General features: G+C 43.0%; 3 protein-coding genes across 4 annotated transcripts in view; all 3 read left to right on the top strand.

The window, feature by feature from the left end:
* Positions 1-32,032: 32,032 nt before the first annotated feature.
* LOC112215494 (endonuclease domain-containing 1 protein) lies at positions 32,033-35,989 on the top strand. The gene is made up of 2 exons (XM_042328072.1): positions 32,033-32,594; positions 35,259-35,989. Exons 1-2 carry the CDS (start codon positions 32,262-32,264, stop codon positions 35,922-35,924), a joined length of 999 nt encoding a protein of 332 aa, XP_042184006.1. The 5' UTR covers positions 32,033-32,261; the 3' UTR covers positions 35,925-35,989.
* A 9,881-nt stretch (positions 35,990-45,870) lies between these two features.
* LOC112241157 (butyrophilin subfamily 1 member A1-like) lies at positions 45,871-50,858 on the top strand. Of its 2 annotated transcripts, none has more exons than XM_042328073.1 (5): positions 45,871-46,333; positions 47,279-47,662; positions 48,506-48,790; positions 48,907-49,040; positions 49,901-50,858. In XM_042328073.1, the coding sequence occupies exons 1-5, from the start codon at positions 46,252-46,254 to the stop codon at positions 50,000-50,002; spliced, it is 987 nt and encodes a 328-aa protein (XP_042184007.1). In that variant the 5' UTR covers positions 45,871-46,251; the 3' UTR covers positions 50,003-50,858. The 2 variants fall into 2 exon arrangements, with proteins under 2 accessions (XP_042184007.1, XP_042184008.1); XM_042328074.1 differs by having other exon boundaries at positions 47,279-47,599.
* Positions 50,859-61,396: 10,538 nt separating this feature from the next.
* The window catches only part of LOC112241722 (serine/threonine-protein kinase 26), an 18,976-nt gene continuing 17,872 nt past the window's right edge, over positions 61,397-62,500 (top strand). The window contains exons 1-2 of the mRNA XM_042328075.1: positions 61,397-61,608; positions 61,728-61,833. Coding sequence (XP_042184009.1) covers positions 61,807-61,833 — 27 coding nt within the window. The 5' untranslated portion in view covers positions 61,397-61,608; positions 61,728-61,806. The remainder of the gene's footprint in view (positions 61,609-61,727; positions 61,834-62,500) is intronic.

Raw genomic sequence — 62,500 nt, forward strand, 5'->3', positions numbered from 1 at the left:
TTATGTTAGATTAATCATATCTTTACGTAAATAACATATCTAATATTGTAATTATAGAACACGTGGCTTTATATTAAGATCAAAGTGGAAACATCGTTGTCATCAACATTGTTGCATGTGCTGCATTGACCATGCAGACTGAATGAAAGTGGGTCGTGGTCAAGCAACAACAAATGTTCTCCTTGAGTGACAGGGGGCGGGACTAGGTCTGTGTGGAAAGTGGCGTGGAGAGAGAGAGAGAGAGAGAGAGCAGAGAGAGAGAGAGAGAGAGAAGAGAGAGAGAAGAGAGAGAGAGAGAGAGAGAGAGAGAAGAGAGAGAGAGAGAGAGAGAGAGAGAGAGAGAGAGAGAGAGAGAGAGAGAGAGAGAGAGAGAGAGAGAGAGAGAGAGAGAGAGAGAGAGAGAGAGAGAAGAGAGAGAGAGAGAGAGAGAGAGAGAGAGAGAGAGAGAGAGAGAGAGAGAGAGAGAGAGAGAGAGAGAGAGAGAGAGAGAGAGAGAGAGAGAGAGAGAGAGAGAGAGAGAGAGAGAGAGAGAGAGAGAGAGAGAGAGAGAGAGAGAGAGAGAGAGAGAGAGAGAGAGAGAGAGAGAGAGAGAGAGAGAGAGAGAGAGAGAGAGAGAGAGAGAGAGAGAGAGAGAGAGAGAGAGAGAGAGAGAGAGAGAGAGAGAGAGAGAGAGAGAGAGAGAGAGAGAGAGAGAGAGAGAGAGAGAGAGAGAGAGAGAGAGAGCAGAGAGAGAGAGAGAGAGAGCAGAGAGAGAGAGAGAGAAGAGAGAGAGAAGAGAGAGAGAGAGAGAAGAGAGATAGAAGAGAGAGAGAGAAGAGAGAGAGAAGAGAGAGAGAGAAGAGAGAGAAGAGAGAGAGAAGAGAGAGAGAGAGAGAGAGAGAGAGAGAGAGAGAGAGAGAGAGAGAAGAGAGAGAGAGAGAGAGAGAGAGAAGAGAGAGAGAGAGAAGAGAGAGAGAGACAGAGAGAGACAGAGAGAGAAGAGAGAGAGAGAGAAGAGAGAGAGAGAGAGAGAGAGAGAGAGAGAGAGAGAGAGAGAGAGAGAGAGAGAGAGAGAGAGAGAGAGAGAGAGAGAGAGAGAGAGCGGAGAGAGAGAGAGAGAGAAGAGAAGAGAGAGAGAGAGAGAGAGAGAGAGAGAGAAGAGAGAGAGAGAAGAGAGAGAGAGAGAGAGAGAGAGCAGAGAGGGACGACTCAAGTAGCGGAGTAAACTAGAAAAATGGACGTTACACACAGCGAATCACATTTAACAAACCAAACATTCAAATATGGTTATAGAAGGTAAAGTAAAAACCCAAAGCGGTCCGTTTATCAACACCGGTATATAGTCAAATACAGTATAAATAAATACCGCCCAGCCCTATTAGAGAAACTATCCAACCATTATCACATTGAATAAGAGCTTTCTACCTGGTTTCTAATTGACTTATTTATCTGTTACAATTGACCCTGTGTTACTTTGTTCCCCAGTCTACCCTACCTTCATGTATAATATTTAAAATGACTGCTTCGCTTCAGTAAAACATTTTTAACTTCTTCACCTACATACAAATGTTAAACAGCTGAAGCAGGTCACACAGTTTTACTTCCTCTAAAGGTGTGGAAGTTTATTTGCTAATTGTTCACATCAAATGTTGCCTTAAATGTTGGGCTTGTATGAAATACTATTGTTGGGGGTTACCCTGGGGGTCGGGGGAGGGGCTACACCAATGCCATGATTACTGTATATATATATTCATTCTTTCCTTTACACGGATCAGTCGTCCTGGTCCTTTTGCAGAAAAACAGCCCCAAAGCATGATGTTTCCACCTCCATGCTTCACAGTACGTCTGGCACTGCAGGATTTGAGTCCCTGGCGGCGTAGTGTGTTACTGATGGTAGGCTTTGTTACTTTGGTCCCAGCTCTCTGCAGGTCATTCACTAGGTCCCCCATGTGGTTCTGGGATTTTTTTCGTTCTTGTGATCATTTTGACCCCACGGGGTGAGATCTTGCGTGGAGCCCCAGATTGAGGGAGATGATCAGTGGTCTTGTATGTCTTCCATTTCCTAATAATTGCTCCCACAGTTGATTTCCTCAAACCAAGCTGCTTACCTATTGCAGATTCAGTCTTCCCAGCCTGGTGCAGGTCTAAAATTTTGTTTCTGGTGTCCATTGACAGCTCTTTGGTCTTGGCCATAGTGGAGTTTGGAGTGTGCCTGTTTGAGGTTGTGGACAGGTGTCTTTTATACTCATAACAAGTTCAAACAGGTGCCATTAATACAGGTAACGAGTGGAGGACAGAGGAGCCTCTTAGAGAAGAAGTTACAGGTCTGTGAGAGCCAGAAATCTTGCTTTTTTGTAGGTGACCAAATACTTATTTTCCACCATAATTTGCAAATAAATTCATTAAAAATTTTACAATGTGATTTTCTGGATTTTTTTTTTCTCATTTTGTCTGTCATAGTTGAAGTGTACCTATGATGAAAATTATGATGAAAATTACAGGCCTCTCTCATCTTTTTAAGTGGGAGAACTTGCACAATTGGTGGCTGACTAAATTCTTTTTGCCCCACTGTATATGTGATAACCTTTGTATGCTTGCAATGAGCAACAATGTAAAAGTACTGGGTAATGGAGACGTTCTGCTTTAGTTCTCAGGCTGAGAACTGCCTGCACCTGCTGATAGTCACTCAGCCTCAAGGCCAAAATGTTCCGAAAGCAGCAAAGCGCCTGAGACCACACAGGTGTGGTTGATGGCTTATAGCAGAGTGAGAAACCACAGTCTAGACATGCTTTTCTTATCTTAGACACCTTGTATCTAATCCAATGCAACAATGTTAAGGTATGATTGACGTATGCATTTGACATAGGTTGTCCACACCACCTAGTATAAAGAGCGTTGTCTCCTGTTTCACCACACAGATCTGTAGACTGAGGTATTCTGCATGTGAATCTCTGTCTGCAATTACATTTTATTAGTAAGGAGTTTTACACCAAGGTTCCTGTGTCATCTATCTGGAAGACTGATTGTTGAAGGAAACTCACATCAGCCCAGACAAAGTGTTGCTATTGAATGTTGGCTTGTATGATGTATGATAAACTATGAATCACTTTCGTATTTCATGAAACTACAGAAATACTTTATTTCAGGGAAACATTATATTTGTTCAACATGCGTGTGGGGAGGAGTTCCCCTTCTGTCCAATGAGGTCATTTCTGGACAATATTTCAGCAAGTAAAATGATGGTTCTACTTTAGAATGTGGAACACACAGCCAATAGGGATGTTTGATTGTTACACATGATAAATAGTTCCACCTGTTCCACATACAGAGGAGTTTATCCAACCCTCCTTGTCCAGTCTTGACCACTAATTATACCAGACAGGACTCATCTTCATAGAGAGGAGTTTATCCAACCCTCCTTGTCCAGTCTTGACCACTAATTATACCAGACAGGACTCATCTTCATAGAGAGGAGTTTATCCAACCCTCCTTGTCCAGTCTTGACCACTAATTATACCAGACAGGACACATCTTCATAGAGAGGAGTTTATCCAACCCTCCTCGTCCAGTCTTGACCACTAATTATACCAGACAGAACTAACTCTAGGCCAAGTCCTCTGTTTACTTCAGACACACCTTCTTCCACATGTCATCACAGAAGTGTTCATCATTCAGTTAAATAATGTTTACCCAGTGGCATCCTGAGACATTGATACATCATGAGAGAAGAAAATATTAAATGACCATTTCTAAGCTGCTCATCTATTATGTAAAAACTCACCCCATCACATTCAGAGGCAGAACTTGGAGACAGGAAGGACATCACCCTCTTCTGGTCTTCAACCCACTGGGGCAAGTTCAGAAGACTAGGGTGGATACAAGCAGACCTACAGCATGAAAGGTAAGTGACAGCTACAGTACTAAGCATTCTCAGCACCATGAGAGCAGACCTACAGCATGAAAGGTAAGTGACAGACAGCTACTACAGTACTAAGCATTCTCAGCACCATGAGAGCAGACCTACAGCATGAAAGGTAAGTGACAGATACTAGATTTAGTTGTGTAACTAAAGGACAAAGAATGCATAGGCCTTTATGACAGATACAGGAAGGGAGTGTCATAATGGAAGGGGTTTCATCTGTAAAAAGTCCACACTGCATTTATGGAAAGTTGTGTATCATTCAATACATGGACAAATAGTATGATTAACACAATGCACATCTTCCATTAGTGTAAAGTATTCATGCTTGCAGAATGTCGAGGGAACAGAATAGCCGACCTAACATTGCAGAACCATATTCATGTGTAGATTGAAATGCAAGGCAGATATCGCGATTATCACACCATTAAACTAGATCACATAATACATGTATTAGCTAATCCATGACTGATACATGTTGAATAAAACTGTGTTAAACACTGGAACCGAAAATAAACTACTGTCCAGTAGCATGTTAAAGTTACTGAACTGTAGCCTGCATCACCTTCACACGATTTCACAACTTCACAGACGTCTTACAACATACAACATACTTCCTCTGTAACTCTCCGTTTGATGTAAACAATGATCCGATGAAGGGAAAGTGTCATGGCCGCCGTTTGCTTTTGGGGCGGAGCTAAAGTCAAAGGGCGAATATGATTGGACCACACGTAGTTGGATACGGTTCCTTGAGATTGTCTCGCATTCCCATTGGTGGATTTTCGCTAGTTGAGACTGGCTAGACATCCGGTTGGATTTCAAACAGGAAAATAATGCGCAAAAGATTACACGCAAACATCCTTATTTTTAGACGTTTTAGTTTCCTGCGAAAACAGGCACTTCTGTGGATGATCGCTGCACTATAGTGTCATGTTGGATAAGTGCAACAGGGTGGCTGAACTAAACCTAAATCAAGTCAGACAGTTGTGTCCCAATCGACAACGATAAAAGGCAGAATTTCAAGGCAATATATGTCAGAATTGGCGTGTTTTAATCCCAATTAAACTGCTGATTTAAGGTGTCGTTATTTTATTGATTTTGAAGGCCTCTTCGATGTTTCCTTCACTGGGGAGGCTATCCCATAACACCTTGCGACAGGTAGCGGAAATAATCATATCAATGTCTGAATTAAGGTCCCCGCTTGGGAGAAAATGTTCCAGAGCCAACATTATTTACTTACCAAGTTGTTTAAATGCTCAACAAATTACTTTCATGTGAATTTGTAATTCAGATGTCGAGTCAGTGCTTTTTATCAGCTCGCTAGTCAAGCTAAATTGGCATCTGATCCAAAAACTAGCTGGCAGGCGACCTCTTCCTGCATATCAGCTGTTAAGAGATGAACAACTAAACTAAGTAATTGTAAAGTCAGCAATGTGTCAATTGTGAAGACACAGATTTCTTTCTTTTTTTTACCCTGAATTGAGGAACTTCCTAGTCAGCTAATGACAAATGTCGCACATCTATAAACAATAATTCAGAAACTAAAGATGGCAACTGATGCGTTCACTTCACACCTCTTCATCTCACATGTGATTTAAAAACATTGAAAATGCAGCTAACCAGCTGTGTTCTGTTCAGTCTAGGCATGTTAGCCAGCCAATTTATTTGTACATTATTACATCAGTCAATCCAGATGGAGATCTCGTTGTTTCATCTTACCATCCAAAGGCATCGTATGCAGCCGTCTATATTGGTATTGGACCGGTTAGGATGTGAAAACATTCTGCTACAAGGCCTCGATTTTCTCCAGAACTCGATTTAATATCGAAGGAGGAAAAAAGAGGAAAGATATGCTTAATGAAACACCATTTTCCACCACAAGGAGTGTAGCTGATTACATACAATGCCTACAACTTGATCAAGCCTATGAATATGCAAAACTGTTTACGAAACCATTGCACATTAATAAAGGTAGTGGAGGTTCTCAGTAGCTTGAACTAACACTGACATTTGAGCAGTGAGGTTAATTCCCCACTTATGTTTCCGCTCTGTTCTTCTCAGGTTGAAACACATCCGACCCCATCACCCAGACAGATGTAAAGAAGTTGGGAACCTCCCGACCAACAGGAACATCACCCTCTCGGGAGATTAGTCAGGAGGTTATTCAGCAACATCACCCTCTCAGGAGGTTAGTCAGGAGGTTATACAGCAACATCACCCTCTCAGGAGGTTATTCAGCAACATCACCCTCTCAGGAGGTTAGTCAGCAACATCACCCTCTCAGGAGGTTAGTCAGCAACATCACCCTCTCAGGAGGTTAGTCAGGAGGTTATTCAGCAACATCACCCTCTCAGGAGGTTAGTCAGGAGGTTATTCAGCAACATCACCCTCTCAGGAGGTTATTCAGCAACATCACCCTCTCAGGAGGTTAGTCAGCAACATCACCCTCTCAGGAGGTTAGTCAGGAGGTTATTCAGCAACATCACCCTCTCAGGAAGTTAGTCAGCAACATCACCCTCTCAGGAGGTTAGTCAGGAGGTTATTCAGCAACATCACCCTCTCAGGAGGTTATTCAGCAACATCACCCTCTCAGGAGGTTATTCAGCAACATCACCCTCTCTCAGGAGGTTATTCAGCAACATCACCCTCTCAGGAGGTTATTCAGCAACATCACCCTCTCAGGAGGTTATCAGCAACATCACCCTCTCAGGAGGTTATTCAGCAACATCACCCTCTCAGGAGGTTATTCAGCAACATCACCCTCTCAGGAGGTTATTCAGCAACATCACCCTCTCAGGAGGTTAGTCAGGAGGTTATTCAGCAACATCACCCTCTCAGGAGGTTATTCAGCAACATCACCCTCTCAGGAGGTTATTCAGCAACATCACCCTCTCAGGAGGTTAGTCAGCAACATCACCCTCTCAGGAGGTTAGTCAGGAGGTTATTCAGCAACATCACCCTCTCAGGAGGTTATTCAGCAACATCACCCTCTCAGGAGGTTAGTCAGGAACATCACCCTCTCAGGAGGTTATTCAGCAACATCACCCTCTCAGGAGGTTTCAGGAGGTTATTCAGCAACATCACCCTCTCAGGAGGTTAGTCAGGAGGTTATTCAGCAACATCACCCTCTCAGGAGGTTAGTCAGGAGGTTTCAGCAACATCACCCTCTCAGGAGGTTATTCAGCAACATCACCCTCTCAGGAGGTTAGTCAGCAACATCACCCTCTCAGGAGGTTAGTCAGGAGGTTATTCAGCAACATCACCCTCTCAGGAGGTTAGTCAGGAGGTTATACAGCAACATCACCCTCTCAGGAGGTTATTCAGCAACATCACCCTCTCAGGAGGTTAGTCAGCAACATCACCCTCTCAGGAGGTTAGTCAGGAGGTTATTCAGCAACATCACCCTCTCAGGAAGTTAGTCAGCAACATCACCCTCTCAGGAGGTTAGTCAGGAGGTTATTCAGCAACATCACCCTCTCAGGAAGTTAGTCAGGAGGTTATTCAGCAACATCACCCTCTCAGGAGGTTATTCAGCAACATCACCCTCTCAGGAGGTTAGTCAGGGGTTATTCAGCAACATCACCCTCTCAGGAGGTTATTCAGCAACATCACCCTCTCAGGAGGTTCAGCAACATCACCCTCTCAGGAGGTTAGTCAGCAACATCACCCTCTCAGGAGGTTTAGTTATTCAGCAACATCACCCTCTCAGGAGGTTATTCAGCAACATCACCCTCTCAGGAGGTTAGTCAGGAACATCACCCTCTCAGGAGGTTATTAGCAACATCACCCTCTCAGGAGGTTATTCAGCAACATCACCCTCTCAGGAGGTTATTCAGCAACATCACCCTCTCAGGAGGTTAGTCAGGAGGTTATTCAGCAACATCACCCTCTAAGGAGGTTAGTCAGGAACATTCAGTAGTCAGAGGTTATTCAGCAACATCTCCCAGGAGTTTAGTCACCATCACTATGGTTAGATAGAAGTAGATTCACACATGCTGTTATCTATCATGCAGAATTGTCCGCTCATTCTAACTTATAAAGCTCATTCTAAGATACAGATGTGGGTGATTTCTGTCCCAGGGTAATGCACTGTGTACACGTTCTTTCCTGCCAGCCCAGCACAGACACCCTGTTCAACTATTCATAGTCCTCAATTTAGATCACAATTAGATGAATTAGGTGTTTAGTAAGGGTCTGGAACATGAACCTTCATTCAGCCTTCATTCAGTAAGGGTCTGGAACATGAGCCTTCATTCAGCCTTCATTCAGTAAGGGTCTGGAACATGAGCCTTCATTCAGCCTTCATTCAGTAAGGGTCTGGAACATGAGCCTTCATTCAGTAAGGGTCTGGAACATGAGCCTTCATTCAGTAAGGGTCTGGAACATGAACCTTCATTCAGCCTTCATTCATTAAGGGTCTAGAACATGAGCCTTCATTCAGTAAGGGTCTGGAACAAAACAAAATGTGACTGTCATGAGCCTTCATGTACCCAACAAGCTTTTGAGTGTTGGAGGTTCATCTTCATGATGTCCCTCACTTGGGGATGACTTATTTTGTACAATGGACTGTGTTCTAAGGGTTCGTGCACAGATACAGGAAGCCAATAAGAGTTTACATTATTAAAAATGACAAGTGTTGGTGTCTCTGGTTCTGGTTTGGAGGCTTGGACAGGATGCAGTTCATCTGTCTAATCCCCTGCAAGGAGAAACACAATAATTGTGCTATCCTGGGAGGTCTACCCCGGGGGTTGGTGATAGAGGGGAGGTACGTGCCAGGTACGTTGGCTCCCTCTGCTGGGGGTACCCGGAATGGAGACGCCGACGTTGATGGCAGCAGTTAGGGGAGAGTGCCAACCAGCTGTGCAGGCCACATAAACGGAACACTGCAGGGGAGGAAAAGAGAGGCAGGGCGCGAAGCTCCCGGGGTACGGAACCGATTACGAGGAGGCGGCCCTGAAGAAGGACCGAGCCAACCCAAAGTTATTTTGTTATGTTTATTTTATGATGCCCAGTAAATGTATGTTTTCTGATAGAACCTCCCTGTCTCTGTGCACACAAACACAACACCCCACGGGTTTACCACGTAATGTATTCACTTAATATATATTCCTCTTTGATATGCATACATATTATTCATTTGGACATGTTCTCCTTTATAATATGCCAGGGTTTGTTTAGTATCCAATGCATTTAGCTTACATTAGGATGAAGTGTTGTAGGACTCCAGTTCGGTCTCCAGACCACATAATGAGTGTCTTGGGGTCGGATACACTTGCTTCCATCTGAGTATGTCATCCATTTGTCATCCATTCTCACCTCATTCTACTCATTCATGATATTGTTGGAATATTTTGGGAGGTGATGATTTACAGTCGACTCCTGATAAGTGCACTTTGTATAAGTGAAAGCTCTCTTAACTGAACTAAATGTGTTTTTCTAGTCACAATTCAAATATATTCTCCTGATAACTGCATTTCCTGGTTTAGTGCAAGCCAGTGTTGTAATACTCAGAGTCCAGTATCGAGACCACATTTTGAGTGTCTCGGTCCTGACTCGGTGTTGGACAGTGAGGACTCATAATTTAAAAAAAAACTCCTAATCATCATCTTTCATTCTGTCAGCACACAAAACCGCTTTGCCAAATATATACACTTCTTTCTGGAAACATATCTTAACAGCCTTTGTATCCATTACAGACATGTTTGCGCAGTTGCGAACCAATTTTGTCGTAATACGCTGTTTGCATCAGGGGCATAGACATGGATTTGCACTGGGTATCCAGGCCCTGACAGATTGATATGGCTTGTCGTGGACTTTTTGTATTTTTTTGTATTTAAAAAAAAGTGTGATGCTGAGAGTGAGAATGTGACAAATCAAATCAACAGGAAGACTCATTAAAAACACAGGAGTTTCCACACAGGGGGCCCTTCATACACTGGATGGGCCATTTGAGAAGTCAAAAATACATGTTTTACCCACTTCTCCAGACACCACTACAGCACTGGATAGGGCTGATGGAGAGACAGCAGTCACACAGCAGGATGTTAAATCACCACTACATCACTGGATAGGGCTGATGGAGAGACAGCAGTCACACAGCAGGATGTTAAATCACCACTACAGCACTGGATAGGGCTGATGGAGAGACAGCAGTCACACAGCAGGATGTTAAATCACCACTACATCACTGGATAGGGCTGATGGAGAGACAGCAGTCACACAGCAGGATGTTAAATCACCACTACATCACTGGATAGGGCTGATGGAGAGACAGCAGTCACACAGCAGGATGTTAAATCACCACTACATCACTGGATAGGGCTGATGGAGAGACAGCAGTCACACAGCAGGATGTTAAATCACCACTACATCACTGGATAGGGCTGATGGAGAGACAGCAGTCACACAGCAGGATGTTAAATCACCACTACATCACTGGATAGGGCTGATGGAGAGACAGCAGTCACACAGCAGGATGTTAAATCACCACTACATCACTGGATAGGGCTGATGGAGAGACAGCAGTCACACAGCAGGATGTTAAATCACCACTACATCACTGGATAGAGCTGATGGAGAGACAGCAGTCACACAGCAGGATGTTAAATCACCACTACATCACTGGATAGGGCTGATGGAGAGACAGCAGTCACACAGCAGGATGTTAAATCACCACTACATCACTGGATAGGGCTGATGGAGAGACAGCAGTCACACAGCAGGATGTTAAATCACCACTACATCACTGGATAGGGCTGATGGAGAGACAGCAGTCACACAGCAGGATGTTAAATCACCACTACAGCACTGGATAGGGCTGATGGAGAGACAGCAGTCACACTGGATGTTAAATCACCACTACATCACTGGATAGGGCTGATGGAGAGACAGCAGTCACACAGCAGGATGTTAAATCACCACTACATCACTGGATAGGGCTGATGGAGAGACAGCAGTCACACAGCAGGATGTTAAATCACCACTACATCACTGGATAGAGCTGATGGAGAGACAGCAGTCACACAGCAGGATGTTAAATCACCACTACATCACTGGATAGGGCTGATGGAGAGACAGCAGTCACACAGCAGGATGTTAACTCACCACTACATCACTGGATAGGGCTGATGGAGAGACAGCAGTCACACAGCATGTTAAAGGATAAGCAGTACATAAACTCAGACATAATAAGCCAGTAGGTGCCAATCATAACAATACAAAACACAACCGCTAAGCATTTCCTAATCAAAATGTACAACTATTACTTCCTATTGCAAAAAAGAAACATTTAATGATTTTGCACACAAAGTAACCGCTGACCTACAGATTAAAGAGGAACTGACAACGTTTTAACTACTTTGCAGATAGGAAACAAACAGACAATCATAATATCAATCGAAATTATCAAATTCGCAATTTATGCTACAAAACCAATTAGAGCTTTAAGAAATTGGTTCTAGTTGACTGAACATTCCATGACGTACACTAAGGCATTGTTGTCAGAATAGATGAATGTAGTTCAATGCATGATTCATATAATTCACCAATACATTTCTTGGTCCTCCAGAATATATTGCTATCATTTATGCAAATCCCAGCTGGCCTGGTACATTGTTTGCTGTCTCCATTCGGGATGCACTGTTTCAGTTTCAATGACTCAATGTTCTGGACAAAAACAGACGAATGTAACTAAGGCTGGGAATGTCAATGCAATCAAAGCTAGCAAGGGCAAATGATCACAAGTCAGTCATAACGTGGCTAATAGGCTAGCGTATCTATTTATGCATAACATGGCTAACAGGCTAGCGTATCTATTTATGCATAACATGGCTAATAGGCTAGCGTATCTATTTATGCATAACATGGCTAATAGGCTAGCGTATCTATTTATGCATGACGTGGCTAATAGGCTAGCGTATCTATTTATGCATAACATGGCTAATAGGCTAGCGTATCTATTTATGCATAACGTGGCTAATAGGCTAGCGTATCTATTTATGCATAACATGGCTAATAGGCTAGCGTATCTATTTATGCATAACATGGCTAAAAGGCTAGCGTATCTATTTATGCATAACGTGGCTAAAAGGCTAGCGTATCTATTTATGCATAACATGGCTAAAAGGCTAGCGTATCTATTTATGCATAACATGGCTAATATGCTAGCGTATCTATTTATGCATAACATGGCTAAAAGGCTAGCGTATCTATTTATGCATAACGTGGCTAATAGGCTAGCGTATCTATTTATGCATGACGTGGCTAATAGGCTAGCGTATCTATTTATGCATAACGTGGCTAAAAGGCTAGCGTATCTATTTATGCATAACGTGGCTAATAAACTAGCGTATCTATTTATGCAGCAAGCTAAAAACACACAGCCTAATGTTAGTAGCTAGCTGGAGGATGTCATGCCATTGGAGGAGTGGGTGAAGGACTGACGTTTTCCCCTTGTATAGGTTTTCGGTGGCTGTACACGGCTAGAGATGCAGGTGTCATTTGGTTAACTAGCAAGAACTTGAACGACTGTTATCCAGTTAGTATATCTCTTGCGTTTGCAAATTCACTCTGGCTCTCTACTCCGGTTTCAGAAGACTCTCTTCTGTGCCAGAGCGCAGAACAACGGATTCATTTACTAAACGTGCACCAGCCGCTGAATATGACCGGTGTCAGTCAACGTAGGCAAAAAGTAACAGTCAAGAAGGTTCTATATGGCATGAAAACAACCTAACCAGCTCTGATACGGCGAGTAAGAGTCAGCTGTTCTCTTACTTGTGTCTGGAAGTAGCAAGCTAGCCAACTTTAACCAGCTGGCTTGGATTTTTGGTTGAGACAAGCATGCATTGGTGTAAACTGGCAGGCAATCTGCAGAAGGACGAGGAGGCTTCAATTTCCCATAGTTTATCGGTGCAATTTTGACTGCCAACCAGCTGAAAAAGAGAGGGTTTATCTAATGTTCCGTTAGATTTTGGCTCATCTTGCTCTCGCTAGCATGAGTTGTTGATGTGTATAATTGAGAGAGAGAGCCGACCTTGTCATGGTTGTCTGATCAAGAGGACTGTAAAGTCCCTAAATGTAAGAGGACTGCTGTGGTGCTTACAGAAATCCATTCAGGTGTATTTTGTGGCTTTTGGTGAATGTGTTCTAATGATCTGAATTCACACTGTTGCTGCTGCCTGTAAACACACAGTCCAGTTCATAGTGAATGATGGAAGGCCCTGCTGCCTGTAAACACACAGTCCAGTTCATAGTGAATGATAACAGGCCCTACTGCCTGTAAACACACAGTCCAGTTCATAGTGAATGATGGAAGGCCCTGCTGCCTGTAAACACACAGTCCAGTTCATAGTGAATGATAACAGGCCCTACTGCCTGTAAACACACAGTCCAGTTCATAGTGAATGATGGAAGGCCCTGCTGCCTGTAAACACACAGTCCAGTTCATAGTGAATGATGGCAGCCCCATAGTGAAACAGCCTGTAAACACACAGTCCAGTTCATAGTGAATGATGGAATGGCCCTGCTGCCTGTAAACACACAGTCCAGTTCATAGTGAATGATGGCAGCCCCAACAGCCTGTAAACACACAGTCCAGTTCATAGTGAAATGATACTGCCTGACAGTCCAGCTGAATGATGGCTCATGGCAAATGGCTCGTTTGTATAAAGGCCTACTATAGCTCTGATTGGCTATAGGGCACCGGTCTGTGTCGTCTCCGGTCCTGGACGAGACAGATGTTTTTTATTAGGTTTTATTTATGCAGTGTCTAATAATTGTCTAAACGCATGGCCGTTTCCCACTCTATATTGCTACAGAATTTTAACAAATTCCTTAGTATACATGGGGAGGCAGGTAGCCTAGTGGTAAGAGTGTTGGACTAGTAACCAGAAGGTTGCAAGATCGAATCCCTGAGCTGACAAGGTAAAAATCTGTCATTCTGCCCCTGAACAGGCAGTTAACCTACTGTTCCTAGGCCGTCATTGAAAATAAGAATTTGTTCTTAAACTTGCCTAGTTAAATAAAGGTACATTTAAAAAAACATAATTCCCAAACATTCTAAGTATATATCAAAATGTGAAAATGATGTTATCTAAGTGGTCACCAGTCAGAAATGTTTTAAAAAGAGTTGTTGTTTGTTTAGTGTTTTCTAATTTTCCCAGAAGTGGTTGGAGTCTATGGATTCTTCAATTACATTGAGCTGATTTCTGACGTGCTGTTCCTTCTTTTTCCGTAGTGCATTTCTGTATTGTTTTAGTGATTCACCTTAGTGAAGGCGTAGACTCAGGTTTTCTGGGTCTCTATGTTTTTGGTTGGACAGGTTTCTCAATTTCTTTCTTAGATTTTTGCATTCTTCATCAAACCATTTGTCATTGTTCATTTTCTTATACTGTTAAGATTTTATACTGCCAAGTTTACAACTTCACCATTACAGTGGAACATTTGATCAAAGAAGTTGTCTAAAAGGGATTGAATTTGTTGTTGCCTAATTGTTTTTTGGTAGGTTTCCACACTACATTCCTTCCATCTATAGCATTTCTTAATGTTACTCAGTTCCTTTGGCTTCTCTCTCTCTCGTGTCCACTGAGCTATTGGGCCCGCCATGCAACCTCATTGGATAATGCTGGGCAGGCCTCTTGCTGCTGTTGTGGAAAATTAGATCCAAAGAGCAAGACAGAGACTTTTTAATTGTATAGAAACATCTTTAATCAAGCAGCTGCAGGGGAGATGATTCTGATTTCACAGGGAAGAACCTCCTGAGTAAATGGTTCCATGTTCCTGATACAGTGGGAGGTGATAATATCATCAGATTGTTACACAACAGTTATTTATACAGTTCAGAACACAATGGCCAGTTACAGACACACCAGGACTCAGCATGACATCACATCCAACACAGAACATGTCCCTTGTTACAACAGTTTAGAACACAAAGGCCTTGTGTTTAAGGTGTGTTTGTACAGACACACCAGGACTCTATGAAAGGCATGACATCACAGTCCAACACAGAACATGTCCCTTGAGAAGTTACAACAGTTCTAGAACACAATGGCCTTGTGTTTAAGGTGTGTTTAAGGTACAGACACACCAGGACTCTATGAAAGGCATGACATCACAGTCCAACACAGAACATGTCCCTTGAGAAGTTACAACAGTTCTAGAACACAAAGGCCTTGTGTTTAAGGTGTGTTTAAGGTACAGACACACCAGGACTCTATGAAAGGCATGACATCACAGTCCAACACAGAACATGTCCCTTGAGAAGTTACAACAGTTCAACACAAATTCTGCCACCACACTAGTTTTCACTCAAATGTGAGGGGCTGATGCTCATTGGCTAGGACTCAAATTGCTAGGGGGGGAAATGTAGGGAAATAGTAATTAGTAGTTCTGCCACCACAATTCCCCCTTTGGTGCCATGGAAACCATAGGCATCACCAAACATGACATATCTGAGATGTTGTCAGACAGAACTGAAGACCTTCTGGTTTCTGGGAAATGTGCATTTTACACAGAAATGGGTGGCCTCAATGGAACTACTAAAAGGTCATGTAATAATGACACTCCAGGGAGGAGGGAGATTCATAGGGATTGGGGTCATTTAGATGGCAGTAGGTACTATCGTCTCCAATAGGATAATATCAGTAGGTACTATCATCTCCAATAGGATCATATCAGTTGGTACTATCATCTCCAATAGGATAATATCAGTAGGTACTATCATCTCCAATAGGATAATATCAGTAGGTACTATCGTCTCCAATAGGATAATATCAGTAGGTACTATCATCTCCAATAGGATAATATCAGTAGGTACTATCATCTCCAATAGGATAATATCAGTAGGTACTATCGTCTCCAATAGGATAATATCAGTAGGTACTACAATAGGATAATATCAGTAGGTACTATCGTCTCCAATAGGATAATATCAGTAGGTACTATCATCTCCAATAGGATAATATCAGTAGGTACTATCGTCTCCAATAGGATAATATCAGTAGGTACTATCGTCTCCAATAGGATAATATCAGTAGGTACTATCATCTCCAATAGGATAATATCAGTAGGTACTATCATCTCCAATAGGATAATATCAGTAGGTACTATCATCTCCAATAGGATAATATCAGTAGGTACTATCATCTCCAATAGGATAATATCAGTAGGTACTATCCTCTCCAATAGGACAATTTGGATCCACAATAAAGGGTGAAAGTGTAGAGATCCGTCAGGTCATTCAAGTTTACTTCTGTGGTAACATGACCATCTGGTGGGGTAGGAGATACTGCTGTTTCACACAATCTCCTCGCCAAGGTTGTCAGGCATGAGAACAGCCAGAATGATATCACAAGGACTCCAACCAGGGCAAGGAGACCTTGCAACATGAGAGTTCCAATGTTCCCCAGGCTATTTTTAACCCATGCAAACAGAGTCCAATCCTACTCGCTATCTTGCTTGTTTACAGTAGCAACCACCTGTCTTATAGTGGAAAAAGACTGTAAGTATAACATTCTGAACAACATCCACACTTTTCTGCTAGGAGAATATCCAAAGACAATCTTTGTAAGACCATGGTAATTATAGCCATAAGTTCAGCAATTCATTCTTCAATAGCAGGAGCATCCAACATTCTTTCAACTTCATTGGCTAGTTATCTAATGGAATCAAGCACAGTTGTCATGCCATCAATGAGAATGAATGCAGAGAATAAACACTTCATGGTCAGTTACAATGGTCCAACCTATACAAGTGGGAGAAAGGGGTGATTTGGGGGAACTGGGGTAGAATCTACAGCAGTAACAACATAGGCATCATAGTAGAATCATGACCAGTTTGTAGACAGATAATAGTAGGTTTCCCCCACACACCTACAATGTTCCACTTACTGAGGAATTAGGTTTAGTTTGCACACTGTCATTGTTGAGTTAATAGCGTATCCCCAACGACATGTTAGGGTGGAATGTTCCATTTCTCAATAGTAAGGGAATATTTTTGTAGACAGAAATGTAAAACTTACAAGGACTTTCCCCCAACTGTAGACCAGGGTGTATATATAACACTGTGGGAATAACCTGTGGGAGAGTAGATCAGGGTTATATATATAACACAATAACCCTGAGGGAGAGTAGACCAGGGTGTTATATAACACAATAACCTGGGGGAGAGTATATCAGGGTTATATATATAACACAATAACCTGGGGGAGAGTAGATTAGGGTGTTATATAACACAATAACCTGAGGGAGAGTAGACCAGGGTTATATATATAACACAATAACCTGTGGGAGAGTAGATCAGGGTTATATATATAACACAATAACCTGGGGAGAGTAGATCAGGGTTATATATATAACACAATAACCTGAGGGAGGGGTTATATATATAACACAATAACCTGAGGGAGAGTAATAACACAATAACCAGGGGTCATATATATAACACAATAACCTGAGGGAGAGTATATCAGGTAGATATATATAACACAATAAAGATCAGGGTTATATATATAACACAATAACCTGTGGGAGAGTAGACCAGGGTGTTATATAACACAATAACCTGTGGGAGAGTAGATTAGGGTGTTATATAACACAATAACCTGGGGGAGAGTAGACCAGGGTGTTATATAACACAATAACCTGTGGGAGAGTAGATTAGGGTGTTATATAACACAATAACCTGTATATCAGGGTTATATATATAACACAATAACCTGGGGGAGAGTAGACCAGGGTGTTATATGGTGGACGGTGGACGGTTGGGCATGGGGCTCGCAACCCCTTCCCAGAAGACCTTTGTGCTACAGAAACAGCAACAAATGACAATCCTAAAACTGGATGGGAAGATCTCCCAGATCTCTCAGATCTCCTAGAGTCCCAGATCTCCCTGATATTCCTGATCTCCCAGAGTCTCAGATCTCCCAGATCTCTCAGATCTCCCTGATCTCCCAGAGTCCCAGATCTCCCTGATCTCCCTGATCTCCCAGAGTCTCAGATGTCCCAGAGTCTCAGATCTCCCTGATCTCCCAGAGTCCCAGATCTCCCTGATCTCCCAGAGTCTCAGATCTCCCTGATATTCCTGATCTCCTAGAGTCCCAGATCTCCCTGATATTCCTGATCTCCCAGAGTCCCAGATCTCCCAGATCTCCCAGTCTCAGATCTCCCTGATCTCTCAGATCTGCCTGATCTCCCAGAGTCCCAGATCTCTCAGATCTCCCTGATCTCCCTGAGTCTCAGATCTCCCAGATCTCTCAGATCTCCCCGATCTCCCAGATGTCCCAGTCCCTGATCTCCCAGAGTCCCAGATCTCCCTTACTTGTATAACCACCATCAGTTTTAGTGTTTTATTTTCTTATTTCACCTGTATTTCAAATCAAATCAAATCAAATGTATTTATATAGCCCTTCGTACATCAGCAAGAAGGTGTAGAAGCACGTATTTAACCAGGTTGGCCAGTTTAGAACAAGTTCTCATCTACAACTGCGACCTGGCCAAGATAAAGCACAGCAGTGCAACACAAACAACATCACAGAGTTACACATGGAATAAACAAACGTACAGTCAATAACACAATAGAAAAATCTATACACAGTGTGTGCAAATGTAGTAAGATTAGGGAGGTAAGGCAATAAATAGGCCACAGTGGCTAAATAATTAACATTTAGCAGTAACACTGGAGTGATAGATGTGCAGATGATGATGTGCATGTAAAGATATTGGGGTGCCAAAATAAATAACTAACATAATGCGGATGAGGTAGGCTAGGAGGTGGGCTATATACAGATGGGCTGTGTACAGGTGCAGTGATCGGTAAACTGCTCTGACTGCTGATGCTTAAAGTTAGTGAAGGTAATAGAAGTCAAATCAAATCAAATCTATTTATATAGCCCTTCGTACATCAGCTGATATCTCAAAGTGCTGTACAGAAACCCAGCCTAAAACCCCAAACAGCAAGCAATGCAGGTGTAGAAGCACGGTGGCTAGGAAAAACCAGGCTATGTGGGGTGGCCAGTAATCTTCTGGCTGTGCCGGGTGGAGATTATAACAGAACATGGCCAAGATGTTCAAATGTTCATAATTGACCAGCATGGTCAAATAATAATAATCACAGGCAGAACAGTTGAAACTGGAGCAGCAGCACGGCCAGGTGGACTGGGGACAGCAAGGAGTCATCATGTCAGGTAGTCCTGAGGCATGGTCCTAGGGCTCAGGTCCTCCGAGAGAGAAAGAAAGAGAGAGAGAATTAGAGAGAGCATACTGAAATTCACACAGGACACCGGATAGGACAGAAGAAGTGCTCCAGATATAACAAACTGACCCTAGCCCCCCGACACATAAACTACTGCAGCATAAATACTGGAGGCTGAGACAGGAGGGGTCAGGAGACACTGTGGCCTCATCCGAGGACAACCCCGGACAGGGCCAAACAGGAAGGATATAACCCCACCCACTTTGCCAAAGCACAGCCCCCACACCACTAGAGGGATACCTTCAACCACCAACTTACCATCCTGAGACAAGGCCGAGTATAGCCCACAAAGATCTCCGCCACGGCACAACCCAAGGGGGGGGGTTGCCAACCCAGACAGGAAGATCATATCAGTGACTCAACCCACTCAAGTGACGCACCCCTTCTAGGGACGGTATGAAAGAGCCCTAGTAAGCCAGTGAATCAGCCCCTGTAATAGGGTTAGAGGCAGAGAATCCCAGTGGAAAGAGGGGAACCGGCCAGGCAGAGACAGCAAGGGCGGTTCGTTGCTCCAGAGCCTTTCTGTTCACCTTCACACTCCTGGGCCAGGCTACACTCAATCATATGACCCACTGAAGAGATGAGTCTTCAGTAAAGACTTAAAGGTTGAGACCGAGTTTGCGTCTCTCACATGGGTAGGCAGACCATTCTATAAAAATGGAGCTCTATAGGAGAAAGCCCTGCCTCCAGCTGTTTGCTTAGAAATTCTAGGGACAATTAGGAGGCCTGAGTCTTGTGACCGTAGCGTACGTGTAGGTATGTACGGCAGGACCAAATCAGAGAGATAGGTAGGAGCAAGCCCATGTAATGCTTTGTAGGTTAGCAGTAAAACCTTGAAATCAGCCCTTGCCTTGACAGGAAGCCAGTGTAGGGAGGCTAGCACTGGAGTAATATGATACTTTTTTGGGTTCTAGTCAGGATTCTAGCAGCCGTATTTAGCACTAACTGAAGTTTATTTAGTGCTTTATCCGGGTAGCCAGAAAGTATAGCATTGCAGTAGTCTAACCTAGAATTGACAAAAGCATGGATGAATTTTTCTGCATCATTTTTGGGCAGAAAGTTTCAGATTTTTGCAATGTTACGTAGATGTAAAAAAGCTGTCCTTGAAACAGTCTTGATATGTTCTTCAAAAGAAAGATCAGGGTCCAGAGTAACGCCGAGGTCCTTCACAGTTTTATTTGAGACGACTGTACAACCATTAAGATTAATTGTCAGATTCAACAGAAGATCTCTTTGTTTCTTGGGACCTAGAACAAGCATCTCTGTTGTGTCCGAGTTTAAAAGTAGAAAGTTTGCAGATAATAAGTCTCCAGCTTCACTGATTTTTGCATTTCGTTCCAGTCATTGGCAGCAGAGAACTGGAAGGAAAGGCAGCCAAAAGAGGTGTTGGTGTCAAGGCTGTGGGTAACTGGTGAAAGGAGTCAGGCACAGGAGAGCTGAGATGCGTGGACAAGGTATTTAATTCAAGAAAAAAACACCAGTATAAACACAATACTATGGTGCTGGAAAAATACCGGTACCGCGAAATAAACGGGCGTAATAACAACCCCCGTTGTGAGGGTTTTCCTCCTCCTCTTCGTCTGAGGAGGAGAAGCGAGAAGGATCGGAGGACCAATGCACAGCGTCGTAAGTGTCCATGATTATTTATTTAAAAACATAAACTGAACACTATGAATACAACAACAATAAACGTGAACAAACCGAAACAGTACCGTGTGGCGAATAAACACAGACACAGAAACAATCACCCACACAACCTCAGTGAAACCCAGGCTACCTAACTATGATTCTCATCAGAGACAACTAACGACACCTGCCTTGAGAACCACACTAGGCTGAACACAGAACCAACCTAGAAACACAAAACATAGAATGCCCACCCAACTCATGTCCTGACCAACTAAAACAAACAAATAACACAAGAACTAGGGTCAGAACCGGTAAACACCGGTAAACAATAATACCAGCCTTCAGATCAGCCGAACAATAAAGCACACAAACATGGGTTAACCATGATATGGTGACCAGTGAGCTGACATGGGTTAACCATGTTATGGTGACCAGTGAGCTGACATGGGTTAACCATGTTATGGTGACCAGTGAGCTGACATGGGTTAACCATGTTATGGTGACCAGTGAGCTGACATGGGTTAACCATGTTATGGTGACCAGTGAGCTGAGATGGGTTAACCATGTTATGGTGACCAGTGAGCTGACATGGGTTAACCATGTTATGGTGACCAGTGAGCTGACATGGGTTAACCATGTTATGGTGACCAGTGAGCTGACATGGGTTAACCATGTTATGGTGACCAGTGAGCTGACATGGGTTAACCATGTTATGGTGACCAGTGAGCTGAGATGGGTTAACCATGTTATGGTGACCAGTGAGCTGACATGGGTTAACCATGTTATGGTGACCAGTGAGCTGACATGGGTTAACCATGTTATGGTGACCAGTGAGCTGACATGGGTTAACCATGTTATGGTGACCAGTGAGCTGAGATAAGGCAGGGATTTACCTCAGAAAGACTTATAGATGACCTGAGGTTCGTCGCAAAAACCGAATATGAAGCGAGGGTCAGCCAACGAGAGCATACAGGTCACAGTGTTGGGTAATATATGGGGCTTTGTGACAAAACGGATGGCACTGTGATAGACTACATCCAATTTTCTGAGTAGAGTGTTGGAGGCTATTTTGTAAATGACATTGGTGAAGTCAAGGATTGGTAGGATTGTGAGTTTTACGGGGGTATGTTTAGCAGCATGAGCGAAGGAGGCTTTGTTGCGAAATAGGAAGCCGATTCTAGATTTCATTTTGGATTGGAGATGCTTAATGTGAGTATGGAAGGAGAGTTTACAGTCTAACCAGACACCTAGGTATTTGTAGTTGTCCACATATTCTGTGCAGTCAGAACCGTCCAGAGTAGTGATGCTGGGCGGGCGGGCGGGTGAGGGAAGCAACTGATTGAAGAGCATGCATTTAGTTTTACTAGCATTTCAGAGCAGTTGGGAGGCGACGGAAGGAGAGTTGTATGGCACTGAAGCTCGTTGTCACGCCCTGGTCGAAATATATTATGTTTATCTTCATTTATTTGGTCAGGCCAGGGTGTGACATGGGTTATTGTGGTGTGTTTTTGTCTTGGGGTTTTGTGGGTTGTCTAGCGTAGTCTATGGCTGCCTGAGGCGGTTCTCAATCAGAGTCAGGTGATTATTGTTGTCTCTGATTGGGAACCATATTTAGGCAGCCATATTCTTTGAGTGTTTCGTGGGTGATTGTTCCTGTCTCTGTGTTTATTTTCACCAGACAGGCTGTATAGTTTTTTCACATTTCCGTCTGTTGTTTTTGTACATTTCAGTTATTTCATGTCTAGTCTACTTTCATCAATAAACATGAGTAACCACCACGCTGCATTTTGGTCCGCTCCTCCTTCAACAGAAGAACGTCGTTACACTCGTTTGGAGGTTTGTTAACTTCTTATGGCTTGGGGTCAGTGTTTTGATGTCTGGATGAGAAGCGTGCCCAAATTACTCAGGCCCAGAAGCTAGGATATGCGTATAATTGGTAGATTTGGATAGAAAACACTGTACCGTTTCTAAAGCTGTTAAAATAACATCTGTGAGTACAACAATTGGCAAAACTGGTAAATGAAACCCAGGAATTGCTTAATGGATCTCTTCAGCGAGCTGGGAGATGGGCCTAGTTTGAGGTTAGCTCAAGGCTAACTGGTGCTTGCCTCGGGACAGAGGCATTAGCTAACAGTAGCCACTCAGTTGCAGCTAACTAGGGTCCAGAGCTTGCGGCAGGAATCCGGTGATGTGGTAGAGAGAAGCAGTCCGATATGCTCTGGGTTGATAATGCGCTGTGCAGACTGACAGGTATTGTTCGAGCTAAAGCTGGCTGGTGTCCGTGCTAAGTGAAGGTGAAGACCGCAAGCCGTGGCTAACAATGACTAGTAGCTAGTAACCTGATGGAGGTTCCAGTTATAAGGGAAATAAATAGCAGATCCGTACCACATTGGGTGAGGCTGGTTGCAGGAAAGAATATTTAGTTTGTAGATAGAAAGTGAGACTAAAATATATATGAAAAAAATACTATTTACATGCAATAACGGGAGACAAAGACAAACACACGCCTATTTTTTATTAAATTTTTATTTCACCTTTATTTAACCAGATAGGCTAGTTAAGAACAAGTTATCATTTACAATTGCGACCTGGCCAAGATGAAGCATAGCAGTTTGAGCAGACAACACAGAGTTACACATGGAGTAAACAATAAACAAGTCAATAACACAGTAGAAAAAAAGAGAGTCTATATACATTGTGTGCAAAAGGCATGAGGAGGTAGGCAAATAATTACAATTTTGCAGATTAACACTGGAGTGATAAATGATCAGATGGTCATGTACAGGTAGAGATATTGGTGTGCAAAAGAGCAGAAAAGTAAATAAATAAAAACAGTATGGGGATGAGGTAGGTAAAATTGGGTGGGCTATTTACCGATAGACTATGTACAGCTGCAGCGATAGCAGATGTTTGAAGTTGGTGAGGGAGATAAAAGTCTCCAACTTCAGCGATTTTTTTTCAATTCGTTCCAGTCACAGGCAGCAGAGAACTGGAACGAAAGGCGGCCAAATGAGGTGTTGGCTTTAGGGATGATCAGTGAGATACACCTGCTGGAGCGCGTGCTACGGGTGGGTGTTGCCATCGTGACCAGTGAACTGAGATAAGGCGGAGCTTTACCTAGCATGGACTTGTAGATGACCTGGAACCAGTGGGTCTGGCGACGAATATGTAGCGAGGGCCAGCCGACTAGAGCATACAGGTCGCAGTGGTGGGTGGTATAAGGTGCTTTTGTGACAAAACGGATGGCACTGTGATAAACTGCATCCAGTTTGCTGAGTAGAGTGTTGGAAGCTATTTTGTAGATGACGTCGCCGAAGTCGAGGATCGGTAGGATAGTCAGTTTTACTAGGGTAAGTTTGGCGGCGTGAGTGAAGGAGGCTTTGTTGCGGAATAGAAAGCCGACTCTAGATTTGATTTTCGATTGGAGATATGAGTCTGGAAGGAGAGTTTACAGTCTAGCCAGACACCTAGGTACTTATAGATGTCCACATATTCAAGGTCGGAGCCATCCAGGGTGCGGGTGCAGGCAGCGAACGGTTGAAAAGCATGCATTTGGTTTTACTAGCGTTTAAGAGCAGTTGGAGGTCACGGAAGGAGTGTTGTATGGCATTGAAGCTCGTTTGGAGGTTAGATAGCACAGTGTCCAAGGACGGGCCGGAAGTATATAGAATGGTGTCGTCTGCGTAGAGGTGGATCAGGGAATCGCCCGCAGCAAGAGCAACATCATTGATATATACAGAGAAAAGAGTCGGCCCGAGATTTGAACCCTGTGGCACCCCCATAGAGACTGCCAGAGGACCGGACAGCATGCCCTCCGATTTGACACACTGAACTCTGTCTGCAAAGTAGTTGGCACCAGGCAAGGCAGTCATCAGAAAAACCGAGGCTACTGAGTCTGCCGATAAGAATATTGTGATTGACAGAGTCAAAAGCCTTGGCAAGGTCGATGAAGACTGCTGCACAGTACTGTCTTTTATCGATGACCGTTATGATATCGTTTAGTACCTTGAGCGTGGCTGAGGTGCACCCGTGACTGGCTCGGAAACCAGATTGCACAGCGGAGAAGGTACGGTGGGATTCGAGATGGTCAGTGACCTGTTTGTTGACTTGGCTTTCGAAGTCCTTAGATAGGCAGGAAGGATGGATATAGGTCTGTAACAGTTTGGGTCCAGGGTGTCTCCCCCTTTGAAGAGGGGGATGACTGCGGCAGCTTTCAATCCTTGGGGATCTCAGACGATATGAAAGAGAGGTTGAACAGAATGGTAATAGGGGTTGCGACAATGGCGGCGGATAGTTTCAGAAACAGTGGGTCCAGATTGTCAAGCCCAGCTGATTTGTACAGGTCCAGGTTTTGCAGCTCTTTCAGAACATCTGCTATCTGGATTTGGGTAAAGGAGAACCTGGAGAGGCTTGGGCGAGTAGCTGCGGGGGGGACGGAGCTGTTGGCTGAGGTTGGAGTAGCCAGGCGGAAGGCATGGCCAGCCATTGAGAAATGCTTGTTGAAGTTTTCGATAATCATGGATTTATCGTTGGTGACCGTGTTACCTAGCCTCAGTGCAGTGGGCAGCTGGGAGGAGGTGCTCTTGTTCTCCATGGACTTCACAGTGTCCCAGAACTTTTTGGAGTTGGAGCTACAGGATGCAAATTTCTGCCTGAAGAAGCTGGCCTTAGCTTTCCTGACTGACTGCGTGTATTGGTTCCTGACTTCCCTGAGCAGTTGCATATCGCGGGGACTATTCGATGCTATTGCAGTCCGCCACAGGATGTTTTTGTGCTGGTCGAGGGCAGTCAGGTCTGGAGTGAACCAAGGGCTATATCTGTTCTTAGTTCTGCATTTTTTGAACGGAGCATGCTTATCTAAAATGGCGAAGAAGTTACTTTTAAAGAATGACCAGGCATCCTCAACTGACGGGATGAGGTCAATGTCCTTCCAGGATACCCGGGCCAGGTCGATTAGAAAGGCCTGCTCACAGAAGTGTTTTAGGAAGCGTTTGACAGTGATGAGGGGTGGTCGTTTGACTGCGGCTCCGTAGCGGATACAGGCAATGAGGCAGTGATCGCTGAGATCCTGGTTGAAGACGGCGGAGGTGTATTTGGAGGGCCAGTTGGTCAGGGTGACGTCTATGAGGGTGCCCTTGTTTACAGATTTAAGGTTGTATCTGGTGGGTTCCTTGATGATTTGTGTGAGATTGAGGGCATCTAGCTTAGATTGTAGGACTGCCGGGGTGTTAAGCATATCCCAGTTTTGGTCACCTAACAGAACAAACTCTGAAGCTAGATGGGGGGCGATCAATTCACAAATGGTGTCCAGGGCACAGCTGGGAGCTGAGGGGGGTCAGTAGCAGGTGGCAACAGTGAGAGACTTATTTCTGGAGAGAGTCATTTTTAAGATTAGTAGTTCGAACTGTTTGGGTATGGACCTGGAAAGTATGACATTACGATGCAGGCTATCTCTGCAGTAGACTGCAACTCCTCCCCCTTTGGCAGTTCTATCTTGATGGAAAATGTTATAGTTGGGTATGGAAATCTCAGAATTTTTGGTGGCCTTCCTGAGCCAGGATTCAGACACGGCAAGGACATCAGGGTTACGCCATCTTGGGTCTGGGACATTTCTAGCTAATTGTTAGAAAGTGTTTGACCCGGAGAACCCCAGAATGTTAATGTCCTCTTTTCTTCTCATCATATCACTGGGGTCACCAGGGTCATCAGGGTCCAGGTTTGGGTCTGTGGGGTCACCAGGGTTCAGGTTAAGGTCAGTGGGGTCACCAAGGTCCAGGTTCAGATCAGAGGGGACACCAGGGTCCAGGTTCGGGTCAGTGGGTTCACCAGGGTCACCGGGGTCCAGGTTCAGGTCATCGGGGTCACCAGGGTCCAGGTTCAGGTCAATGGGGTCACCAGGGTCCAGGTTCAGGTCAGTGGGGTCACTAGGGTCCAGGTTCAGGTCAGTGGGGTCATCAGGGTACAGGTTCAGGTCAGCGGGGTCACCAGGGTCCAGGTTCAGGTCAGCGTGGTCACCAGGGTCCAGGTTCAGATCAGTGGGCCTTGTTGGAGCAGAGAGGTCGGGGAGAGGTAACTAGCACGTTCACACGCCTCTTGCTCAAAGTCTGCTACCACCCAGAGGATGCCCACAGCCACAATGGCTGTGAGTCCCTGGGTAAGCAGTGTGCCTCTACTGGGTTGTATGAGGACCCAGGGTAAGCGGAGTGCCCCTACTGGGTTGTGGGAGGTCCCAGGGTATACAGAATGCCCCTACTGGGTTGTGGGAGGTCCCAGGGTAAGCAGAGTGTCCCTACTGGGTTGTGGGAGGTCCCAGGGTAAGCAGAGTGCCCCTTTTGATGGTCTTCCTAAGCCATGATTCAGACACGGCTAAGACATCCGGGTTGGCAGAGTGTGCCAAAGCAGTGAACAAAACACACTTAGGGTGGAGGCTTCTAATGTTAACATGCATGAAACCAAGGCTTTTATGGTTACAGAAGTCAACAAATGAGAGCACCTGGGGAATAGGAGTTTGGTCTATTTCACCTCTTAATTTCGCCTACTGTTCTGACTTGGTGATGCTCATGTAGCCTATAACCTGTTTAAGAGAAATGTCATCATCAAATATTGTAAGAGCTTTCATTGTCCCCTTTATTTATCTTACGGTTCTGACTTGGCGTTCAGGGAGAATACTGTAAGAACGGCCCATGTTCTGAATTCTGTCGCTGTACATTTCAAAAGTGCTGAGCAAATATTGACTCCGTCTTTCCTAGCTCGCACATTAATGTCTTCATCTAAATTACGGATTGGTCTTATCCACTCGTCGTCCCCTTATGCTATAGTTTGTACTGTACATCTCAATTGTCATTAGAAACAACATTTGTTTAAGCAAGTCAGCAATATTAGGTATGTTTTTTCAAAAGGCTGTACATGAGGATGAATGAACTGTTTCGCTGCCAGACAAGTCTCCGCTGATGGCCGGGTGTGTCTGAATTAATGAGAGGACCTTGCACAGAGTTAGTCCTGTCTGGTATAATTAGTGGTCAAGACTGGACAAGGAGGGTTGGATAAACTCCTCTCTATGAAGATGAGTCCTGTCTGGTATACTTAGTGGTCAAGACTGGACAAGGAGGGTTGGATAAACTGGAAGGAATAGACCCCACTGGGACAGTCATGGGGTAGCTTCCCATTTCTGTAGTTTCCCATGCTTCGCAGTATGTTGGAAACACCCGCTTTAGCGACAGAAAGTCAACATACGAGAATACCCCTAGAGTCTGCGAGAGCGGGGGCGGAAGATGACTCATCGGCTGACAACATGGTAACGACTGGACTGGAAACGACTACGAGTAATGAGAGCATAGCACAAGAGAACACCACAGCAACTGTCACAAGTTCTGCTGCAACAGTGGGCCACAAACAGATGCAGGTATGTGTCTGTGGTTGGAGGAAAGTTACATCACACCATGGGTTGAGGATCCACCAGGGGAAGAAGGGGTGTTTGGGTAAAGAGAGACAGAGAACTCGCATTGATTACTTTCTGCGAAAATGATCAAATCAGTCGAATGAAGCACAGCAACTGGACGCAAACCATAGTTTGCAGTGCATCAGTACCACTGTCATGGAGGACGTAAACTCAAGCACCGAAGTAGCAACTGAGGTGGAACCAACAACAGGAGTGGAACTCACCCAGCCTCCCAGACCTGCAGTCGAGAGGAGACTACCAGGGCACAGACCGTATGTGAAGTGGCCTGGCGCTAGTGACAAGAAGTTGTGGGAAACAGTGAATACTGACCTTACCTTGACCCTCGAGAAACTTCGAGGCACAGTGGAGAAGAAGTTGGAGAGGATGGGGGACATCATCTATGAGTACGGGACAGAAAGATTTGGAGTGGAAGAGGCAAAAGGCGGGAGAAAGGTTCCAACCCCACCAGTTTCCAGGAGGCAACAAGAAATCAAGCGCCTCGTTCAAGAAAGGCGGCAGCTTAAGAAACAGTGGAAGAAGGCCTCGGAAGTGGAAAAGGAGGGCATAGAGGCACTTCAGGCTGACATCAAAACCCGGTTGGCATCCCTCCGTAGAGCAGAGAACCTACGGAAACGCAGAAGGAAAAAAGAACAAACTAGAACTCGATTCTATAAAGATCCCTTCAAGTTCCTTAAAAGTCTCTTCACAAAGGTAAAAGGTGGAGCTCTAAAAACAACAAAGAAAGACCTAGAGGAGCACCGGAGAACAACGAACTTTGACTCAAAGCGACATGAACATCTGGCCATCCCATCAGATATCCCACCCATTGAACCCCGGAACATCATATTGAGACCAGCCCTCCGACATGGAAAGAGGTGGAAAACACAGTTCGACGGGCAAGAACAGCATCAGCCCTGGGGCCAAATGGAGTCCCGTACAAAGTGTATAAGAACGCACCAGACGTCCTGAGGTTCCTCTGGAGGCTTATGAGAACAGCTTGGCAGAAGAAGATAATACCCAAAGTGTGGCGTAGGGCAGGCGGGGTCCTGATCCCTAAGGAGAAGGATGCAGTGAACATCAGCCAATTCCGCCCAATCTCCTTACTGAATGTCGAGGGTAAAATCTTCTTTAGGGTCATTGCCCAGAGGATGGCCGAGTACCTGCAAAGGAATGCGTACGTCGATACATCTGTACAGAAGGCAGGAATATCAGGGTTCTCTGGCTGCTTGGAACATTCCAGCATGATCTGGCACCAGATCCAAATGGCCAAGGTGGAGAAAAGGGACCTCCATGTAGTCTTCCTCGACTTCGCCAATGCATTTGGCTCTGTGCCCCATGAACTCCTGTGGTCTGCCTTCAGATTTTTCCACATACCGGACACCATCACAAACCTGGTGAAGTCGTACTTCCAGGATCTGCAGTTCTGCTTCACCACCTCAGAGTTCACCACCTCATGGCAGTGCCTGAATGTAGGTATAATGGCGGGATGTACCATTTCTCCGTTGGCATTCACAATGGCAATGGAGGTTATCATCAGATCCTCAAAATGGGTTGCTGGTGGACAGTGAGTCGACTCTGGTTTCCGCCTCCCTCCACTCAGAGCCTACATGGCCGACATTACAACATTGACCACCACTGTCCCATGCACCAGGAGACTGCTCAGAAAACTCGAGGAGAACATCAGCTGGGCCCGTATGAAGATTAAACCATCCAAGTCACGCAGCATCTCGATTGTGAAGGGAGTACTCTCTGACCTGAAATTCTTCATCGGAGATGACCAAATCCCAACAGTGTCTGAGCAGCCGGTAAAAGGCCTTGGAAGGTGGTATGATGCAAGCCTGAAGGACAAAGACCAGGTGCAACAGCTGCGCAAAGACATCAGTAGTAGCCTACAGTCCATCGACAACACCCAGCTACCTGGAAAGTTAAAGGCCTGGTGTCTGCAGTTTGGTCTCCTACCCCGGGTGTTGTGGCCCTTAGCACTGTATGAGGTTCCAATCTCAACAGTGGAGAAGATGGAAAGAGGAGTCACAGGCTACTTAAAGAAGTGGCTCGGAGTTCCACGATGCCTTACCACCATAGGCCTCTATGGAGATGGTGTCCTCAAGCTGCCCCTCACCAGTCTAACAGAGGAATTCAAGTGTGCTAAAAACCAGGCTCCAGATGACACTGAATGAATCTCGAGACCCAGTGGTGAGCAACAACGCGCCGACCTTGGCAACTGGGCGCAAATGGAGGCCAGGAAAAGCAGTCCAGGAGGCAACAGCAGCCCCCAGACATGCTGACATTGTGGGTCATGTTCAGCAAGGGAGAGGAGGCCTTGGGCTAACTAGCCATGCTGCTTGGAGTAAGGCCACTGCACCAGAGCGGCGGAAGATGGTAGTGCAGGAAGTACGCCATCAGGAGGAGGCTGCAAGGTGGGCCAAGGCAGTCTCTCTTTCCAAACAGGGACAGTGGACTTGATGGGACAGTGTGGAGAAGAGGAAGATCAGCTGGAAGGATCTGTGGGCCATGGAAGCGAGGTGGTTGAGCCTCTCCATCAGAGCAACATATGACGTCCTTCCTACACCAGTTAATCTTCACCAATGGTATGGTGAAGATCCGGACTGTGCCCTCTGTTCCATGCCAGCCAACCTCAGGCACATTCTCACAGGGTGTAAAACAAGCCTCACCCAAGGACGCTACACTTGGCGTCACAACCAAGTCCTTAAAAACCTTGCGTCCGCCCTGGAGGACAAGTGAGCTGCCACCAACTCCCTACCACCCACAGCAGCATCACACTCCTTACGGACAAACTTTGTCCGCGAAGGGGCTAAACCACCGAAGAGCGGCTCTACACCATTAGAGCGAGACCAGCTGCGCTTGGCCCGCGACTGGAAAATGCTAGCTGACATTGGCCGGCAACTTGTGTTTCCTCCGTAGATCGCAACCACCACCCTAAGACCTGACATTTTGCTCTGGTCCCGTTCACTCAATAAGGTCTTCATCATTGAGCTCACAGTACCCTGGGAAAACTCAGTAGATGAGGCTTATGAGCGAAAACATCTGCGCTATGCTGATCTAGCTGCCGAAGCACGGCATCATGGCTGGAACACAGAAGTCCGACCAGTGGAGGTGGGCTGCAGAGGTTTTGTGGCAACATCTACAACCAGACTGCTTAGAGACCTGGGAATTAAGGGCCAGAGCCAGCGTTCCGCAATCAAAGCTGTATCGGAGGCAGCAGAAGGCAGCAGTCAGTGGCTCTGGATGAAGAGGAAAGACCCCAGCTGGGCCCCGAAGTGAGAGGGCCAGGAGGTATGCGGTCAACAATGCTTGACTCAGGGAGGAGGACGCCCCTGCCATGCATAGTCCCATGGGATGTTGGCTATCAACAACAAGGCAACTCCTATGACTAATTGGGAATGGGACGCAAGCGTAGGATTGATCACCCTGTCGCTGGCCGCCTTTGGGGAGGGTGTATAGAGTGAAAGGCCGAAACACCCTAGGAACCAAAGGTACACTACTGACGATGCGCTCCCCAAATTTCACCACGCTCACTGTTCATTAACTCTTGGAAGTGCTTGCACAAAGGATAGTAACATCTCATCCTGTGTTCTTGGAATCTCTGTATGTGGAACAGGTGTGACTATTTATCATGAGTAACAATCAAACCTCCCTATTGGCTGTGTGTTCCACATTCTAAAGTAGAACCATAAGCTACAGGAGGTGAGTCACATTTTATTTGTTACAGCATTTTCCATGGAAACGTACAGAGGAGTTTATGCAAATCAACCCTATCTGTCTTGCCACCTGAAGGAGGAGTCTCTGAAAACCTATTTAAATCAGTCTGTCCTGACTAAGCTCAACAGTCTCCAGTCTACCAACTGGTCTCTGTAATAACTATTTAAATCAGTCTGTCCTGACTCAGCTCAGCAGTCTCCAGTCTACCAACTGGTCTCTGTAATAACTATTTAAATCAGTCTGTCCTGACTCAGCTCAGCAGTCTCCAGTCTACCAACTGGTCTCTGTAACTTCATCTTTGTCTCTGTGGTGTACAGTCTTCAGGTGATGATGGGGGTATTGAATCATCTCTCTACTCTCCTCCTCCTCCTCTCTCTCCTTCCTCCTGCTCTCTCTCATGTAGTAGAGAGGTTCAGTGATGTTACAGACTGTGAGACGTTCTTCCTGGAGGGGACAACTCCAAATCTCCCAGGTATTTTGGTTGGTGGGAAAGTCCAGGACCAGAACCGCTACAAGCCGATCTGCCAGAAGTACAAGAAAACCTACATGTTTGCAACTCTCTACGACACGACCAACATGATCCCTGTGTTCTCAGCCTACACCTTCACTGGGGTCGGACCGAGCGGGACAAGACCAGATACATGGATGATTGAACCTCAGGTAATTTAAACATCTTTTCAAATCGACATTTCATGCCAAGGTTGAACAATAACTTTCAATAGACAATTCCTACTGTCTGTCTAGCAAGATTACATGTCTGTTTCATTCCTTAAAGGGATAGTTTCTAAAATAATAAACAGAAATACCTTATTTACATGAGTATTCAGACCCTGGTTTTGCTTTGTCATTATGGGGTGTGTGTAGATTGTGTGTAGATTGATGAGGGAAAAGTATAATTTAATCAATTTTAGAATTAGTCTGTAACGTAACAAATGTGGAAAAAGTCAAAGGGTTTGAATACTTTCAGGATGCACAGTAATATACAGGTCTACTATACAGGTCTACTATACAGGTCAACTATACAGGTCTACTATACAGGTCAACTATACAGGTCTAATATACAGGTCTACTATACAGGTCTAATATACAGGTCTACTATACAGGTCAACTATACAGGTCAACTATACAGGTCAACTATACAGGTCTAATATACAGGTCTACTATACAGGTCTACTATACAGGTCTAATATACAGGTCTACTATACAGGTCTACTATACAGGTCTACTATACAGGTCTACTATACAGGTCTGATATACAGGTCAGGTCAAATATACAGGTCTACTATACAGGTCTAATATACAGGTCTGATATACAGGTCTGATATACAGGTCTACTATACAGGTCTACTATACAGGTCTACTATACAGGTCTACTATACAGGTCTAATATACAGGTCTAATATACAGGTCTACTATACAGGTCTACTATACAGGTCTGATATACAGGTCAGGTCAAATATACAGGTCTACTATACAGGTCTAATATACAGGTCTGATATACAGGTCTGATATACAGGTCTACTATACAGGTCTACTATACAGGTCTAATATACAGGTCTAATATACAGATCTACTATACAGGTCTAATATACAGGTCTACTATTCAGGTCTACTATACAGGTCTGATATACAGGTCTACTATACAGGTCTGATATACAGGTCTAATATACAGGTCTGATATACAGGTCTGATATACAGGTCTAATATACAGGTCTAATATACAGGTCAGGTCTAATATACAGGTCTGATACACAGGTCTAATATACAGGTCTAATATACAGGTCTAATATACAGGTCTAATATACAGGTCTAATATACAGGTCAGGTCTAATATACAGGTCAGGTCTGATATACAGGTCTACTATACAGGTCTAATATACAGGTCTACTATACAGGTCTACTATACAGGTCTACTATACAGATCAGGTCTAATATACAGGTCTAATATACAGGTCTAATATACAGGTCTAATATACAGGTCTAATATACAGGTCAGGTCTAATATACAGGTCAGGTCTAATATACAGGTCTACTATACAGGTCTAATATACAGGTCTACTATACAGGTCTAATATACAGGTCTACTATACAGTCTAATATACAGGTCTAATATACAGGTCTAATATACAGGTCTAATATACAGGTCTAATATACAGGTCTAATATACAGGTCTAATATACAGGTCTAATATACAGGTCAGGTCTAATATACAGGTCTAATATACAGGTCTAATATACAGGTCTAATATACAGGTCTAATATACAGGTCAGGTCTAATATACAGGTCTAATATACAGGTCAGGTCTAATATACAGGTCTAATATACAGGTCTAATATACAGGTCAGGTCTAATATACAGGTCTAATATACAGGTCAGGTCTAATATACAGGTCTAATATACAGGTCTAATATACAGGTCAGGTCTAATATACAGGTCTAATATACAGGTCAGGTCTAATATACAGGTCTAATATACAGGTCTAATATACAGGTCTAATATACAGGTCAGGTCTAATATACAGGTCTAATATACAGGTCAGGTCTAATATACAGGTCTAATATACAGGTCTAATATACAGGTCAGGTCTAATATACAGGTCTAATATACAGGTCTAATATACAGGTCTAATATACAGGTCTAATATACAGGTCAGGTCTAATATACAGGTCTAATATACAGGTCTAATATACAGGTCTAATATACAGGTCAGGTCTAATATACAGGTCTAATATACAGGTCAGGTCTAATATACAGGTCTAATATACAGGTCTAATATACAGGTCAGGTCTAATATACAGGTCTAATATACAGGTCTAATATACAGGTCTATTATACAGGTCTGATATACAGGTCTAATATACAGGTCAGGTCTAATATACAGGTCAGGTCTAATATACAGGTCTACTATACAGGTCTCATATACAGGTCAGGTCTAATATAAAGGTCTAATATACAGGTCTGATATACAGGTCTTATATACAGGTCGAATATACAGGTCTAATATACAGGTCTGATATACAGGTCTACTATACAGGTCTAATATACAGGTCTGATATACAGGTCAGGTCAAATATACAGGTCTACTATACAGGTCTAATACACAGGTCTATTATACAGGTCTGATATACAGGTCTAATACACAGGTCTATTATACAGGTCTGATATACAGGTCTAATATACAGGTCTAATATACAGGTCTAATATACAGGTCTAATATACAGGTCTAATATACAGGTCTAATACACAGGTCTATTATACAGGTCTGATATACAGGTCTAATATACAGGTCAGTTCAGTGAATAATGATGAATATTGTTCCTACAGCTGGACGGAGGAATTGAACCAGTTATGGGTCTGGAGAAACAAGGGGTTATTTATACACACCAGGCTGTCAATCAGGATTATGATGAATACGGTAAAGGCAAGAAGGTGAACAAAGGTCACTTGTTTCCTAAATCTTTTGCTCACCAACCTGTAAATCAGGACTCCACCTTTACCCTGACAAACGCTGTTCCTCAAGTAAAGACATTTAATGAAGGTAGCTGGGGAAAGATGGAGTGTACGGTTAGAAAGATACTCCTGAAGCAATGCCTTGATAATAATGGTCAACCCAAGGCCTATGTGTTGACTGGAGCAGTTCCCAGTGTCAACAACAAACTGAACAACCGAGTGAACATCCCAGATCTCCTGTGGACAGCCTACTGCTGTTACAACATCAAGAAGAAAGAGTGGATGGCCAAAGCACACTGGGGTGAAAACCAAGAGGAAACAAACAAACAAGTATTGAACCCCCATACCTTGTCAGAGCTGTATAACATGTTGAAGCAGCACTACCCAGGTGGTGATGTCCAGGTGTTCCCAGATCAGTGTCCAAGAGGTTCTTCTCAGAAAGAGAGAGAGAAGAGCAGAGAGAGGGAGATAGGAAGTGGGGATATTAGCGGGAAAGGGTTGATGACATGTGATGAGGATTGTAAATGTGTCTCTTTGTAGGTGACACAGTCCCAGAGTTTGGTCCAGTGGTAACACAGACAACTCTAAAACATATTTACCATGGAGACACTATTATATGTCCTGAATGTAATTCTATCACTGTTAACATGGAGATACTATTATATGTCCTGAATGTAATTCTATCACTGTTACCATAGAGATACTATTATATGTTCTGAATGTAATTCTATCACTGTTACCATAGAGATACTATTATATGTTCTGAATGTAATTCTATCACTGTTACCATAGAGATACTATTATATGTTCTGAATGTAATTCTATCACTGTTACCATAGAGATACTATTATATGTTCTGAATGTAATTCTATCACTGTTACCATGGAGATACTATTATATGTTCTGAATGTAATTCTATCACTGTTACCATAGAGATACTATTATATGTTCTGAATGTAATTCTATCACTGTTACCATGGAGATACTATTATATGTTCTGAATGTAATTCTATCACTGTTACCATAGAGATACTATTATATGTTCTGAATGTAATTCTATCACTGTTACCATAGAGATACTATTATATGTTCTGAATGTAATTCTATCACTGTTACCATAGAGATACTATTATATGTCCTGAATGTAATTCTATCACTGTTACCATAGAGATACTATTATATGTTCTGAATGTAATTCTATCACTGTTACCATAGAGATACTATTATATGTTCTGAATGTAATTCTATCACTGTTAACATGGAGATACTATTATATGTTCTGAATGTAATTCTATCACTGTTACCATAGAGATACTATTATATGTTCTGAATGTAATTCTATCACTGTTACCATAGAGATACTATTATATGTTCTGAATGTAATTCTATCACTGTTACCATAGAGATACTATTATATGTCCTGAATGTAATTCTATCACTGTATGTCTCCATCTTCTTCCCATCTGAAGGAATAAACATCTATAATGAATGAAGCCTGTGAGAGTCTGGTGTTTTGTTCTCATACTGTTTAAATGTAACCAAGTGACTCCAAAATGTTCCAATTCAACATTAAACCACGTTTTTTGAGCTAAAAATATAAACGATTGAAAGCACTATTTTAGTTGTCAGTTATTCATTCAAACTTTGCCATGACTATGTGTCCAACCAGTCCAGCATACCAGCTAGCTACCATGTCTCTAAACATACCTGGAGCTGGTCAAGAAGCTACCATGTCTCTAAACATACCTGGAGCTGGTCAAGAAGCTACCATGTCTCTAAACATACCTGGAGCTGGTCTAGAAGCTACCATGTCTCTAAACATACATCACCCATAGGGCGGCGCACTATTGGCCCAGCATCGTCCAGGTTTGGCCGGGGTAGGCCGTCATTGGAAATTAGAATTTGTTCTTTACTGACTTGCCAAGTTAAATAAAGGTTAAATAATTTAAAAAAGGATTTTCAAGCAGTGTTCTCAAATCATCTCACCAGCAGGGGTCAGCCTTGTTTCAGTTTTCAAACCTCCAATCCATGACCTCTGTGGACAGGACAGGTTTTGATTGATTGATTGATAAATATATTATATATATATAAAATACTTATTTTGTTTTGGATGAATTTACCTCTGCCTAGATTCCTTTTATGGATTATTTGGCTTGAAGACCATTGCGATGCGTTTTTACCCCTTGAAGACTATTCAGAAAGACTACAAAAAACTACAAGGCTACTTCCTGGAAAATGACGTGTCACTTTAGTAGTGTATAGAAAAAAAGACCTTGGATGAGAGAGAGAGAGAGAGAGAGAGGGAGTCTAGAGCACACAAAAAACTATACATACCTTGGCCTAAACATCAGCACCACAGGTAACTTCCACAAAGCTGTGAACGATCTGAGAGACAAGGCAAGAAGGGCATTCTATGCCATCAAAAGAAACATAAATTTCAACATACCAATTAGGATCTGGCTAAAAATACTTGAATCAGTCATAGAGCCCATTGCCCTTTATGGTTGTGAGGTCTGGGGTCCGCTCACCAACCAAGACTTCACAAAATGGGACAAACACCAAATTGAGACTCTGCACGCAGAATTCTGCAAAAATATCCTCCGTGTACAACGTAGAACACCAAATAATGCATGCAGAGCAGAATTAGGCCGATACCCACTAATTATCAAAATCCAGAAAAGAGCTGTTAAATTCTACAACCACCTAAAAGGAAGCGATTCACAAACCTTCCATAACAAAGCCATCACCTACAGAGAGATGAACCTGGAGAAGAGTCCCTAAGCAAGCTGGTCCTGGGGCTCTGTTCACAAACACAAACACACACTACAGAGCCCCAGGACAGCAGCACAATTAGACCCAACCAAATTATGAGAAAACAAAAAAGATAACTACTTAACACATTGGAAAGAATTAACAAAAAAACAGAGCAAACTAGAATGCTATTTGGCCCTACACAGAGAGTACACAGCGGCAGAATACCTGACCACTGTGACTGACCCAAAATTAAGGAAAGCCTTGACTATGTACAGACTCAGTGAGCATAGCCTTGCTATTGAGAAAGGCCGCCGTAGGCAGACATGGCTCTCAAGAGAAGACAGGCTATGTGCTCACTGCCCACAAAATGAGGTGGAAACTGAGCTGCACTTCCTAACCTCCTGCCCAATGTATGACCATATTAGAGAGACATATTTCCCTCAGATTACACAGATCCACAAAGAATTTGAAAACAAATCCAATTTTGAAAAACTCCCATATCTACTGGGTGAAATTCCACAGTGTGCCATCACAGCAGCAAGATTTGTGACCTGTTGCCACGAGAAAAGGGCAACCAGTGAAGAACAAACACCATTGTAAATACAACCCATATTTATGCTTATTTATTTTATCTTGTGTCCTTTAGCCATTTGTACATTGTTAGAACACTGTATATATATATAATATGACATTTGTAATGTCTTTACTGTTTTGAAACTTCTGTATGTGTAATGTTTACTGTTAATTTTTGTTGTTTTTCACTTTATATATTCACTTTGTATGTTGTCTACCTCACTTGCTTTGGCAATGTTAACACATGTTTCCCATGCCAATAAAGCCCTTGAATTGAATTGAATTGAATTGATAGAGAGACAGAGAGGGAGGCAGAGAGTGAGGGAGGCAGAGGTAGATAGAGAGAGAGAGGGAGGCAGAGATAGAGAGACAGAGAGGGAGGCAGAGAGTGAGGGAGGCAGAGGTAGATAGAGAGAGAGAGAGGGAGGCAGAGAGAGAGTGGCTGAGATAAAGAGAGGCAGAGATAAATAGAGAGAGAGATAGGCAGAGAGAGAGAGAGGCAGAGATAAAGAGAGGCAGAGATAGAGAGAGAGGAAGAGATAAATAGAGAGAGAGAGAGGCAGAGAGAGAGAGAGGCAGAGATAAAGAGAGAGGCAGAGATAGAGAGAGGCGGAGATAAAGAGAGAGGCAGAGATAAATAGAGAGAGAGAGAGAGAGGGAGGCAGAGAGAGAGCGAGGCAGAGAGCAAAGGAGGTAGAGAGAGAGTGATGCAGAGTTAGAGGCAAAGAGAGAGAGAGAAGCAAAGAGAGAGAGAGATGGAGACAGATATAGAGAGATGGAGGCAGAGAGAGAGAGATATGTCATATATTCATTTTAGAAAGTTTCACACAACAGAAATGATCCTGCAGCAACAGGAAATTGTTATGTTGTTTTTAATTAATGGACATTTTTTGTAGGGGGGGTTAAAAAATAGTTTGGTCAAAAAAAAAAAGTCTGACATTATAAAGAAGAAAATACAAACTTCAGAAGCCTTTTGAACCTGGAATACATTACAAATTAGCATTTCATTCTGTGTAGGAAAAGTCCTACAACAACAGGATGATCAAATTAAGATACGGCTCCTGTAGGTTTCACAGCAGTATTTCCTTCCAAGCAGGTTTTTCAGTTGTTGCAGCAAAAAAAAAGAAAATACCCTTTTACAAAATACAAAACATATCTTATCTGGTGTAAGAGATATGATGCAGAACGCGTGTTCAGAGTGTCAAGATCCAGACGGGTTTGAGGGCTATCAGGAGAACCTTCCTTGGGAACCTAAATCTAGACAGAGTCACACAGACAGAATGACAGACAGACAGAATGACAAACAGACAGATACACAGACAGACAGATACACAGACAGACAGATACACAGACAGAATGACGGACAGACAGATACACAGACAGAATGACAGACCTACAGATACACAGACAGAATGACAGACCGACAGAATGACAGACAGACAGAATGACAGACAGACAGATACACAGACAGAATGACAGACCGACAGATACACAGACAGACAGATACACAGACAGAATGACAGACCGACAGATACACAGACAGACAGATACACAGACAGAATGACAGACAGACAGATACACAGACAGAATGACAGACAGACAGATACACAGACAGAATGACAGACAGATACACAGACAGACAGACAGATACACAGACAGAATGACAGACAGACAGATACACAGACAGAATGACAGACAGACAGAAAACTCCTTAGAACCGTTGTCATGTTTTATCAGACCCAGTTCTGCCAGCTGATTTTAACAACCCACCACATACTATATAGGAGAGGTCGGGTCAATTTAACAACCCAACACTGATTGTATATAGGAGAGGTCGGGTCAATTTAACAACCCACCACATACTATATAGGAGAGGTCGGGTCAATTTAACAACCCACCACTGATTGTATATAGGAGAGGTCGGGTCAATTTAACAACCCACCACATACTATATAGGAGGGGTCGGGTCAATTTAACAACCCACCACTGATTGTATATAGGAGAGGTCGGGTCAATTTAACAACCCACCACTGATTGTATATAGGAGAGCCACTCTGCTCCACCACCCATGTTATCTACATAATTAAATGTCCATGTGGGCTGTGTTATGTAGGTAGACACCACCCATGTTATCTACATAATTAAATGTCCATGTGGGCTGTGTTATGTCCATGTGGGCTGTAGACACCACCCATGTTATCTACATTATTAAATGTCCATGTGGGCTGTGTTATGTAGGTAGACACCACCCATGTTATCTACATAATTAAATGTCCATGTGGGCTGTGTTATGTAGGTAGACACCACCCATGTTATCTACATAATTAAATGTCCATGTGGGCTGTGTTATGTAGGTAAACACCACCCATGTTATCTACATTATTAAATGTCCATGTGGGCTGTGTTATGTAGGTAGACACCACCCATGTTATCTACATGATTAAATGTCCATGTGGGCTGTGTTATGTAGGTAGACACCACCCATGTTATCTACATTATTAAATGTCCATGTGGGCTGTGTTATGTAGGTAGACACCACCCATGTTATCTACATTATTAAATGTCCATGTGGGCTGTGTTATGTAGGTAGACACCACCCATGTTATCTACATTATTAAATGTCCATGTGGGCTGTGTTATGTAGGTAGACACCACCCATGTTATCTACATTATTAAATGTCCATGGTAAAACCTCTCGTTATCTCAGAGAATTATAAAAGTTAAATCAGGAGTAAAGACCGGGATTATCCAGTCGCAGTACATTGTAAAGACCTAAAACATGACATTTCTACCTTTAGGTTGTGTGACAGAGAGAAAGTCAAGATATCAGACAGGGGAGGTGATATAACACGGATCTAATGAGAATGTTTTGGGATTTTCACCCTCCAGACATTATTCCCTAAAGGTCTTAATGATGAAATGTCCAAGCATGTTATGTTGTAAATGTCAACATGAATTAATGCCTCCACTTCAGACGACTCTGACGTTTCTTCTTGGATGGAACCCAATGATTTATGAAAACTTACTTGATGTCCTCATTGTGGGTTTTACAGACGGGATCAGGGCTAGCCCTCCCATTAGACCGTCGCCTATGGCAGCACCTGAATTTGAGGCGATATTTTGACAATTGTCTGCCGCCCTCCGTCGCCCCTGTTCGGTCACTACACCGCCCGCGGCGCCCAGCCACCAGCTCATAGTGTTGCTACAGTTCCCTCCCTCCCCCACCCCATTCCCCCTTCTCCCGAAGTTCACTCACACTATCCTTGGTAGGAATGGTGATGTCTGTCTTTATATGGGATTATCCAATTGTGAAACATGAATAAATAAATCTGCCAAATAAATGATTGTATTTTTGAGGAAGACGATTAGTGATTTAAGGCAGTAGCCTAACCTAACCTGATAACGTTAGTGATTAAAACAGTAGCCTAACCTAACCTGATAACGTTAGTGATTAAGACAGTAGCCTAACCTGATAACGTTAGTGATTAAAACAGTAGCCTAACCTAACCTGATAACGTTAGTGATTAAAACAGTAGCCTAACCTAACCTGATAACGTTAGTGATTAAAACAGTAGCCTAACCTAACCTGATAACATTAGTGATTTAAGGCAGTAGCCTAACCTAACCTGATAACGTTAGTGATTAAAACAGTAGCCTAACCTAACCTGATAACGTTAGTGATTAAGACAGTAGCCTAACCTGATAACGTTAGTGATTAAAACAGTATCCTAACCTAACCTGATAACGTTAGTGATTAAAACAGTAGCCTAACCTAACCTGATAACGTTTGTGATTAAAACAGTAGCCTAACCTAACCTGATAACGTTAGTGATTAAGACAGTAGCCTAACCTGATAACGTTAGTGATTAAAACAGTAGCCTAACCTAACCTGATAACGTTAGTGATTAAAACAGTAGCCTAACCTAACCTGATAACGTTAGTGATTAAAACAGTAGCCTAACCTAACCTGATAACGTTAGTGATTAAAACAGTAGCCTAACCTAACCTGATAACGTTAGTGATTAAAACAGTAGCCTAACCCTAAAACCTAACCTAACCTGATGACGTTAGTGATTAAAACAGTAGCCTAACCTAACCTGATAACGTTAGTGATTAAAACAGTAGCCTAACCTAACCTGATAACGTTAGTGATTAAAACAGTAGCCTAACCTAACCTGATAACGTTAGTGATTAAAACAGTAGCCTAACCTAACCTGATAACGTTAGTGATTAAAACAGTAGCCTAACCTAACCTGATAACGTTAGTGATTAAAACAGTAGCCTAACCTAACCTGCCTAACCTAACCTGATAACGTTAGTGATTAAAACAGTAGCCTAACCTAACCTGATAACGTTAGTGATTAAAACAGTAGCCTAACCTAACCTGATAACGTTAGTGATTAAAACAGTAGCCTAACCTAACCTGATAACGTTAGTGATTAAAACAGTAGCCTAACCTAACCTGATAACGTTAGTGATTAAAACAGTAGCCTAACCTAACCTGATAACGTTAGTGATTAAAACAGTAGCCTAACCTAACCTGATAACGTTAGTGATTAAAACAGTAGCCTAACCTAACCTGATAACGTTAGTGATTAAAACAGTAGCCTAACCTAACCTGATAACGTTAGTGATTAAAACAGTAGCCTAACCTAACCTGATAACGTTAGTGATTAAAACAGTAGCCTAACCTAACCTGCCACACACTAACCTATCACGTATAGAGTTAGACCAGGGTCTATTTGAACCCTATTCCCTATGTAGTGCACTACTTTAGACCAGGGTCTATTTGAACCCTATTCCCTATGTAGTGCACTACTTTAGACCAGGGTCTATTTCAACGTATAGAGTCACTCATTGATCGCCCAAATTCACAGTGTTCAAACTCTTTCAATACAGCCACAAACTGTGAGATTGATTCCCCCTCCTCTTGATTTATTTTAGGAAACCTGAATCTCTCTGTGATTATCAGCGGTTTGGGAGAATACTGTCCCTTTATAGTGCACTACAATAGGGTACCATTTGGGAAGGAAATAAGTTCGTTCTTACAACAAAGATCCACTGGGGGGCGACAGACAACAGTAGACAACTCTGTACAATAGAAAATAAATACATAAATACATTACATTATAATGACAATCACTGCAGACAGTGTATGTGTGTGTGTGTGTGTGTGTGTGTGTGTGTGTGTGTGTGTGTGTGTGTGTGTGTGTGTGTGTGTGTGTGTGTGTGTAACTGGGGTCATACTGACACACACAATGAAAATCACTTTGTTCAACAGACCTGGAGATATTTATTGGTTTCTGATGGATCAGCAGAGTGATTGGTGACAGATTGGTAACATGGTGAGTTCAGGGTTCTCCATGTTTTCTCCCAGGTCAGTAATGTATTGCTTCGTTCCAAATGGAACCCTATTCCCTATGTAGTGCACTACTTTAGACCAGGGTCTATTTCAACCCTATTCCCTATGTAGTGCACTACTTTAGACCAGGGTCTATTTCAACCCTATTCCCTATGTAGTGCACCACTTTAGACCAGGGTCTATTTCAACCCTATTCCCTATAGACCAGGGTCTATTTCAACCCTATTCCCTATGTAGTGCACTACTTTAGACCAGGGTCTATTTCAACCCTATTCCCTATGTAGTGCACCACTTTAGACCAGGGTCTATTTCAACCCTATTCCCTATGTAGTGCACTACTTTAGACCAGGGTCTATTTCAACCCTATTCCCTATGTAGCACCACTTTAGACCAGGGCACCTACTTTAGACCAGGGTCTATTTCAACCCTATTCCCTATGTAGTGCACCACTTTAGACCAGGGTCTATTTGAACCCTATTCCCTATGTAGTGCACCTACTTTAGACCAGGGTCTATTTCAACCCTATTAGACTACTTTAGACCAGGGTCTATTTCAACCCTATTCCCTATGTAGTGCACTACTTTAGACCAGGGTCTATTTCAACCCTATTCCCTATGTAGTGCACCACTTTAGACCAGGGTCTATTTCAACCCTATTCCCTATGTAGTGCACTACTTTAGACCAGGGTCTATTTCAACCCTATTCCCTATGTAGTGCACCACTTTAGACCAGGGTCTATTTGAACCCTATTCCCTATGTAGTGCACCACTTTAGACCAGGGTCTATTTCAACCCTATTCCCTATGTAGTGCACTACTTTAGACCAGGGTCTATTTCAACCCTATTCCCTATGTAGTGCACCACTTTAGACCAGGGTCTATTTCAACCCTATTCCCTATGTAGTGCACTACTTTAGACCAGGGTCTATTTCAACCCTATTCCCTATGTAGTGCACCACTTTAGACCAGGGTCTATTTCAACCCTATTCCCTATGTAGTGCACCACTTTAGACCAGGGTCTATTTGAACCCTATTCCCTATGTAGTGCACCACTTTAGACCAGGGTCTATTTGAACCCTATTCCCTATGTAGTGCACTACTTTAGACCAGGGTCTATTTGAACCCTATTCCCTATGTAGTGCACTACTTTAGACCAGGGTCTATTTCAACCCTATTCCCTATGTAGTGCACCACTTTAGACCAGGGTCTATTTCAACCCTATTCCCTATGTAGTGCACCACTTTAGACCAGGGTCTATTTCAACCCTATTCCCTATGTAGTGCACTACTTTAGACCAGGGTCTATTTCAACGTATAGAGTCACTCATTGATCGCCCAAATTCACAGTGTTCAAACTCTTTCAATACAGCCACAAACTGTGAGATTGATTCCCCCTCCTCTTGATTTATTTTAGGAAACCTGAATCTCTCTGTGATTATCAGCGGTTTGGGAGAATTACTGTCCTTTTAAAGTAGCCACAATTTCATCTTATGATTTATCACCAGGTTTTTCAGGCGTTACTAGGCTGCGCAGTAGATTGAATATTTTTCCTCCCATAACAGTCAAAAATGTTGGCACAACGACTCTTTAATACTTTAATTCCATTTGCCAACAAAGAACTCCAACGTTCTGAGTAAGAACTCCATTGTTCCACAGATTCATCAAATGTTCCTATATTTCCAACCAAATGCAGACATTTTCGAGTTTATTTTTCTTTCCTCGTACTTTTCAGACGGTCCCTTACTCCCAGAACCTCCTTCTTTTTTCTCTCTTTTACCTCGTGACCCTTCTTTCCGCAGCGAAACTTCCGGTCTCGTTGCGGTAGCTTGCATTACTCGACTGGCTACCTCCACGTTTTTGTTGGCGTCTTTCTACAGCGAAAGTTGTGTTGTATAGCACACTGGATTACTTATACAACTAATATAAGGACAGGACAGGACATGAGACGGGAGTAGAAATTAACGTTGGCATTGTTTAATGCGTTCCACACGAAGAACATTACAAGCGTTTCAACGTACAGGTGCAGTAGATGGTATAGAGTATGATACTAGAATATCAATACACAACAATAACATTGGACAACAACTGCCGATAAACAAAAACCAAAGGAGAACCATCGAGCGACGGATCAGAATATATTTGTTATATTGAACCTTTATTTAACTAGGCAAGTCAGCCAATATGAAGACTTCTTTGCCCTTCTGGTTGTGTACAACGTCAATGTACATCATCGGAATATCATCAACATCTAGTGATACAGTTGGTAAGTAAATTAGCTTGCTAGGACTAATGTGGAATATACACAGCTTCTGTAGAATGGGATAGGGCCCGGTTTCCCGAAAGCATCGGATAGGATCCTACGGTTCTAACGATAAACGTAGCCTTAAGATGCTTCTTGTAAACCGGGGCCAAATCAAAGTTTATTTGTCGTGTACACTGATTTGCAGGTGTAACATCTTGCTGTCAGGGTCAGGTATTGCTATTAACTGTGGTTTCAGTCCCTTCCTAAAGCTTTTAACCGAAACAAGGGCACGGAATAGGCTTTGTTATTGTTTCAACAGCTGATTGCCGCTTTAAAGAAATGTCTGCAGGTAACTGTTCAGAACTATTAAAGGCCCAGTGCAGTCAAAAATCAGATTTCCCCTCCTGTGTTGTATATTTACACACTGAGGTTGGAATAATGCTGTGGAATTGTGAAAATTATGATTATGCCATTTTAGTGCTGGAGATGCCACTTCTATTCTATCACAAAAAAAAGATCCACTGGGGGGCGACAGAAAAACGATCTCTTTAACTTAACTTAAGTTACCCAGAAATGATTTGATATTCAGATTGGACCTTTTAAAAGTGTCTCCTGAGGTCGCCTCTAGCATCATGTGAAAGCTCTCACTAAAGAGAGATCAGCTGTCTGTGGAAACGCAGCCTTTTTCATATCTGTGATTGATTCAAACACCTCCGATCAACTCATCAATAAACCGATTGTTCTAACTGATCCCTGCTATTTAGTGAGACGCTTTATTGAATTGTGTATGAGAGTAAAGTTCACATTTGTAGGACTGATGTTAGTCAATGTTCATAGACCATTTCATGTTTCAAATGACCTTAGCTGTTGTGGGAGTCACTATCCACCTGCTCAACATTCAGTAGGCATATGTCTTGCTTTGTCTCAAAGTATATGAATCTGTAATCTGTTTTTTCTCACGGACAGTTCAACCCATTGTGGCCTTAGTTGGTGATGACGTCATCCTGCCTTGCACCCTGAGACACACCGTCAGTGCTGTGCATCAGTCAGTAGAGTGGCAGAGACCGGACCTAAAACCAAAAGAGGTCCATCTTTACAGAGATGAGAAGGACGATCTTGTGCTCCAGAATCCAGTCTTCAGGGGAAGGACGTCACTGTTTAAAGAAGAACTAGAGAACGGCAACACTAGTTTAAAGTTGACCAGAGTGAAACTCTCTGATGCTGGTAACTACACCTGTTACATTCCACTGCTGAACCACCAGAAAACCATCATTCAACTCCTTGTTGGTGAGTCAACACACCTGCTGACCACCCAAACCCCCTTAAGAGACAGATCTCATGAAATCAGGGGTGAGTTCAATGTGAAGTCCATTGCATGATGAGTATTAGTTCCATACTGTAGATTGGTTAGACTACATACTTACCTTTACCCAAGTCCATGTACAATGCTGTGATCTATTGTTAGTTCCTCTTTTAATTTAAAGGTCCAAGAATATCAACAGACCCTTGTGTTATATTTAAGCAATAAGGCCCGGGGGGGTGTGGTATATGGCCGATATATCACAGCTATGGGCTGTCCTTATGCACGATACAGCCATTAGCCGTGGTATATTGGCCATATACTACTAACCCGGTGTTGCCTTATTGCTATTGTAAACTGGTTACCAAGGTAACAGAACAGTTTACCAAGGTAACAGAACAGTAAAAATTATTGTTTTGTCATACCTGTGGTATACGGTCTGATATCACAAATTATAAACTAGGTGGTTTGAGCCCTGAATGCTGATTGGCTGAAAGCTGTGGTATACGGTCTGATATCACAAACATTATAAACTAGGTGGTTTGAGCCCTGAATGCTGATTGGCTGAAACTGTGGTATAGGTCTAATGTCACAAACATTATAAACTAGGTGGTTTGAGCCCTGAATGCTGATTGGCTGAAAGCTGTGGTATACAGTCTAATGTCACAAACATTATAAACTAGGTGGTTTGAGCCCCTGAATGCTGATTGGCTGAAAGCTGTGGTATACGGTCTGATATCACAAACATTATGAACTAGGTGGTTTGAGCCCTGAATGCTGATTGGCTGAAAGCTGTGGTATACGGTCTGATATCACAAACATTATAAACTAGGTGGTTTGAGCCCTGAATGCTGATTGGCTGAGAGCCGTGGTATATCTGTGTACCTGTATAGGTGCTGTGTCCAGACCAGTTATCATCATTGAGGGAATGGAAGGCGATGAGGTGGTCCTGCGGTGTGAGGCTGAAGGCTGCTACCCAGAGCCTGTCATGGAGTGGTGTGACGCTCAGGGACGTGTCCTCCCTGCTGCTGGACCTACAGAGACGTCCAGAGACCGTGAAGGCTGCTACACTGTGACGAGCCATGTCATCGTCCCGAAGTCTGACAACAACACCTTCACCTGTCGCGTTCAACAGTTGGAGATCAAACACATGAAGGAGAGACTGGTTCATGTTCCAGGTGAGAGTTTTGGATATTTGAATGAAGGCACTATCTGTAAAGTAAATCCTGTTTGAAAGTCATTTCATGTGTAATAAGCATTAGGTATTGTAATAATTCTACTTCCTGTGTTTCAGATCAAATGTTTCCTAAGACTTGTCATTCCTGCTGGCTGACAGTTCTTGTCACAGTTCTTGTCACAGTTCTTGTTGAAGCTGTAGCTGTAGGTCTCTACCTGTTGATGAAAAAATGGATATTGACCTTCAGAAAGGTAAGTCACACTTCCTGGTGTGGTAGTGTTATGGGGTGGAGTTACTTCCTGGTGTGGTAGTGTTCTGTGGTGGAGTTACTTCCTGGTGTGGTAGTGTTACTTCCTGGTGTGGTAGTGTTATGTGGGTGGAGCTACTACTTTAACGCCTGAAGGTACCATGTTCATCTGTACAAACAATAGTACACACACAATATAAACACCATTGGACCATGCAGCCGTCATACCGCTCACGAAGGAGACGCGTTCTGTCTCCTAGAGATGAACGTACTTTGGTGCGAAAAGTGCAAATCATGAGTACAACCACCACTGTAGCTGGAATGAATGAGTACAACCACCACTGTAGCTGGAATGAATGAGTACAACCACCACTGTAGCTGTAATGAATGAATGAGTACAACCACCACTGTAGCTGTAATGAATGAGTACAACCACCACTGTAGCTGGAATGAATGAGTACAACCACCACTGTAGCTGTAATGAATGAGTACAACCACCACTGTAGCTGGAATGAATGAGTACAACCACCACTGTAGCTGTAATGAATGAGTACAACCACCACTGTAGCTGAATGAATGAGTACAACCACCAATGAATGAATGAATACAACCACCACTGTAGCTGGAATGAATGAATACAACCACCACTGTAGCTGGAATGAATGAGTACAACCACCACTGTAGCTGTAATGAATGTAAGCTGAATGAATACAACCACCCCCACTGTAGCTGTAGCTGGAATGAATGAGTACAACCACCACTGTAGCTGTAATGAATGAGGACAGGTGACTGTTAGTTGACTGATCATGTGAGGTTCTATTAGACAGTTCTGTTCTAATCCTGTCTCTCATCCCGTTTAAACAGGAGGCGTGGACGTCATTAATGAAGAACAAGGAGACGACGAAGAATGAGGAAGATGAGGCCTGTGAATCCCAGTCTGTCATTGGTTTAGATGATGTGAAATGATCTATGATTATAGTATTATGTGCCATTTAACAGACATGTTTGGATGGTCCCAGGAATCAAACCCACTATCCTGGAGTTACAAGGACCTTAACTATGACTACATAGGAATATGCATATATTTTTGAGTAAATTTAGGAGACTCTCTTATCCAGAGCAACTTACAGGAACAATTAGGGTTAAGTGCCTTGCTCAAGGGTACATTGGCAGACTTTTCATCTTGTCATCTCAGGGATTTGAACCAGCGACATTGGTTACTGGCCCCACGCTCTTAACCACTAGTCTACCTGCCACTCCATATATGGCACTGTGTCAGAAGCATTAGTTATTTATATGAGACATCTTTGGTGTAGTTTATGTAGTCTGTAATAGGTGCTGATTTATTTGACAGGGACAGTGCATATAGTGAAAGGACCAGCTATTGCATACAGAAGCAATCATTGCCTGGCTGAGTTGGTGAGAGACTTCTGTATTGTCGGGGTCGCGGCAGAGGTCACACGTAGGGAGTTGCAGAAGGGACAGTCTTATCAGGCTCTTCTCAGGTACTAAGATTTGTCTCTGGGGTCATAATGACCTTTAACTGTGCCAGTAATCTGGAGGCTGAGTTGGTGAGAGACTTCTGTGATGCCGGGGTCGCGGCAGAGGTCACACGTAGGGAGTTGCAGGAGGGACAGTTGGTGAGGGTGTTTCTCAATCTTGCTCCTGGAGACCTAAAGGTTCGTTTTGTTTTGGGAATCAATGGAATGGTATCATACACACATGGAAACCACATGTTTGACTCCGTTCCAGTGATTCCGTTCCAGCCATTACAATGAGCCTGTCCTCCTATATCTCCTCCCACCAGCGCCCACTGACTGGGTTAGAGAGTAATGATTGTTAACCTCTCGGAGGGGACCATCACAGGAGACGTGAGGGCGACGGGTCTGTAGCGTTTTGAGTTCCCATGAAAAGATGGTGGAAACACTTTCTAGAATCAAAGTCTACCTGCCAGTTTTCCTCGTCACTGCAACGGATTTCCGAAGATGTCGTTTTGAAAATCAACAGGTGGGGGGGACTCTGATAGAGGTGCTGGTTTAGATTCAGTGTCTTCGGAAGGTATTCACACCCCTTCCCCTTTTCCACATTCTGTTACTTTACACTCATTCTAAAAATGGATGAAATAAAATCGTCATCAATCTAGACACAATACCCAATAATGACATCACAATACCCCATAATGACATCACAATACCCCATAATGACATCACAATACCCCATAATGACATCACAATACCCCATAATGACATCACAATACCCCATAATGACATCACATTACCCCATAATGACAAAAACAGGTATTTAGAATCTTTAGCAAATGTATTTAAAATAAAACCTGAAATAACTTATTTACAGAGCCAGGTAAAGGGTACCAAAGAATGCAAAAAAACCACACGATTTAATCCATTTTAGAATAAGGTTGTAAATTTAAAAAAATGTGGGAAAAGTCAAGGGGTCTAAATATTTTCTGAATGCAGCTGGGGGATTCGATCCAGCAACCTTTCGTTTACTGGCCCAAAGCTTTTCTCTAGGCTACCTGCCGCCCCAAGGCTCTATGTAGTAAGGTGTTCGCAATGGGCTTATATGATAAACTTAGCACACAATATATACAGCTAGCAAAAGGTAATAACTTAGCACGCTAGGCTAGCAGGCTGAATATATAGCAATAATAAAACCAGCACCATTAGTGGTAGCGAGTTAGCATGCTGTGTGGCTAACAATGCTAATATGTAAACAGACAGCCATCTTGGTAGAGGTTCGTATGAGGAAGTGACCGGGTGTGATGACTTCACCGATCGGCCATACTGGTTGTGTAAGAATGATCGCCTGGTAGCCATCTTAGACACAACCACCAATGGAAGGCCTGAATACTGTTCTGTACCCAGAACTATGCCAAGAGGATAGATAAACAGGATAAGCAGTATGGATAGTACCCATACATTAATTACTGGCATATAAACACTGGATGTATTAGCGCCTAGTTTTGTGGGGTTTCTGTACTATTTATGTTTATATTACTATTTATATTTGACAACTTTTACTTTTACTCCACTACATTCCTAATGAAAATGTACTTTTTACTCCATATTCCGTGACACCCAAGTCACATTCTCGTTACATTCTTATTTTTTACTTTTGATACTTAAAAGTATTTAAAACCAAATACTTTTAGACTTTTACTCAAGTAAGTATTTTATTGAGTAATTTTCTATTAAAATGCATCTTTAATTTTACTCAAGTATGACACTGTTTTAGATATTTCATTTGGGGTCTAGAGATTTAGGTAAATCAGCCTTTGGTTTCTTTACGTTTTGGAATATTCAACAATGCACTAAGATTTGAGGAATTGGTGCCTCTAGGGCATTTTATTGTTTTTTAAATTGTAACTTTTATTTAACTAGTCAAGCCCGCTAAGAACAAATTCTATTGGACTCCCAAGCACAGCCGGATGTGATACAGCCTGGATTCGAACCAGGTACTGTAGTGACACCTCTTGTTCTGAGATGCAGTGCCTGAGACAACTGAGCCACTCTGAAGCCTGTCTGTTTTATATGATCGTATTTTGCTTTTCGTGTATTGTATTGTAGTGTATAATTATATTTATTTGAAGGTGTCATGTGTTTATTGTATTATGGTGCTGTACAGGGCTCACCTGGAAAAGAGACCTTCGTCTCAGCATGACTCAAAATAAAGGTGAAATAAAATGTGATTGAAAGGTTCCTTTTGGTTCAATGATTTGTATGAATTATTATTTTTTAATTCTCTGATGGTATTTCCTCCGTGCAAGAACAGTTTAGAGAGGAGAGAAGAGCGCCACATTCTGGTCCACAGATTTTCTTTGTTTGTGTAAATGTCTCAATGCACATCATATAGTGAAAGGACCAGCTATTTCAGTCCATGTTCCTCAGGGCAGGAACTACATAGAGAGGACGGCGCATCAAAGGACCAGCTATTTCAGTCCATGTTCCTCAGGGCAGGAACTATATATAGAGAGGCATCATTCGCATCAAAGGACCAGCTATTTCAGTCCATGTTCCTCAGGGCAGGAACTATATAGAGAGGACGGCGCATCATTCTGGTCCAGTCCATGTTCCTCAGGGCAGGAACTATATAGAGAGGACGGCGCATCATTCTGGTCCAGTCCATGTTCCTCAGGGCAGGAACTATATAGAGAGGACGGCGCATCATTTCTGGTCCAGTCCATGTTCCTCAGGGCAGGAACTATATAGAGAGGATGGCGCATCATTCTGGTCCAGTCCATGTTCCTCAGGGCAGGAACTATATAGAGAGGACGGCGCATCATTCTGGTCCAGTCCATGTTCCTCAGGGCAGGAACTATATAGAGAGGACGGCGCATCATTCTGGTCCAGTCCATGTTCCTCAGGGCAGGAACTATATAGAGAGGACGGTGCATCATTCTGGTCCAGTCCATGTTCCTCAGGGCAGGAACTATATAGAGAGGGGCGATCTATTCTGGTCCAGTCCATGTTCCTCCAGTCCATGTTCCTCAGGGCAGGAACATCATTCTGGTCCAGTCCATGTTCCTCAGGGCAGGAACTATATAGAGAGGACGGTGCATCATTCTGGTCCAGTCCATGTTCCTCAGGGCAGGAACTATATAGAGAGGACGGCGCATCATTCTGGTCCAGTCCATGTTCCTCAGGGCAGGAACTATTTAGAGAGGACGGCGCATCATTCTGGTCCAGTCCATGTTCCTCAGGGCAGGAACTATATAGAGAGGACGGCGCATCATTCTGGTCCAGTCCATGTTCCTCAGGGCAGGAACTATATAGAGAGGACGGCGCATCATTCTGGTCCAGTCCATGTTCCTCAGGGCAGGAACTATATAGAGAGGACGGCGCATCATTCTGGTCCAGTCCATGTTCCTCAGGGCAGGAACTATATAGAGAGGACGGTGCATCATTCTGGTCCAGTCCATGTTCCTCAGGGCAGGAACTATATAGAGAGGACGGCGCATCATTCTGGTCCAGTCCATGTTCCTCAGGGCAGGAACTATATAGAGAGGACGGCGCATCATTCTGGTCCAGTCCATGTTCCTCAGGGCAGGAACTATATAGAGAGGACGGTGCATCATTCTGGTCCAGTCCATTTGTTCAGTCCATGTTTTTTGTTGCAGGGCAGTAAAAATGACCATCTGACATAATGGTAGTCAAGAGAATTTGTATGGACTATTTTGTCATCATTTTTTCCATTTCTAAGCCATATGAACGAACATTCGAGTGAACGTCCAGTCCATGTTCCTCAGGGCAGGAACTTTTAATGTCACTATTTGGTTTGGTCAGGGTGTGATTTGGGGTGGGAAGTCTGTTTTGTTTTTCTATGATTTTGTATTTCTATGTTTTGGCCGTGTATGGTTCTCAATCAGGGACAGCTGTCTATGTTGTCTCTGATTGGGAACCATACTTAGGTAGTTTTTCCTCCTTTCTTTGTGGGATGTTGAACTATGGCACATAGAGCGTCACGGTTTGTTTGGTAGTGTTTATTGTTTTGTCGTCTTTTCTAATAAAGAGAATATGTTCACCATTTGGTTCTCATTCAACAGCCGTGACAGAATGCCCATCACTACACAACAGAGAGAACGGGAAAATTACCATATTTTATAATATAAATTTAAAAAACATCTCATTTTAGAGTGAATAATAACTAGTCCATGTGTTAATACCAATCAGGAAGTGAGACCAACCCCAGGCCTCTGGACCTTTTAATATTATAATACCAATCAGGAAGTGAGACCAACCCCAGGCTTCTGGACCTTTTAATAATATAATACCATTCAGGAAGTGAGACCAACCCCAGGCTTCTGGACCTTTTTAGTAATATAATACCAATCAGGAAGTGAGACCAACCCCAGGCCTCTGGACCTTTTTAGTAATATAATACCAATCAGGAAGTGAGACCAACCCCAGGCTTCTGGACCTTTTAATAATATAATACCAATCAGGAAGTGAGACCAACCCCAGGGACCTTTTAATAATATAATACCAATCAGGAAGTGAGACCAACCCCAGGCTTCAGGACCTTTTAATAATATAATACCAATCAGGAAGTGAGACCAACCCCAGGCTTCAGGACCTTTTAATAATATAATACCAATCAGGAAGTGAGACCAACCCCAGGCTTCAGGACCTTTTAATAATATAATACCAATCAGGAAGTGAGACCAACCCCAGGCTTCAGGACCTTTTAATAATATAATACCAATCAGGAAGTGAGACCAACCCCAGGCTTCAGGACCTTTTAATAATATAATACCAATCAGGAAGTGAGACCAACCCCAGGCTTCTGGACCTTTTAATAATATAATACCAATCAGGAAGTGAGACCAACCCCAGGCTTCTGGACCTTTTAATAATATAATACCAATCAGGAAGTGAGACCAACCCCAGGCTTCTGTACCTTTTAATAATATAATACCAATCAGGAAGTGAGACCAACCCCAGGCTTCAGGACCTTTTAATAATATAACACCAATCAGGAAGTGAGACCAACCCCAGGCTTCTGGACCTTTTTAGTAATATAATACCAATCAGGAAGTGAGACCAACCCCAGGCTTCTGGACCTTTTAATAATATAATACCAATCAGGAAGTGAGACCAACCCCAGGCTTCGACCTCACAGAATGATGTTGATATATTGAAGCAATATCTCAAGACATCAGTCAGGAAGTTAAAGCTTGGTCGTTAAAGAATGGGTCTTCCAAATGGACAATGACCCCAAGCAGACTTCGAAAAGTTGTGGCAAAATGGCTTAAGGACAACAAAGTCAAGGTATTGGAGTGGCCATCACAAAGCCCTGACCTCAGTCCTATAGAACATTTGTGGGCAGAACTGGAAAAAGCGTGTGCGACCGAGGAGGCCTACAAACTTGACTCAGTTACACCAGCTCTGTCAGGAGGATTTGGCAAAAATTCACCCAACTTATTGTGGAAAGCTGGTGGAAGGCTACCCAAAACATTTAATCCAAGTTAAACAATTTAAAGGCAATGCTACCAAATACTAATTGAGTGTATGTAAACTTCTGACCCTCTGGGAATGTGATGAAAGAAATAAAAGCTGAAAATGAATAATTCTCTCTGCTATTATTCTGACATTTCACATTCTAAAAATAAAGTGGTGATTCTAACTGACCTATGACAGGGAATTTTTACTAGGATTACATATCAAGAATTGTGAAAAACTGAGTTTAAATGTATTTGGCTAAGGTGTATGTAAACTTCCGACTTCAACTGTATGTAAACAGCTATGAAGAATACAGTAGGTAGTTAGGTAGGTAGTGTGTTATTCGGCTTATAATGATATACTCTACCTCAGGCGATATTTGTTTCAAATTAAACGTAGTCCTATTAATACGTTTTTAATGTATTCCTATTCATTGGCATAGACCATTGCGGTTAATGATATTCACTATCATCTGCTTCGATGTGTCTCCCGCACACACAGATTCACTTACTTTACAGATCACAAAATCAGCTAATTTCCACTCCATTCATACATTTGATTCAAACACTGTCTTGTCTAGCTGGCATGTTATTTTTTTTAAAGCTTAAATTTACAATAATTGTGAAACAGCATTGAAAACCAGCCTGGCAATATTTAAGATTTAAATATGTAAACTTTGATATTTTGTTTTTACATCAATTTACTTTCACAGATTTGTTGTTGTTGCTCTGAATTCTAAATAATTCACAGACAGTGTCACCAGCAAAACACCTCCTCCTCCATGCTTCACCGTGGGAACCACACATGCGGAGATCATCCGTTCGCCTACTCTGCGTCTCACAAAGACATGACGGTTGGAACCAAAAATCTCCAATTTGGATTCATCAGACCAAAGGACAGATTTCCACCGGTCTAATGTCCATTGCTCGTGTTTCTTGGCCCAAGCAAGTCTCTTCTTCTTATTGGTGTCCTTTAGTAGTGGTTTCTTTGCAGCAATTCTTTGGTAACTCTAATGAACTTATCCTCTGCAGCAGAGGTAACCATGGGTCTTATTTTCCTGTGACGGTCTTCATGTTTCATCGTAGAAGAAACTTTAAAAGTTCTTGAAATGTTCCGCATTGACTGACCTTCATGTCTTAAAGTAATGATGGACTGTCGTTTCTCTTTGCTTACTTGAGCTGTTCCTGCCATAATATGGACGTGGTCTTTTACCAAATAGGGTTATCTTTTATACACACCCCTACCTTGTTACAACACAACTGATTGGCTCAAACACATTAAGAAGGAAAGAAATTCCACAAATTAATTTAACAAGGCACACCAGTTAATTGAAATGCATTCCAGGTGACTACCTCATGAAACTGGTTGAGAGAATGCCAAGTGTGCAAAGCTGTCATCAAGACAAAGGGTGGCTACTTTGAAGAATCTCAAATATAAAATATGTTTTGATTTGTTTAACACTTTTTGGGTTATTACATGATTCCATGTGTGGTAATTCAAACGGATGGCGATGTCATTTACAAAATACTCTACTCAACAAATTGGATGCAGTCTATCACAGAGCCATCCGTTTTGTCACCAAAGCCCCATATACTGCCCACCACTGCGACCTGTACACTGTCGTTGGCTGGCCCTCACTTCACCCACTGGCTCCAGGTCATCTATAAGTCTTTGCCAGGTAAAGCCCCGTCTTATCTCAGCTCACTGGTCACCATAGCAGCACCCATCCGTAGCACGCACTCCAGCTCTTCCCCTACTGTATTTATTTATCCCACCAGCCATGGTCCAGCATACCAGCTAGCTACCATGTCTCTAAGCATACCTGGAGCTGGTCAAGAAGCTACCATGTCTCTAAACATACCTGGAGCTGGTCCAGAAGCTACCATGTCTCTAAACATACCTGGAGCTGGTCAAGAAGCTACCATGTCTCTAAACATACCTGGAGCTGGTCAAGAAGCTACCATGTCTCTAAACATACCTGGAGCTAGTCAAGAAACTACCATGTCTCAAAACATACCTGGAGCTGGTCAGAAGATTTTACCATGTCTCTAAACATACCAGCAGGTGAGCTTGGTCAAGAAGCTACCATGTCTCTAAACATACCTGGAGCTAGTCACTATCAGCCACACTTTAACCAGGAAATGTCTTTGTCTAAACATACCTGGAGCTGGTCAAGAAGCTACCATGTCTCTAAACATACCTGGAGCTAGTCAAGAAACTACCATGTCTCAAAACATACCTGGAGCTGGTCATGAAGGATTTTCATACAGTGTTGTAGAATCATTTCACCAGCAGGTGTCAGCCTTGTTCCAGTTTTCAAACCTCCACTCCATGTGGAGACTAAAAACAGATTGTGAGAATTTACATCCCACTATCAGCCACACTTTAACCAGGAAATGTTTCTCTTTGTCCAGGTCCACAAACAATAAATACGATTAATTCTCATCAAAATGTCACGAGTTGAGTTGCTTTAAAAATAAATACAAAATGTCTCCCTGCATTCAGTGGAAGGCAACTAAAGACACACCTGACGCTATGTATAGAGAGACACACCGACCTGACACTGAGGTAAGAGAGACAGACTGACCTGACACTGAGGTAAGAGAGACAGACTGACCTGACACAGGTAAGAGAGACAGACTGACCTGACACAGGTAAGAGAGACAGACTGACCTGACACTGAGGTAAGAGAGACAGACTGACCTGACACTGAGGTAAGAGAGACAGACTGACCTGACACTGAGGTAAGAGAGACAGACTGACCCAACGCTGAGGTTAGAGAGACAGACTGACCTGACGTGAGGTAAGAGAGACAGACTGACCTGACACTGAGGGTAAGAGAGACAGACTGACCTAGGTGAGCACAGGTAAGAGAGACAGACTGACCTGACACTGAGGTAAGCTAGGTGTAACAGACAGACTGACCTGACACTGAGGTAAGAGAGACAGACTGACCTGACACTGAGGTGTAAAGAGAGACAGACTGACCCAACGCTGAGGTTAGAGAGACAGACTGACCTGACGTGAGGTAAGAGACTCTCTAGGTGTAACAGCATCAGAGACTATGGAGAACTCTCTAGGTGTAACAGCATCAGAGACTATGGCGAACTCTCTAGGTGTAACAGCATCAGAGACTATGGAGAACTCTCTCGGTGTAACAGCATCAGAGACTATGGCGAACTCTCTAGGTGTAACAGCATCAGAGACTATGGAGAACTCTCTAGGTGTAACAGCATCAGAGACTATGGCGAACTCTCTCGGTGTAACAGGGATATTGTAACAAGATAAAAAGGTCCTCATAATTGAGTAACAATCCTTCTACATTATAAAGTTGATTCACCAGCAGGATATGATTATTAAACCAGTTCTTAGAACATAAAGGCTTGTTTCTATACAAAATGTCCTTATTGTTCCAGATGAAATACCTATATGGGGGGGGATTATGTTTATATATTAACGACCACGCGAATAATACTTGCCTTTGAAAAGCAGATAATATCGTAGGAATCGTATCAATATTATAGTTACAAAGTAACATAAAATTGAAGTCACAAAAACTGGAGAAGATATAATGAGGGATGAGATTCCAAACTTGAAGTTGGATTCTTACATTTTTTTTTTCGCCCAATTTATCTTAAAACTATTATTCAAAAAAAATTGAGCCTACCATACTCATATGAGTTCATGACGACAGATTTCCTAATATAATGTGTACGGTTTTGTCACGACTGTCTTCGGGATAAAGAGAGGAGGTCCAAGATGTGATGGTAATCCATATTTAATGGGGATACTTAAACAAAACAACAAACCGACCGAAGACGAAACGTAACGTGAACACTGTACACAGGAACAATCACCCACTAAATACCCACAGAATATGGCTGCCTAAATATGGTTCCCAATCAGAGACAATGATAGACAGCTGTCCCTGATTGAGAACCAATCTAGGCAACAATAGACATACAAAACACCTAGACTAGTCACAAACTCATAAACATACAAAACCCCTAGACAAGACTAAACCACATACATCACCCATGTCACACCCTGACCTAACCAAAATAACAAGGACAACAAAGAATACTAAGGTCAGGGTGTGACAGTAGGTGCGGACTCCCGGCCGCACACCTAACACTATATGGGAGGGTCTGGGAGGGCATAAAATCGAGGTGGCGGTTCAGGCTCGGGACGTGGACCCCGCTCCACTTCACCCTTACTTAATGTCTCTGGACGGGGAACCCTCACCGCCGACCACGGACTAGAGGACGCCACTGGACTGATGGTCGAGTCTGTAGTGAGTGGCGCCTCTGGACTGGAGGGAGACTCTGGCGGTTCCGGATTGGAGGGAGACTCTGGCGGCTCCGGGCAGACTGGCGGCTCTGGCGGCTTGGGACAGACTGACGGCTCCTGGCAGACTGGCAGCTCTGGCGGCTCCTGGCTGAATGGAGACTCTGGCGGCTCGGGACAGAATATTTTCTTAAATATTTTCCAACCTCATATTTAAAAAAACTCCAAGTTATTACTGTATGAATTGTCATTGAAAGCCTTCTTCCAAAAGGTGTAATTACACTCTTCATCTCCATCTTGACCAACTCATGTTTTAATATAGAGCTATTAAGCTTCCAATGGGATGCTCTGCCAGGACCATTATCAGAGATAAACAGTGTAATGTCAGTATAAATAGCTACAGTGGGGCAACAAAGTATTTCGTCAGCCACCAATTGTGCAAGTCCTCCCACTTAAAAAGATGAGAGAGGCTTGTAATTTTCATCATAGGTACACTTCAACTATGACAGACAAAATGAGAAAAAAAATCCAGAAAATCACATTGTAGGATTTTTTATGAATTTATTTGCAAATTATGATGGAAAATACGTATTTGGTCAAGAACAAAAGTTTATCTCAATACTTTGTTATATACCCTTTGTTGGCAATGACAGAGGTCATACAAAATAGCCTGTTAATCAAAACATTTAGACACAAACCACAGATCTGTGGTGATTGTCTGCAGTGGGTCTTATCACTCCAAGTGAAAGACTCGTCATTAGGAAACTTTACTCTCCAAATATCTAGAATATCAAACCTTTCCATCAACTGCCTCAAACTTGTATTCATAGAAGTGGACTGTTCCGGAGGCCATCTGTCAATTAAATGATTCAGAGAAATATTAAAATCCCCCACCTACTATAAGTAAAGCATTAGGTATCTTGGTTAGCCAACGCTTTTCCAAAGATTCAAGTAACTGATCGTTTTCAAGTTTGGAATAGTACCCATAAATGTTGGTAATAATAATAGTGATGTTGTTACAGTTGATAACAAGAGAGAAAAAAGTGACCAGTCTGAGTGCAAAATGCTTCCATTGAAGTGAATCTTTAGAGTGATAACTGCAGCAGAGAGTTCAGAACTATGCGGATCCTCCGGTAAACTAACTGACCGCGAGTCATATTCACAAACCACACTGACTTGTCTGGAACCAACACCGAGCAGGAGTCACGGTTTCACGAGTCAAAACCTTTCCCTCCCCACGTGGATAGTCGAGTAAGACAATACAAGTGGGAACTTTCGTTTAGTTTTTTTTTTGTAGTTTACTTTGGGCGCGGAGGGCTGTGTTGGGTGAGTAAAGAAAGTATAACGAGACATGAATGGGTGACGACGTACAAACTCGCCTGTTGTGAAGGACATTCTGCCGCGTGTGTTTTTAACCTTGGTTCCGTGTTAATGTTTGATTTCAGACCTCTACAAGGGAGAGAGGAGGAGGAAGACTGAGACTGAAACGACAGTTGGTGGAGTCGAGGTTAGGAACACGGGAGAATGGAGGTGCAGGTGCCAGGAATGCAGGTAAGAACAAACCTTTTTCTCCGTCTGTGTTTGATTTTACTCTGACCCTATATGTGTGTTATATATTATGTGTGTGTTGATTTGTGAACTGTTGTAGTAGGGCTTTTGTAGTAAGAAGCGCAGTAGACTAGACACAGGTGTACGAGGACATCGCCAGCATTTGAAGTAGCCAATAGAAAATACAAATTGATTGTCCAGCTGCCTGCAATTTTTTTTATTTTATTTAAGTCAGTTAAGGACAAATTCCTATTTACGGCCGAGGATCAGTGGGTTAACTGTTCATTGGCAGAAATAACTATTTATTTTACCTTGTCAGGTCAGGTCAGGGGTTCGATCTTGCAACCTTTCGAGCTACAAGTCCGATGCGCAAACCACTAGGCTACCTGCCGCCTCAATGATCTTTTTCTAACTGTAAGTGTGATGTACACTATTAGGACCGCGCATGTTTTGGCTCGCATTTAATGTTCTAGGCCGTTGTTTGACTGACGATACAGCTGGTAAGAGAGGGTTGTGTTTTCCACAGGCTCATTATGTCACCACGTTAACGCACCTTTTTGTTCGCCTATTGTTTGTCTATTATATGTCCCATTATGACGTCACCATCATAGAACTCTTAACGTTCACTTTTGTGCTTCTGTGTCCTTCTGGAGCAGATGCAATTATTTAT

The sequence above is a fragment of the Oncorhynchus tshawytscha genome, linkage group LG10 (assembly GCF_018296145.1).
Source record: "Oncorhynchus tshawytscha isolate Ot180627B linkage group LG10, Otsh_v2.0, whole genome shotgun sequence".
In the NCBI taxonomy this organism is placed as follows: domain Eukaryota; kingdom Metazoa; phylum Chordata; class Actinopteri; order Salmoniformes; family Salmonidae; genus Oncorhynchus; species Oncorhynchus tshawytscha.

Excerpts from the sequence above, each read along its gene's own strand:
- LOC112215494 (XM_042328072.1), top strand. The coding sequence starts at position 32,262 with ATGATGGGGGTATTGAATCATCTCTCTACTCTCCTCCTCCTCCTCTCT. Across the intron at positions 32,595-35,258 it reads CATGGATGATTGAACCTCAG|CTGGACGGAGGAATTGAACC; the intron begins GTAATTTAAACA and ends TTGTTCCTACAG.
- LOC112241157 (XM_042328073.1), top strand. The coding sequence starts at position 46,252 with ATGAAGACTTCTTTGCCCTTCTGGTTGTGTACAACGTCAATGTACATC. Across the intron at positions 46,334-47,278 it reads AACATCTAGTGATACAGTTG|TTCAACCCATTGTGGCCTTA; the intron begins GTAAGTAAATTA and ends TCTCACGGACAG. Across the intron at positions 47,663-48,505 it reads CAGATCTCATGAAATCAGGG|GTGCTGTGTCCAGACCAGTT; the intron begins GTGAGTTCAATG and ends GTACCTGTATAG.